This window comes from Colletotrichum chrysophilum, assembly GCF_026319265.1.
Source record: "Colletotrichum chrysophilum strain AFK26 chromosome Unknown scaffold_208, whole genome shotgun sequence".
NCBI classification, from domain to species: Eukaryota; Fungi; Ascomycota; class Sordariomycetes; order Glomerellales; family Glomerellaceae; genus Colletotrichum; species Colletotrichum chrysophilum.
The window spans coordinates 1-68,285 of NW_026517495.1; the positions used below are offsets into that span (position 1 = coordinate 1).

Below are 68,285 nucleotides of genomic sequence, written 5' to 3' on the forward strand. Positions count from 1 at the left end.
GGCTGACCAGTTGGGTAGCTAGGGTGTCCAGCTCTGCTGGGCTGGGCAGTTCCCCTAGAGTAGGTAAGGCTGTAGCCCCAGCCTTTACTAGGTCGATCAGCCGTGGTAGGGCTGACTCTGGGACTGAGCGCTGGTTAGCCACGATAGGACCTGAGCAAGCAACTAAGTTGCAAAGTGCTAAAAACACTTGAAAGGTCTGAGGGCTCGACTCGCCCCGAGCAGGGGAGTTGCTTTTTTATGTATTTCCTTTTTGGCAAAGTTTTTCGCCTTTGGGGCTGTCAAGGTGCAACCGGTGGCAAAATGTTCGCCGCATTTGCGTTTCCACCCCTATGGACTTCTGAGCGAGACTTACCTAGATGTCGGCGGAAAAAATGGAGACATCGCCATTCTCCATGAAGAAATCGAACGAAATCCTTCAAAATGAACGGGTTTCATCTGGGGGAACCATTCGACCATTGAGCCTTGCGCAACGGCAATCGTTGGCCTGCGGTGGCAGGCAGGAAGCGACGGCCGGGAGAAGGAGAGGCAGCTGGTCCTGCTGCTCTGGTGCAGACATCGTGGCTGCCAAGGTTGGTGGCGATGCAGAAGAAGGCTAGCCACGGCAGTCACCTCTGTATGAGGTAATCGGATGGGCAAGTACATAGTTAGGCAAGAAGACCACAGCTGAACGCTAAAGTTAAGCCTCGGCTTGTTCTCGGATTGAGTGCCAGATCGATCACCGCCAAAGCGTCAAGTGACCAATACCTGGGGGAGTATCAGACAGGGGATTTGGAGTTTGAATTCATCTTGCTGTGCAGCGATCAGGCTGAGCTGCATACTTACATTTTGGGGTGTGACCGCAAGATATCCAAAACCGTCGAAAGATGCAGGACGGCGACAAATCGCAGTGTCTCGCCGAATCACAGCCCAAAGCTCTGCCCCATCAATCATGCATTGTACGAGAGTGGTTGGTTGGAGTGCGGCACGAGAACAGCCTGAGCCGTCATGGAGCCAATCAATCCCTTGACTACTCATGCGGCCCCTAAGCAGCCAGGCACCTCCTATCAGGCCAGCAGACGAATCAGTTTGAAGTTTGGCTATATCGAAGCAGGGGGGTGACGGCCTGTGGAAGTAGAAATACTCACGGGCGCTTGCCCACAATCTTCCACTCAATCTTCCGTTCCTAGAAGTCCTAGATCATTTGCAACAGTTTTTTTTTACCTCCGTCTACACCTGACGCTCCACGCATGATGCACAGCCGTGAGTGTAGACGCCATGGCGGACTCAACCACACTTCCCACGTACAAAATGTACACGATCGGTTGGATCGTTGCTCTAGACAATGAACTGACAGCCGCGCTCGCCATGCTTGATGAGACACATGAGCAGCCAGAAGACTTCGAGCAGAAAAACAAAGACAGCAACACCTACTCGTGGGGCCAGATTGGGGATCACAAAATCGTCATTGCATCACTCGGCGCGGGGAGTTACGGCCTGGTCTCGGCGGCAACGACTGCAACGTGCATGGCCACTTCGCTCCCACATCTACGAATCGGTCTTATGGTCGGGATTGGCGCAGGAGTTCCCAGCTTGGAGAATGACGTTCGCCTTGGTGATGTCGTCGTTAGCCAGCCTAGGGACGGGCATTCTGGAGTCGTTCAGTACGACCTAGGCAAGATGAGAGAGAACGGTCATTTCCAGCGTGTCGGCGCCCTGGCCCCTCCTCCTGATGTTCTTCTCAAAGTCTTGAACAAGCTGAAAGCGGAGCAGCGGTTGAAGGGATCCAAATTGCCACAAATCCTGTCTCAAGCTATTCAAAAATATCCCACACTAGCAAAACCGAAGGGGAAAGACCCTGCATTCATCTACCAAGGTTCGGAAAACGATCGACTGTTTGAATCAACGACACTGCACATTTCTGGCGAAAGGTCTTCTCGAAATCTTTCTGGGGGAACAAAACGCCGCAAAATCGGTGACAGCAAATCTTGCGCCCACTGCGAGCGACGCCGAAGGCGAGATCGAGCGAGAAAATCGCCCGAGTGAAGACCCCGAGATCCATTATGGGACCATTGCTTCTGGAAATTTGGTCATCAAGGATGGGGCTTTTCGAGATCAAATGACACAACAACTTGGATCAGACGTTCTTTGCTATGAGATGGAGGCGGCTGCATTGATGAATAACTTCCCCTGTCTCGTCATCAGAGGGATCTGCGACTATGCCGATACCCACAAGAATGACCGATGGCAAAATTATGCAGCGATTGTTGCTGCTGCATATACGAGAGAACTTCTGGAAGTTATAGAGGTCAATGGCGTAGAGAAAGCTGAAAGGATTCGGGAAGTCATGGCCTAAGGTCCGTTCCCAGATACCATCACATTTTGAACTAATACTCATGCTGTACAAGTGTCCCGCGGCGTTTCCCGCATTGGATCAAGAACAAAAGATACACAGAAAGCAGTTCAAAGCATAACTGATCAAAAGCTGCTTGAGGAGATCGTCACCTGGCTTGGTGCGCCAAATCCTTCCGGAAATCAGCGAGATGCATTCGAACAGCGCCACATTGGCACTGGCAAGTGGCTTTTAGAGTCTGAAGAGTATGCACGATGGAAGGCGGCACCTGCTTCGTCGTTTTGGTTATATGGAATGCCAGGTTCCGGCAAAACAGTACTCAGCTCGATCATAATCAACGACCTCGAAAGCAGCGAAACACACGGTCGGCATCTTCTTTCTTTCTACTTCACCTTTGCGGATTCTGCGAAGCAGTCGCTTGATGGAGCAATACGGTCGCTCATCTGGCAGCTTTTCACGAAGAGTGCGGCCGCCAAAATGCGCCTTGCAATAGCATATGATTCTAAATGTTCGAAAGGCTCAAAGCAGCCCAGCACTGGCATGCTTCGGGAGATCCTGAAAGAGATGATCGGAGATTCTGACGAAGTATGAATTGTGCTGGATGCACTTGATGAGTGCCAACTCAGAAGTACTCTCGCCAATAAAGGTCTGCTTGAATGGCTTCAACATCTCCTGGACCACAAACACGCCAACCTCCACGTGGCAGTCACTAGCCGTCCCGAGCTCAGGATTAAATTGGTCCTGAACGCATGCATTTCGACACAAATATGTCTACAATCCAGGGAGGTTGACAAGGATATACGAAGATTCATTGACACTACTGTCAGCGGCTGGAATGCCTTGAGAGATTGGACAGATTATGAAGATGTCCAAGATGAAATCAGGGATCATTTGACGATGAACGCCCATGGAATGTAAAGAAAAACATTGTTGTCCTCCGTTGCTTCGTGCTAACATGCTCTAAAGGTTCCGCTGGGTCACATGCCAACTTTATGCTCTCGAACCTCTCTTGGGTACCAAAGACCACGATGCCCTCAGAAAGACATTGAAATCACTGCCGGCAACATTAGACGAGACTTATGCCAGGATTATCAGAAACACCCCCGAGGCGCTTCGGGAAAAGGCGCAGAGAGTTCTCTATTTCTTACTCTACTCAGAAGCACCACTTCTTGCTGAAGAGGCATCCGAGATCACCCAAGTGTGTCCAGAAAATCAGCGATTCATGCGGAGGACGAATACTTCTATAAAGCCGAACCTGGAAGCAATTTCGGTCTATTGTCCTAACTTGGTCAAATTTGTCACAGAAACCTCCCCGTTTGGCGAGAAAGTTGAAGTTCTTCAACTCTCACATTTTTCTGTCAAGGAATATCTTTTGTCTGAGCGATTAAAGCAACAGACATTTTGGTCTTTTGAAGAGGCCTTTGGCAAGGCGTCGATGGCAGAGATCTGTTTGGCGTACCTATTGGAGATGAAAAAAGTCCAACCATTGAACGAAGTTCAGTCTTCTTACCCGCTAGCACCACACGCTGCATGCTTTTGGGCTGTTTACGCCGGCCAGGCTGACAACAAGATGCGCGTCAGGTTTATCAAGGAGTTTCTCGATGACCCAAGCTGTCAGGAAGTATATTACCAACTTCGTCATCCTAGGCGCAGGCACATGAGTCTCCTGTCATCAGACTTCCATGTCCAACGGCAGCTGGAAAACCGGGACTCTCAACGTGAGCCCCTACTGTATCACTTTGCATTCCATGGTGTTTTGTCTGCAGTCAAGCTGATTCTTCAAATGGATGTAAATGCTGTCATTGTCAATGCTGAGGGCGGTCATTACGGCAACGCTCTTCAAGCTGCCGCTTTCCAAGGTTACGCTGACATTGTGTCACACCTTCTCAAAGGAGGAGCAAATGTCGATGCCCAGGGTGGCCAATACAAGACCGCTCTAGCTGCTGCTGTAGAGGCATCTCATGAAGATGTTACCAAGATTCTTCTCAATTGGGACGCCAATGTCAACAATGGCCAGGATATTCTCTTAACAGCTGTTCTAAATCGCAAGACCAGCATTGTCGGGTTGCTTATTGGCAAGAGCGCTAATGTCAGTCGGGAGGCTTTCAAGTGGGCATGCCAAATCAGAAACCTGACTACGATACATCTACTGCTCAAGAACATTCAGAGCACTGACACCATCAATTACTGCAGCAAACGTCTGCATGACGCCTGTAAACGAGGTTATTACGACGTGGTTCAAACGCTGATCAGAAGCAAAGCCAACGTTAATGCAAGAGACTGGCATGGTCTTACCGCGCTTTACTATGCGGCTTCATACAATCACGTTAAGATTGTGAAATTGCTGCTTGAAAATGGGGCAAGTTTCAACCAGGAGGATGAAGAATTTGAGAAGGATCCCTTCTATGCCTCGTGTACAAACCGAGCCATGGAAACCATGAGCATTCTTTTGATGAAAGACCCGGACCCGGACCCGGACCCATTGTTTTTCGATGAGGCTCTTGAATCGGCGTCATACAGCGCTGACATCGAAGTGCTTGAACTTCTTTTGAAGACTGCCAAGAGGGAACAGCAAAATCAAACAAATCCCGTTGTTTTGGCTCAAGCTATGTATAACGCGATACTCTCATTGCATGAAGGATGCGATACAGTCTTGAGACTATTGCTTCAACATGGCGCAGACGTCGACGCCATTGCCGGCGACGCCGGCAAGAACACCACCATGCTCTGTTGTGCAGCGTTGTGGCTTCAAGATGACGAAAGGAAGGCCAAAGCGATGGTCGTTATTGAAGTGCTTCTCGAACACCATGCGAATGTCAACAAGGGCCACACTTTCCTTGGGACTCCCCTGGATATGGCGATGAGGGCAAAGAATTACAAACTAGTTAACATTCTGTTGGCAAAGGGCGCAAAGTGGACGCCATATTTCGGGATGTGCATGCAGCATACAGCATATAGGCGCAAGCTTGAGGAGGTGAAGTGAAAATATGTTGGTTTCACCGGAAAGAACGAAAATGAATGGGCCATGGGTTGCTGTCATGTTGAGGACTTTTCGAGCCCGTTCAGTAGGGTTTTCAAAATAGGGGAAGAAGCAGTGTCAATCAGTGCCCAGTCCAGTAGCTTCGCAGTATACATGCCTAGGAGTCCGGAATAGCTGTCCGCGTCGAGCCCGACTGTAGCCGCCATACCATTGTGGCTGTTAGCCTCGTTGGCTCGGGCTGAAGGGGCAAGTCGGACGTCGTTGCAGTACAAGTTGCAGGGTAAAGTCACAGTAGCTGGCCAGAGGCCGATGATGGCTGTAGATAGAGGATCAAAATCACAGCCACAGCAGATTCACTGAATCTACTAGCAGCTGGATCACTCGATATCACTAGGAACTTTACACGGATCATAGCCGCCTTGGAACAGCATATTTCAGGCGTTGTTTCCATGTTGTGGGTGTGTCTGTCACTCCAGAACAGAAAGCGTTTCGTCAACATTGAGCAAGAGATTGAGTGAACCACAGTGAGACTAGCTATCAGTGCCACATGAATTACCGTCTTCTGTAATAATCAAATGAAATTCACAATTGAGCTGCGTTCTTTACTGCGCAAACTGGATCCTAGTGAAAATGTTCTCCTTGAAACCCTAGAAGGCACGCTGTGCCATGGACAAATATGATAGCACTATTCTCTTTATTTGACTAAGTTTCCAACCTGAAGCACAAGCTAAACAAGCTGTAAGATTCTCTACTAGTCCTACTAAAGTCCTTGAAGCTGTCTCTTGTACATTCAAACAACCTCATTCCGACGAATCACTCCCAACCAGAGTCCACCCCGCAACACCAACTCCCAACTCGCCCTCCACAATACCGACCACCTTCCTCAACATACTCAGCATCTCCTGCGTACAAAACACCCGCACAAGCCCCTCCTCCCCCATCCTCCTCAGCCTCTCCCGTACCGCGACCACAGCATCCAGTTCACTCCCCTCAGGCTCTCCGACAGCAGCAACAACCGCCGCGTCAACACGCCCCGCGACCTCGTCCGCAAGACTATCCAGCACCGCAATCCGGACATCCTTGACGAAGCGCGAGCGCTCGAACTCGAAGTTGTCGTGAACGGCGGCCTGGATCTGGGACTGCAGGGTGTTGGCGGCTTGCAGAGTCTGAAGGTACCGGCGGTCTGGTGAGGTGTAGGCCCCGTTGCGCATCTTGAGGTCGCCTTCTGTGTCGAAGGAGCGCTTGGAAGCTGTGGAGGAGGGAGTTCGCTTCGAGGGCGTCGAGGCGAGGGTGCGGCGAGCGGAAGGTGAAGGGGTCTTGGGGGAGGAAGCCTCTGGAGTTTTGAAATCCGGAGTTGAGCGAGGGGGAGTTTGAGGGGTCCGTTGTGAGGGTGGTGTTTTCGGAGGGGAGGGTTGGGACTCAGGTTCGGCGATGATTTCGAAGGAGGTGTGGCGGGGGAGGAGGGGGAGGTTGAGGAAGTTGAAGGGGGGGAGGGTTTGTGTGATGTTGGTGAAGGGGTCTTCTGGAAGGCGGGAGGTGGGTTTGGTGGTAGACTTCGCGGGAGGCATCGTGCTGGTTTGCTGGTTAGCAGAATCTGGATTTGAACGGAGGACGGAGTCTGAAGGTCGTTAGTTCTTGATATTGATGATAGCAATATTGTTGGTCCGGCATCTTGATGCTATATAAACCCCGTTCACACATATCTTGGATATCACGGCGTCGAGTTGAAAACAGTCACGCATCGCGAGAAACGCATCGTGAGATTCACTTCAGAATGCCAGTCACTCAGAATGGGACAGCAAACCTGAGCTCTCAGCAATTTGTTCAGTAATCTCAAATTGGGGACAGGACGGCTTGACCCAAGCACCTGCGTGGATCACTCAATCCTTCCGAACTTCTTCCGGAACTCCCATGAGAAACAAGCCTGGCCAGCCGTTGGGCAGCGTGGCCACGTCATTCTCAATCCATAGGGTAGATCAGTGACATGCAAATTGCTGACTCGTCAGAAAATCGGCGTCGTTGTTTGGGCGCGTCCAGCCAGCGGCTGACTTGGAACCACAATGCCAACCTCCAGTCCCCCACTCGCTTCGCAGAAGTTCCACCCAGGGGTTGACGAGGGACAAGAAAAAAAAAGCTGCATTTGATGACAGCTTCGGCTAAGCAAACAGCCGTTTGCCACGCGGAAATCCGTCAAGTTGTGTGAGTCGCTTGACTCCCCTCGCCGACTTCCAAGGTATAAAAAAGGGATGAACTTGTCCGCCCACCCGACCGGCCGAACTGAACCGGCCGACAGCGTTTGCAGGTGTGTGTTCGTAGGGCAGGTAAAGACCGGACGGCGGGAATAGGCTAGACTGGCGCGGACTGCTGCAGGGTCCTGTCAGTGCACAGATGCGGGCGGATGAGATCCTGCAGGCAGACGGGCGGAAGGCCCTCCGCGTGTTGATGGTGTGCTGGCTTGCGCTCGTGGTTGTTGGCGCTGGGCTGCACAGCTCATCTGCGAATGTACGCCTGCGACATGTGGTGCAGTCGGTTGCTGCAGTTTTGGGCATTCCGCTCGCATTCTGCCCCTCCTCTTCCGAGCACGAGCAGCAGCGAGCAGCGGCGTTCATGCCCAGCCGCTGTGTCGGCGATCATTGAGGCAGGCTGGGGCCGGGAGCGCCGGCTTCTGGACTTCGGATTCGCCGTTTAGATGTGAACAGCGCAGTACCTCTGAGCTCGGCGGCTGAAAAGCGAGGAGGGGCATGTCGGGGTTTGAAAATTTGCGGTCTGGGAGTGCGACTGCATTGCGAACTCCAGTGCGTATTGCCCTCTTAGAATCTCGGAATTGATGCCATGTTTCCAGATCAACACAATCTCCTCCTTGAAGCGACAGGAAAGTCGCAGGCATATGTGGCAGCCAGACCGGGCCGGTCCAATCTCGAGGCGACAGTCCAGACACAGCGTCTCAGTCTGCGACAGGTTGAATGGTCGGTGATGAAAGTTGTCGCTGAGGTGAATTGTGATTTTTGACCGTATTTCCCGAGGTCGTTTGTCGTCAGTGCCTAGACCATGCTGGGTCTTGTTAGTAAAGAGGGTTGCAGTTGGATTTGCAGATTTGCAGACGGCGCCCGCGTTGGAGTCTCGGCTGGAGGAAGATGAGGAGAAGCAGCAGCGGTCTTCGGACAGGGAACAGGGGACGGGGCACAGCAATCCGCCATGTCGATCAGCACTCTGCACGGCAGGTCTGAGGTCAAACAGAGCCAATCCGCAGCGCGGTTCATCTGGTCAATCGCGATGACTGTGGTGGTGTTGTCTGAGTGAAGATGACCGCCGGACTGCTGGCGATGTGACTGCGCGGGTTGTCGACTCGGGTTCGCAGATGATGCATGTGACGCCAGTCACCAAAAACAGCATCTCTTTCCGCTCCGGGAAAAACGTAAAAGAGACAACGAAAATGAGCACGGGGAGTCCCAAGAGAAAAAAAGAATGGGGATGTTGGAAAATGGATCGAAAATGGATCGAGAACACGGCCACTGCGAAAATTGTGAGGGCGCACGGGAACACTCGGGGATGGCAGCTGCTACCATTCGCAAAGTCACTTCCTGGCCAAAACAGGCGGGAGGTACCTGATATGATGTCCTGCCTGCCCATTGGCCACGGGTGGGGCCGGGTGGACCGTGCTGCTCGTTCGATTGGGGGAAGGAATGGGCTGTTGGTCGCGACGTTCGACGCTGCAGCGAAATCAGACCACTTTGGCCGCTTCTCGACCCAAACCCTCCTTCCCACAACCACTACCTTGCTCCCCAACGACCTGACCCTCATCTCGCTCATTGTCGCCGGCATCATTCAGTCGCCCTCCGGCCTGCATGTCCAATCTCTGAGGCTGAATTGGAAAACTTTGCTGTGGCCATGTCCCTTCATTATCCGATGGATGTCCTCGCTAGGCACCGGACGCCCTGCCGCGGCCGGACAACGGAGTCACAAAGCAACTACGATCCGTCACCGGCATCGTCGATGCATCTCCGTTACGGATACCGCTTGTCTATCTGACGTCGCCGATGGATGCTACCATTGCTACTGCTGCTATTGTTGATGCTACCACTACGGATATTGCTGTGGCTGTTACGGATACTGCACCTCAGCTCAGCTGTGGCTCGTCGCTCCTCGCCGCCGAGGCCGAGGCCTCTTCCACAGCCCAGCTCCTTCGGCTCCGTCTCCCGGCATCTTCGGGTCTCCACGACCAGACGCCAGCTTGCACATCCTCCAGCCCATCCTCTCCACCAGGGCAGCTTGACGTTTAGCTTGAGAGCTGCAATCCGTACCAACCAGCCGCTCGGGTCTGCCAGCGCAGCACATCACCACGCACATCACCGCCCAGAACATGTCACTCATGCCGTGTTTGGTATGGCGTACCCCAGAGACCGACGTCCTGACTCTCATCCTCGAAGCACCCATCTTCCAGAACTTGGTTGGGACCTGGCACACTCGTCGTCCGTGCCAGGGAAGTGGAATCCCAAGTGGGAAGTGCGTGGGAGACGTGGGCGGGCGTGGGAGGGAGGGGACCCTGGAGATCTCGATCCCGCGGCGCACGCTGCCTGCCGTGGGCCACCTGTCAAACCGTTTTGGACCGTTTGCACTCCCAAAAGTAGTACATGCACCAGCACGCATGTCAACGACACTCGACAGTCAACTGGAAACACACTGCCGCCAAAACATCTTCATCAAGCAAGGCACGACGACATCGACACATGCACCTTGCACGCGATACCCACAGCCAGCCCACGCCATCACAGCGACCGCATGCACGTCAGGAACATGCCCAGCCCTCGGATTCCCATCACTGCCCGTCCATCAACACCAATTTCCCCTTCACCGGCCCCGTTCGCCAATTATGTAATGTTTGACACCTCACTTTTTTGACGCCGTCAGGAATTACATGCGCTCCATCTCGGCCGATGAGGACGGGATCTTGGTTCTGAGGGGTCTCGGGACATTGCCAACTGACGTCCTGGGGTGGTCCCTTTTCGGGGTCCCTGCGATCCAGATTCATCCCATTGCATGGCATCGCACGAGATTGAAGCATCCGAACCAAGGTCTTGACGCCGTGTCCAAGGTTTTGCAACAACTGAAGCGGCTCGCAATCTGAAGGCATCGAGAGAATGACTAGCGACAGAATTGCTGATGGCCAGATCTTATGCAAGATGATGACGGCCGGGGCAGAATATCGCAAAGAAACCGCTCGCTTCCGACGCCCCATGGCCTCATGTGCCCGTACTCGCAATTTAGCTTGAGGCTTATTGCCCGGTAGCTAGCCAACGCTCAAAGTTGGCAACGGCTTTCCTCTCCCGCCAAGCTACCCATCCGCCCCTCTATCGTTCTATTCTCTTTCCATCTCGTCGTGGCCCGGTCCGGGATTTGCCCATCCACCCCGGACCCTGTCACCGTTCCGAGCTCGCCCTCTGATGTCTCTGTTCTTAGTCAGGGCGTGGGACTCGAGTCTGCTCGGTGGGCAAAGACATTGTCTCATTGGAGACTGCACTGCGCAGCATGCACCGTTTCTCTCCGTTCCAGATCGCCCGCAAACGCCTTGTATCGGAATCACATCTCCCAAGCACCAGATGTGCTTTCCCATAGCACCAGAAATCCACAAGTAAACGCAGAGCACAGCAGTTTCCACGGTTGGGTGCCATGGATCAGGGATGACATAGGGCCACCGGGCGGTCACCTCTCTCCGGCGGCCCCCTAGCCTCTCCCAACATCCCTACCAGGTACGCCGTCCTAATGGACCGCTTGCCGACTCGGGATCCTCCCTCGTGCATGTGTCAAAGTAAACTCCACAGCACATCTTATGTCAATCATCAGTCTTTCCACCGTCGGATCCGTCCGCCCGCACCATCCCAAGCATCCACCCCCCGGCGTTCTCTTCGTTTACTGCTGTGCTGCTGGGCAAGTGACCGTCAGCCAGGCCCTCTCTGCTCCCCCGGGGTGTACAAGGTGTGCTCGCCGCACGAGCTGCCGTAGCGCACACCCGCAGTCGTACCTTTTTCTGTCACTTGTCCCTTGTCCATGGGCTGGTCGTATGACGAGCCCGTCCATCGCCAGTTTTGCTCGCCGTTCCAACCCGCGCCCGCCTTACCATGGCCCTCATCACCCCCAATTCTCGCCAGGTGGCCCACCCTATGCTACGCCGCGGAGCTCTACCCCGGCCGCCCTCTGCCAAGCAATTGGGAAACGCACCTCTTTTTTTGGTTTCTGCATTTTCATCGACTTGTAGGTATATAGCTTTGTCCCTCCGTCGAGTAGTCTCCCCACCTGTCCTATGCTCGAACCATCAGCCTCAATCGCCAAAGTAACATCATCATACAACTACACATCTCGCCATCCGGCACTTGCACACACACACCTACACACATATCTGGTCTTCACTCCCCCGAGTAACGCCACCATACTCACACATCTTCAATCAACTCACCACAACAACAACCCCTGGACACATCTACCCCTCCATGAATCGAACCATGGCCCAACAACAGTCCTTCGATTACTATCAAGTACCCCAGATGCCTCAATCGGGTGTCTCAATGGTAAGCCCATTTAACCGCCCCAATCTCCGAATAACCTCACTTTTTCTTCTCTGCATTCCAACAAGCCGAAGACTAACACCTCCTCCAACAGTCACCCCCAGAGCTCTCTCCTCTCTCTTTCTACGACACCCAAGCCGACTTCAGCGCCGACTCCGCACCATCCCGCGGCTCCCCCGTGTCTCCCGTCTTCCCCGCCTCTTCCTTCACCCTCCCCTCCGGCACCGACTGGCCCGCCTACTTTGAGAAGCCCACCCTCTCCCCAGACCTCGACGTCTTCTACGGCGAATTCGGCAGCCCAATGTCCTTCCTCTCCTCCCAGAACATCGCCCTCACCCCCACCGCCAACCCCGCAGATCTGACCTGCGACACGGTAGCCTTCGGCCGCGAGGGCATCAACGACACACAACCCCTCTTCCAATCCCTCGACGCCCCGGCCCAAACCGCCCGCCCGCAACCACAAGTTAAGACCGAGAGGTCAACCATCACCGCTCGTCCCGCCACCCAACAACAACAAGCACCCAGACAACCCGCCCCACAACAACAGCAGCGCACATCCCCCCGCAACGACCTCAAGCGCAAATCCTCCGCCTCCACCGCCTGCTCTTCCCGCTCCGCCTCCCCGGAGCCCCCCGCCCGCCGCACAAAGCACGAGCCCAGCAAGAACCCGCACAACATGATCGAGAAGCGCTACCGCGTCAACATCAACGAGAAGATCATCGCGCTCCGCGACGCGGTTCCCTCTTTGAGGTGCGTCGTCCAGCAGACCGAGAACCCGCAGGCCGCGGCCGCGCACGGCGACTCGGACGAGGCGTTCGACGTCGTCGAGGAGCTCGGCGGCCTGATGCCCGCGCGCAAGCTCAACAAGGCCACGATCCTGAGCAAGGCGACGGAGTACATCACGCACCTCGAGAAGAAGAACGGCATGCTCTGGAAGGAGAACCAGGAGCTCGAGAAGAGGTTGGCGGAGTGTCAGCGCTGGAGGGGGCAGAGCGAGGCTGCTGCCGCTGGGGCGTATTGGTCCTAGTTTCCTACTCTCCTGTTCGGTTTTCGTTTTGGGATGATAACAAAAACAAAAAAGACGACATAGCAACAAAGACGTTGAGTGTGTATATACAACCGGGCTGTATCTACGATTAGAGAAAAGGCGCTGAGCGGAAGAGGGTCGATGACGATCGGGCGTTTTACGGCTTTGATATTGGGAAGGCATTGTGTTTGGGGCAAAAGGGCTGTATACCACGATGAGCATGTCATCATCTGACACGGCGTTTTTCATGATGAGGAAGGAAATTCGGGAATGAGCTGGAATAGGCTTTGTTGGTTTTTGGTTTGTGACGAGTGCAGCCAAACTCTCCCCTTTTCTTTGCGCAGAGCGATGCGATAATGAAGAAGACACTTTTACTGTTCATGATGATTTTTCTTTGAAATGTGTGGTGACCTATGAAGAGCTGATGTGTCATAGGGACGGGAACTCTCAATTCGGATCAGTCACCCGTCCTCCGAAACGGAGGCTCCGGCTCAAACGTCTTCCGAGACCGAAAGCGGGGCCAGCCTTTTTCACGGAGCCGAACACCGGGCCGCTAAGTCCTCCATCCCGTCCTGGATCGCGCTCAAGCAGCAATGAACTTATATTCACATCAGCATTTTCCCCGTTCTGTGATCACCTACTGCAGGACTTACCAAGAAGAATATCGTCCAAGTAAGCAACTGCGAACATACGATTCTCCCTCAAGACCATGGATAGGGGTCTTAAACCTGCCACAACGGCAGCAGGAAGGCGCTCGTGAAGCAGGCGAGGGTGAGGTGGATGGCTTCTGGAAGCAAAGAATTGGGGCGTGTCGTTGGTGAAGAAGCGCAAGCTGGGCAGGAGGTGGAGGATGTGTTCGAGGTAGGCGCCGTAGGCGGTCACCTGGTCGAGGAAAGAGGACGTGGGCCAGGACATTGTGTGATAGGAATGGCATTCACTAGGTGTTTTGACGCTGGAGAGATTCCAGAATTGGAAACTGATTCGGGAAGACCTAGAAGGTAAGGAACTGATCACTGTGCGCTCGCGCACCTTGATGGGACGTTTCCCGAGGCGTAGATTTCTGTAGGTTAAGCCGAGTTACCTTGGCTGACGAATTTCTTGAGAGCCTTAGCGTCATGAAAGCGCAGTGAATCTCATCCCGTAATCAGAAATGAAGTAGACTAGCTAATAACTTGCTGACGAGCGATTACTGATTGAGTCTTGCTATGCGGGCGGATAACTGCCTACGTTAGGTCTGGCAGTTTGATTTATCTTGATTCACTTAATATTATTACTACTGCTCTTGTCCTTCTCTCTATCCCTATCGTTGTTATCATCGTCGTCGTTATCGTCGATGTCGCATATCTGCTACCCGCCCGGATAGCAAGACTCTACTGAGTTTCTGCTTAAGAGGTTGATGATCAACGATCAACCTGGCGCCGCAAGATTATCAAGGGAATCTAAGTTATCATTCCTCTGCCCTTGTTTCTAGTAGCTCGATTCTGCCGCTAACATTTTATCACACGTTGACGTAGAGTAGTGGTCTTGTATTTGCATTTGAACAGAATCCATATTTCTGAAGAAGTTGGGGCTGTGAGAAAGTTGGTGTGTCATGTCACAGGAACGGCTTACTGATTTTCACGGCCGTCATGACCCGGGTTTCGTTGGGGTATGTAATAGCCTGGCCCGACATGATAAGGCTGTCAAAACGGCATTATATTCTGAGACCGGCATCTTCATTCAATTCATTTCCCACTCAAGTTCAAGCGTGAAAGGGGCGTAGGTTACTAATCGGGAGCATACTCCCAGCTAATGGGGACCTCTTACACAGTTACTTGTTTCATTAGGTTTGCAATTTTGTTCCTTTCGTTTTCGGTATCCTTACCGTCTTCATTCCTGTACAGTCCGGAATAGCCCCGCCCGGTGTGTTTGAATCCACCGATAGTGGATGGAGCGATGAGCGACGATCACGCCTCGGACTTAGGATGACGCTGAGCGCGACTCGACACAATTTGGTCCGGAATTTACAACGCTTAACTCCAGTTCGGTTTTCCGACACGAAACTTCACGATCATATGAAAGAAACAATCACAATTGCAGTTGATCAAATCCGAGAAACCCCGGACTAGTCTAGTAGACATCACCAACTTTCATCACAAACATGACGACAGAACAGACCCTCTACGAAGTCGGCACCGCCTTCATCCGCGCCTTCGACACCCTCGAAGACACCGAGCACATCGCCGTCCGCGCCCCCTCCTGTACGCACACCTTCGCACCGGCCTCCATGGGCCCGCCGCCGCCAATGACGAACGCGGAGCTGGCCGCGCACCTGGCCAAGCTCCGGCTCATCATGACCGGCTTCCCCGTCACGGCCATAGAAATACATGTCAATGTGCCCAAGCGCCAGGTTCTGGTCTGGGCGACTGCCGTGGCGGAGTTCAAGGACGAGGTGAAGGGGCTGAAGGAGGGTGAGGATGGGATGGAATGGGACTACGTGGGGGAGTACGTGTTCTTCTTGACGGTGGACGAGGAGGGAAGGATCAGTCGCGTGGTGGAGTTTGTGGATAGTTTGGGGACGAAGAGGGTTTGGGGGTTGATGAGCAGGGCGTGGGAGAATGCTGGCGTGGTGCAGAAGCTGTTTGAGAGTCGGGAGGCTTGAGAGGCATGCAGTTTGTCGCACTATCTAGGCTTGGTTAGCTGAAGCCTTGGTCGCTTGTGCGATGAATATGATAACATTACTTTTCTAAGAGAATTTTGACGGAGGACCTGCGGCAACATGCATTTACGTGGCTTCATCCCATAAGCAGCTGATTCTTTCAGCCTCGGCTAACATCATTCCTCCCAGAATATGGGACCTATATCACTGCCCAAAAAGGCATCATCACAAAATTTCCTACTAACACTCGTCATCTCCACCTCAACAATCCCATTTTCGTAGCAAGCGGGCAGGTGCGCTTCAAGATACCGCATTGCATCGTTTGCGCCCTCTCTTGCCCGTTCTTCGCTATATTCCAATGCGGTGAAGAACATGGACCCTTCTCCACGACGGACGCTGGACCCCAGAGTGACAACGAAGGCGACTCGACTCAGGCGCGGCATCGCCACCATAGCGGTATCCAGCGCTTCCCAATCCGCCGAGTCTAATTCCTCTTCTTCTGACTCGAATACGTCCTGGTTGACGTGGAAGAAGATGTGTTTGAGCGTCGTGGGGGCTGAGAAGATTGTGACAAGAGGCAGGACCAGAATGTTTGGGTCGTCCTTGCTCACTCAAGGCCGAGACTTAGGGTTGTAAGAGATGGCATGTCGGGAAGGATCAATCCGGCTCGTAGGAGATGTCAGCATTCTATTGAATTGAGTGACGAGGAACACTACTTACCACTATGCTGGAACATGACGGCCAGAGAGCACAGCGACGAAGCCGTGCTCTTGATCAACTTCAAAAGGGGCCCCCCGTCGTGATCAACATTATCGGCGACTAGGGTCTCCAGCTTCGGGAGTCGAGCTTGTGCCAGCGCGGAGACAATATCCGACCATACTCCATCACGTCTTGGTGTACAAACAGAAAGACATAGATGCCGAAGGTTTCCCAGTCGCACAACTGGTTCCGGAGAAGGGGGCGAGATCGCGATAGCGACCCTTTTGTGATCGGCCGTGCCGTTTGCATCCTGTCCCATTGTTGTGATACATTCATGACCACGGTATTTGGTCATCAACTGCACGTAGCCAAGCGCCAGAGTACTGATACTGGGCTGGTCTAACATAATGTCCAAAGCGTCGCGAATATGAGCAATCCTGAGGTACATGACGCTAAGTGACTTCTGCGGCCGCGCTGCCTTGAGCAACTCCTTCCGAAGGCTCCCGAAATGGCAGCAAAGGTCCAGGTGTTGGATAAACAAGTTAGAGGTGCTCAGAAAGTGACGCATGACCATAACCAGATTAGCGTGCCAGGTTAGTTGTCTCTCGGGGTCTGGATGCTTAGGCTTTGGTTCGTCGTCGACACAAAGGGTCTTCACTTTACGCGGGATTGCCGTACCGGGGTTCAGGACGGAGACTAGCATCTCTGCGAATGGAATACATAAGTAGACTCTTTGCCGTTCCCAATAAATTTCTCGAGACGGAAGGAGCCAGGAGCGGCTGACGAGGCTCGCGGCGGGCAGCGAGGAGGTGGGGAGATGGGAAAGACATTGGTAGAGCAGCTCTGGGGGAAAGGCTTGAATAGGCATCGTTGAGATTATCGGAAAAGATTCGTTCACCAGTATTGAAAACGAAATGAAGGAATGGAGAATTTGTGAAGTGTGGTTGCCCCTGAGGATGAGCTGAACTATTTAAGTTGAACTAGTGAAGCCGGGCTAGGCTGATTTGGGATGGACTACGGCTGGCGTTGGAGATGGATAGTTAGCACACTTGCGAGATGATCATGGCCTTTTTTGTTTTATGCAGCTACCAAGAAGCTATCTAAGGCCAGGGTTGTCGTGCTCAATTGCATTTTGACAGTCTCTCGCTCATGCATGGGATTTATGTACTGGCGAAACAGTACAGCTCTATGGGGTGTTCGGTGGTAGCGCGTCATAGACATAACGAATAGGACCAATTTCCTCGAGAGAACATGCCGTGCGGTTTGGTGTTAGAGTCAAACGACAGTCAACAAGGTGCGCCTCCAGGCGGCAAACTGCGAAGAAAAAGTTAGAAGGGAAGAAAGATTGATAGGTTTCGTTTCAAACACAACAACCAAGTTCCGTACGTAAAGCTCAAAAAGAATATCCAAGCTTTATTCAATTCACTAGAGCATGTTTCCGATAACAGCATTAAAGATGAAGACATCGTGGGTGGAAAGTCATTACTTAATTTATGACATGGTCGTTCATCAAGTTCTAGTTGAAGGATACAAACTGCGCAAATGGATGTCTTCGAAGCCATCGTAAATCTGTAATGGACACTAATGTTGGCCCCCAAAATTCATCCATGGCGAAACATGGTACTGTCGCTTGATTTACATGCCAATTGTGGTGGACCTTGGCGAGTTTGGCCACTCACATTGTTCGCTTGAAAATCTCTTTCAACCAGAGCTACCTCCGTGACATTCAATTTTGTAAAGAAGCTCATGATTCGTGTACGGCGGTATTTCAGGGGGCGTCAATAGCATCATGTCTCGGTAAACTTTCGACAGCCAGTTCTGCCAACATTAGCCAACGCGAACGTTTCCTCATCTAGTTAACAACAACATACACCTACACGACTTCACCGTCGTGTCTGAATGTCCGCCTTCTGTGTTCCAAATCTCCTACGTCATAATCCGCAAAAGCATTTCTACTCCAAGACCGACCCTCCACCCTCTTCACCTCAATAAGACCTTTGCTGCGGCAAACATCCAGTTCACCACGCAGCACGGCTAATCCCCGTTCAGCCTCTGCGGGTTCGCGAGAGACCTGGTTGCCTATCAGCCCGCCAGCGAAGAACCCAGGTGTGTAATCAATGATGGTGATCCGGCGCAGACATGGCATCCCTGCCATGATCGCATCCAGTTCCTGCCATTGATTTCTATCCCTGTACTGCGGGCTAGTCATGAGATGTAGGAAGATGTGCTCCAGAGTAGCCGGGGCTGAAGAGATCGTGGCCAGGGCTGAGGTGACGCCTGTGTTGCCTAGATTTCCTCGGCCCGGGGGGCGGGGGTAGATGCTTAGGTTTTTAAGACAGGGCATCCCCGGGAGGATGAAGTTGCCTAATGGATGTCAGCGTCCTGGGAAACGTGTGTAGTGGGAGCGATTGTTACCAGGATCGTCGAAAGATGCAGCCAGAGATTGGAGTGTTGCAGCCGTGGCGCGAATCAATCGCTCCAGCTTTTCTCTTGTTCCTTGTGGAGATTCGGCAACGAGAGTCTCAAGCATTGGGAGTTTGGCTCTCGATAGCGCCGGAACAATGTGTGACCAGACTTTTCGTACAACCCAATGTGTGCCGTCGAGGGGCGGCCCCTCAGCCGAGTAAAGACACAGGGCTCGAAGATTTCCCAGCCGTACAGCAATGGAAGCGATTTCGTTCTCAGTGTTTTCGATCTTGTGCTCCTTCCATCGGCGCAGGATTTCCGTCCCATCGTTAATAACTGGCCCCTCCACTGATACCAGACCGACGCCCAGAAAACTAATATCAGGCTGGTCCAGAACAATCTCCATCGCCCGACTCAAATCATTGGTTATCAGCCACTTCACAATGAGCGATCTACGGGGTCGCGCCTGTCTGAGGAACTCTTGCTGCTGGCGCTCGGAAAGGTTACAGAGGCCAAAATTGTCGAGAACCAAATCAGAACATGTGTGAAAGTGGTTCATGATGGTAATGACATTCTCTCTGAAGGCTTGTATTGCCTCAGCGTCAATTGGTTCATCAACACAAATAGCCTCGACCATTTGCGGGATCGTCGTGCCAGGGCCTAGAAGGACGGCGAGCTTCTCGGCAGTCTGGGCCGTTAAATGGATCCTCCGCCGGCGCCACTGAACTTCTCGGGCTGGAGACCACCAAGAGCGGCATACATGGCCGGCGGCAGGGAGGGAGGGAGTGGGAAGAAAAGAGAAGCAGTGCTCGAGCAGCTCTGGAGGGAATGCTTCGATGGACACTGTAAAGAGGCTGGGAGGATATTTGATGGAGAGTCGTACGAAGTTCCGTCAAAATTCTTCTTTGTTGGAATTGGTTTGTTTTGGTTGAGCTCCTGACCGCGTCTAGTGCCGAATGTTATGTACCCTAGTCACCAGCCCGAAAAAGAAAGATACCCATGAAATTGAGCCAGGGGGATATGCAATTCGTCAAAACACCCCAGCATCTCATATGCACTTATGGGGCCTAAGTACCACGTTTACAAACATTCAGGGACTGTATACTAAATCTGACCTTCGCCGTTCCTCGATCTTGAATGCATGTGTGCAATAACGCAACACATTAGTTTCGCATAGGGCGCCGTCTCTTGTAAGAGGCGACAATACTAGAGCGGGGTAGGTATAGTCTCACTTATGGAAATGTATGGCACTGTTGTGCTGAGATGTAATTTTACCTAGACATCTTGAACATAGTTCAAAGGTTGTCATATTTCAATCTGGTAGTCGCCTGGGTATGGTGCGGCCAAAAGAGATGCACGACCGAAATTCATGATTTCCGATTTGCTTTAGCGCGAGCGATTGCAGAACCGCCGACACTCCAGTCTACAGCTCAATGAATCGCAGCTCAGCCATCGACATTATCTCTCCTCGATCTTCTCCTCATGACGCAGTGCAAATTAGAGTTTACTCTCGTCTCATTGAGGACTTATATTTTTAACGCGATGTGGTCTGCTTCATTCTCAATCGCGCTGTAAGAGTCGTCCTCTAATACGTCAGCAGCTTTTATGTGTACACCCATGCAGGTCATTCACACCGACCGATATGCATGGGATTTCAGCCCAGGATATTTTAAGCAGCGTGCATCTTGCCAAGGCCTGTATGCTTACTTTCAAGGCTGATGTGCCTTATCTTTCCTCAGCCGTAACTGTCCTGATTGGCAGAAGTGTGCCTCACTAACGGAGAGATCGCCGTGTGCTTCCCAATTCTCGTTGGAAGTACAGGAAAGGGGGCCATAAGGTCCACTGAAGGCGCTAGAAAATTGCATGTGCTAATGGATACGAGAGGCAACAGAAGTGATTGCGGATCTTGACTTGACATGTACCTAAACCACCAATGAATCGTGATGAGGCGCTATCTCTGTGAACGGTCTTCATCAAGCTCTCGCATGCCGTTGTAAGCCCGACTGTAGCTCAAATTATTGGAATTTAGATGTACTAGCATTTGCCTATAGCTTCTGTGGTGAAGAGACGTTGCGTAGAATGCCAAGTAGGCAAGGCTTTACATGAAGACAAATACTTGGGTAATTTCAAGGCATGCGAAGGGTGCGGCATGCAGGCTGTGGATTTCGTGTTACCTTAGAAATGCAAAAAGGCTGCAAGAGAGGCTCGGCAGTCCGCCATCAGCTTTGAAGTCACATCATTCTCTGCAAGTACATGAAGGCTCCGACGATTGCGTAAGTTGCCTGTCATACAAATGTGTCAGTAGTAAAAATACCTACTTAAGTACAGGCCACGGCTCCCGTATGTTCATATGAAAGAGGCGACAATCTTCCATCCATCCATGTTCTACAATGAATCATTCTCAGTTTTTCTCTCTCAGAAGCATACCTCTTCTTAAAGTAATCATGGAGAACTACCACGTGCTAACCCGGCCTAATTCTCCCCAAAAGCGTTCTTTGGGACGATTCTCCACGCTCACCTCGGACGCTTCCCTTCAACCTCTTCCAGATCAACCCAGGCAGTACCAGCCTCCGTCATCTACCAGAACCCATCGGGAGAGACGGAACCCCGTGAGCAAGTAGTATCGAACAACCCAGCTCACCTCAGTGATGATGAGCAAATGAGTCTCATTTCACATTCTTGCGACGAAAATGAAGACCCATCGGTTCAGTACACGGCAATCCCACAATCACTGAATGCCACTTCTGAACAGTCGCAGAGAGTTCCGGATTGCCTTAAAGGCGTTCCCTCGACGTCACCGAATGCTGCCAAGGGAAAATCCATCAAACTAGATACCCCAGACATTTCGAAACCATTATGGAGAATCTGGGCAATCGAACTGGCCTGCCTCCTGCTGAGCGTTTTGCTGTTCATCTGTACGTCTATGTTGCAGTCAACATGCCAACCTCAGCCATACTGATTACTCACTTTCAAGTCATTATCATCGTCTTTGTCTCATTGAACCAGAAACCATTACCAAACTGGCCTTTGGGCATCACATTAAACTCGTTCCTTGCATTCCTCACTACCTGGTCTAAGGCTGCGTTCATGATACCGGTGTCCGTTGCCATCAGCCAAGCTCAGTGGGCCTGGTTCGATCAGAAGAGCACAGAGCCGCGGCCCCTCTACGACCTCGACGTTATTGATCAGGCAAGTAGAGGGGCATGGGGATCTCTCATACTGCTCTGGCGGTTTCGCTTCCGCCATTTTGTGGTTCTTGGGGCTCTCCTGGTTTCTATCAGTGCTCTGACATCACCCATCACACAGCTGGCCATCAACTACCCTATGCGGGATGTTCCACTAGCAAGAGAAGTGGCTAGCACACATGCCATCCAGGATCTCAGTTCGCCCAGAGATGCTCTAGGCATTGTCGCCCATATTTCTACCTTCTTAGCTAGCTTCCTGGATACTACTAAGTTTACGGAACCAATACCCTATTCAGTCATTGCTAACAGGGGAGTATTCTGTTCAACAGGCAACTGCACATTCAAGCCTTATCATTCAATTGGAGTTTGCATGAAAATGGCAAATATTACATCTTCTCTGAATGTCGATGAGTTTGAAAACCCAGAGAGCCCGGACCTGGCAGACACACCATTCATAGGTGGAGTGGAAGAGGTGATTCCCAACAGGAAAGTTTGGAAGGCCTCCCTACCTGGCGGCTATCATATGGCTCACCAGAGCAAAGCAACAATGTTCACCGACCTTTTGACCGGAAACCGCACTTTTGGATTCAGGGATGATCCCATCTTACAAAAGGCAAGGATTGCATCTTTTGTTCTGGTTTACACGGCGCCAACAGCCTACGACAAGTCCTCGTGGGAAATCTCCTACAACACCACAGCTAAGGGAATTGTGGACCAAATTGATGACTTTCGCCATGAAGCTAGAGAGATTCTTTTCCATCTCTGTGTTCACACATACGAAACGAAGGTCTATTTAGGCAAGGAAATCACTCAAATAGTTGGTTCTCATACCGAGCCGCTTGAAGAAGGCGCCAGTCCTTTTCTCGACTTGGACTGCGGGGATCTGTTAAACAAATCTTCGTACCAATGCAGGGAAAACAAACAACGCGGGAACGATACTATTCATCTCAGAGCTCCAAAAAGAAGCCTTCCACCTCATCTGGAATTGAACTCGACAAAGGAGAGCACTTTTACTGCCAATTACCGCGGCATGGAAGACATCGCCCAAGGACTGAGGTCCTATATCGCAGGCTATTCAACAATCGTCATGGCTTTGAACGAGCAGCAGGACTTCCCGTACGTGACCACAGGAAGCGACTTTATAACAAGCCTGTTCGAATGGGTTTTCTTTCATCATCCCAGCATGCGAGACGTCAATATTCGTGAAGTCCGTATGCAGAACATCTACCAGAACCTTGCAACCAGTTTGTCTGCAACGTAAGTGCCAGTCCTCGTTAAGTTTCTTTCATCTCCCATTATTGCATGTCAATAGTTCGAAGAATATGCGTTCCGGAAACTCAGCTGACATTCAGCGTAACCATCAGATTTCGCGGCAGTCAAATCGGAGCTCTGAACCTGACGCACGCTGTGTTCAACGTCACTGGCGAGGCTACGGGAATGGTCCCTCACGTCGAGATAACATGGGCCCCGCTCTCACTACTAGCCGCCGAAATTGTACTTGCGGCACTATTTCTCTCTCTTACGATGTTCAACCAAATCGACCACCGGGGAATGAGATTCTGCGACGTTAAAGGCTCTTCTTTAGCGACCCTTGTGGCTCTGGGCGAGGAATGTCGGGCTGCTGCAGGTGGCGGGCTTGGGCCTGTAAAGGAGCTTGAGAGGACTGCGCGCAAGCTAGCGGTCCGTCTTGAGGGAAGTCAGATCGTGCTGGCTAAGAATGTAAATAACGAGAAAACTTCGCACGAGACGAACTGAGCGAGAATAATAGAGCGCAATGCTCCTCAGGAAAACATAGGCGAAATGAAGTTCTTGGCTCAAAGAGAGGCGCCAAATGCCTTAGTGAAACAGCGAAAGATTATTAAATGCTATCGGCTGTGGATTGAAGTATTGCAGGTCGTCTGCCGCCATGGTCTGCCCAGTGAAGTCCAGGGCCACTAAGTTAAACGAACTTCAGCGTCATCCTGTTCACCATAGTTGCTGTGAGACAAAACTGGATTTACTTAGTTCCCTTCAAATGAAAGCCTAGACGTAGTCCGATAAACAGCTCCCAGTTCGCCCATCATCCCAGACAAATCGCGCTGATGACAAGCAGTGCCCATACCGCCAGTCCTCCAGCATTAAGTCTAGTCTTCGAACTAGCAGCACCACTCTCATGCAACCCAACGATCCCTCTTTCTAAACCATTGCGAGTCAAACACGACCCAAAGCTGTCGAGAGCCTCCTCGGTCGGTATCTCGCACCAATAATAACAGTCGCTTGCGATGTTAACAGCACTGGGTGAACAGCACGCCGTCATGGCCACGTATGACCCATTCCGACCGATGGGTACGAAGCCGGTGCTGATGTTGCTTGGAATGCCGTATATGTTGACAAAGTCCGGTATGCCGGAAGCATCCGGGCAGGTAGTGGTTGAGTTCATTTTGAGGCTGCTTGTCGAATCTAATAGAATTGCAAGAGACTGATGTTTTCTGAAGCAATTTGGAGATACCGATTCTTGGATTACGAAAGGATGGGAAGAGAAGTAGGCAGTGAGAGCGAGTAGTTGGGAGGGAAGACTGTGGTCGCAAATTCATGGGTGCGATTTATGGTCTCCATATGTCCAGCGGCACAGTAAGCGTCAGCCTTGAAGGAGAGCAGTGGATACTCCTCCTCGGGGGCTTCTGCATCTGCTACGTGCCGCTTGTAGCGGTTACCTTACGTTTTTGAAGTTCTTCTCTTGGCGTTGGTGTTGTTAGTGAAAATTTGCTCTGCTTGGCACCCTATCTAGGCTGCTCGCCTATGATACATGTGGGCCGTGGGTTTCTGGGACCGGAGAGCCTCACCGCTGAGACGAACGCTTGCCTATTGTAGATGACATTTCGACGGGGGTTCTGGTACAGGCGGTGCGGCTCGATATCGAGTAAGGTCGTTAACATTATTTGTTGAATTCCTGGAGCTGAGCTTTCGATTAGCTAAGCATCTAACTGACAAAAGTCGACCTGAAAGCTCGGATACCGATGGATATCTGTCAGCAAGCGTAGCTGTTGAAGCTTTGTGTCAGTGTTGTTGTTGGTCGGTCTTGGCGTTGGCACTGGTTTTGGCGAGATAGCGCTATCTAGCCTGCAGACTTACGGGGCATTGTGGATCGGCTTTTTAGATCTCGTTATTTGACACATAGAACGAGCTAGAGTCTTCATCGTTGGCTCAACATCAACAGGGTTTCGATTATGTATATATGTAACCTAGGTATGTGAAGGCATGCCAATCAGAAAGAAACCCTGATAACGCGCTTGACTCCGGAGTTGGTCCTCAAATGTCCCTTTTGCCTCATTTGTTCTCCCTGCTCTTAGCCTGCGCCAGGGCAAGTTCAGGGTAGCTAAGAGTCATGGCGAGTGTGATTGAATGAGTTGTACACAGCTACATATTCAGCCTCATACGTTCCACCTGACACTGTAACGTTGGTTGGGGTCTCGGAGCCGTAAACACCGTTGGGAAATCCTCCACCAATAGCCATGTTCATGAGAATGAAGTGGGGGTTGTGAACCGTCTTTTCCCACACGGCATCCGGGATGGCTGTTTCGTTCACTTGGTGAAACTGAACCCCATCGACAAACCATGTCAGAGTCTCAGGAGTGTTCTGTCTGTCGACCTCGATAGAATACGTGTGGAAGTTTCCGGGGCACGCGCTATTAGGACAAGTGCTGCTGTTTCCAATGCCGTTGGACTCGTCGCATGGTCCGCCAGGGTTTGTACCGCAGTGGTAGACACCCCAGTGACGATCCATGAGGTTCACATTCTCCATAATGTCGAACTCTCCAATTGAGGGCCAGTTCCTAGAGATCGAGTCAACACAATTCTCTCCGATGGAGGAGAAACACGTACCAGTAGTTGCCACGATATTCAGCCCCTAGAGTCCAGAAAGCTGGCCAGTAACCAACTCCATGGCCGTTGAGGTCTGGGATCTTGAGGCTTCCCTGGATGATCATTTTCCCTCCAGGCTGAGCCATAAAATCGGTACGCCGGGTCTCAATTCGCGACGAAGTCCAGGTCCCGGTGGCGTTCCGGATAGCGGTGATCTGGAGATTACCCTTCCCATTCATGCGCACGTTCTTGACATCGTTGGTGTACGTCTGAATTTCTCCGGTACCCCACTGAGCAGGTCCTCCGTTATAAGAAGTTCCGGTGTCGATAATCCAATTGTCCGGGTCTGGCAGGGTGTTGCGCCGACCATTGAAGTCGTCGGCCCAAGTCAAGGCATAGCCGCGAATCTTAGGAACGTGGGCCTGGGCGGCGGGCGAGACATACAGCAAAACTGCGAGAGCGTTCAGGGTGTACATGACTGGTGATATTCTGCGAAAATAAAACAATAAACAAGTGTCTAACGAGTGACTGAATGAGTTTGTCTTCAAATGAATGACTGAATGGCGTTGAGCCAAAGGAGTGTGGAAATCAGAAAACTTGACTGATCGAAAAGTCGGCGACGTTGGACATGGTGGTGATATTCGCTCACATTTGTAGTGTAGTTCACGGTCTGGAATTAGGGACCAAGGTTCATCGTTTACAGCCACGGCTCTCGGAATTGACCCAGAGGCCGCTGTAATTTCGCGAGTTGCCTATTTTGCAAGGATGTAGTAATTCGTTAAAATCTGAGCAGGCTTAGAAAGTTTGTTATGTTACAGTGGCCCAGACGACTCATTTCCGGTGTGCCCGCTGTCAGGCCTGATTACTATTCGTAACTGCCACTTCTTGCGGTAATAGTTCTCTATCCCACCGGCTATAATATGATGCCAGAGCCCTCATGTGCGAAATAAAGTTACGAGCAATTCCCGTCGCCATGGATCAAGCGATTTTAGATTGATTTTATTCAGGGGGAAAGAGATCTCGTTGCTGGTTAGCCTGCAGATTTATCCATCACACACCTTCTTGTCGTCTCGCCAATCGGGTTAACGCCGGTGGTGCACAAATCGACCGCCGGTGCCATCCTCAACTGCAAGTACCCAGCCTGGGACGTTACCAAAGGTTCGGTCAGCCCTTGCCAATGCATAGATAGGTCAAAACCATAACACTGGAACGATCTTCAATACCAATTATACGGATGTTACCGATACCAACGACAAGGATCGGCATGCATGGGTAAGTTACTTTAGGAGCTTCTCCGTTAGGAGGGATGCGTATAAGTAAGCGGGCCGAGACTCAGCGTGCTATTGAGCATTTTGTTCTGTTTAGTCATCCGGTTTACTGTATTCTCCATTTTCGTCTTCTCGATTACGACTGTTATCGTTCGCATCCTTGTCTCATCTTTTTGTCCATCCCGCCATTCACTGCTTTCTATGATGAAACTCGCAACGAATATCTACCACATAGCCTGGAAGTCTATGCGTAGATGTAACAGTAGGGCCCATCTAGTGTATCCAACAGACTTCCAAGAGTCGCAGCCTCCACGCCCAAAAAGGGGAGCTCAATAATATCCTCCAGCGTAGCGTTCCGACTGGGCGGGCTGTTCCCGAACGTAACAGTGCCGGAGATCGTCTTGGCCTGAGAGTAGTGCAGCGCTTGCCAGAGCCAGTACATACGGTCAACCATTGTATGATGCAGGTAGAAGGCAGGATCGACAACCCCCGAGTAGAGGTCCGAGTTGGAACCGGAGATGGTCTGGTGGCCGCCGGCATGGACGCCCGGGAGTTCCGCGCTCTGGCTGTCAATCTCGGATTGGAAGCTGGCGATGTCCCTCGCTGTGTCGCGGACAGTAGCGTTGAGGAAGGCGTCTTTGGTGTAGATGCGCGTCGCGAGCCAGCTGCTCAAATCTCGCTTGACGCAGTGCGGATTGTACCGGAGCTTGTCGGCGGTGCCGACGCCGATAATGCCATCTTGTTGAGGCTGGACCGGGCCAAGGTTGGCAGACAAACTGAGAGGTGTTAATCTTTTACCAAAGATACATGAAGTGTGTTACCAGCAACGTACTTGGCGAAAGGTCCAGTGGCGATGCAGCCGCCTCCCAGACCGGAAGGGATATGGAGACCGGCGGAACCGATGGACCCGTTATGCGGCACGAAGAGTCCGTCAGAGCCCATGCTGGTTTCTGAGCCATCAAAAACTGGAGACTTTCTCAAATCGTCTTGGCGTGAGAACCAATTCCAGTACTGCGCGTTGTTAGACCAGGCCGAAAGCGCAATGCTTATTACGGGAGATAACTTGCTGGAAGGTAGCCAGAGTAACCGCACTCGTTACGGAGAGCTTGCTCGTAAGACCAGACATAATGTCTATGCCAAGTGAGAAAGTTCCCAGTTACGTGAACGCTCATGGTCTGATTTATATGCTGCGCAGCGAAGTCGTCGTAGCGCACGCGGGCCCCGGTGTTCAGAGCTGGGTCTGTTTGAGACGGAGAGGAGAGCAGGCATTTGACGGCGCTGATGTACTCTTTCCTTTGCTCTGCATCCAAATCATCCCTGTTATAGAATTTGACGTCAGGAAAGCCGTCACGGTTCAATATTTCGGGTAGCACGACTTACCAGTTTTTCCGCACTCCTGCGGTCTCCATTTTACAAGTACTATTCCTATTCAGTACTGCATTAGGTTCTGCTTTCTTAAGGGCACCAAGAGCTTCGTCCTGGATTGGTTGGACGAAGTCTGTCTGGTTGCCTGCAGCCTGTGTCAAAGTCGACGCTCCCAAGAGCACGAAGGCCGCTGCATTGATTTTCATTACATGCATGTTGATGAAGAGCTTGACGAAGGCCTCAAGAAGCCAGGCGGATTATTCATATACAAACAAAAGACTGCTAACATGGTTCTAGGTAATCGTTACTTCAGCTGTCGTTTCTTTTGGTTTTATGGCGCGACTTACAACATCCATCTGGCTGGCACGGAGCAACCCGCTGGACTACTCCGACGTTCGGCGGTCGAAGCTTGCCGTTCCGGGACAAATAACCGATCTTGAGCCCTTCAAGCGGGACCTATGTCGGGCCAAGACGCAACCTCCATCGGCGATGGTTGTAAGTGGAAGCTGAGAAACAGGTCCGGAAGCGAATTGCACCCAGCCGGTATGGTATGGGATACTGGAGCCAACCGATGACGCAAACGTCGTACTTACTCATCAGTTCGTACTAAATACGAGGATTCTTGCCACCACTTTTGCAAATCATTGAGAAGTGGAAGGAGGCACATTCCATCTGGTTCTTGTGATCTCATATCACTTCAAATAGGTTACACGGTGTGGATCGAGGCGGGAAGAGCATTCTCATCTGCCTTCCGTCTAAACCACGACCGGGTTTCTTGGCTGCACGGCGAAATCCGAGACTTGAACGTACATGTACACACCAACGTCTGCAGCATGCCTTGTTCATGATCGATTTCTTATGAGCCAACCAATATATGAAGAAGCATGCATTCATATCCTGCTTGTGGCTCCGGCGATGCTTGGCTTTGTGGGCCGTAGGAGTTCCGTCATGCTTGGCATCGGGGAAGTTCCGAGCCTGTCAAAGCAACGCGCTGCCGCTGGCTCCATGTTTTGAGAAACAAGAGTATCATTTCTATCATAAATGGGTAAGAATAACAAGAGCGGTTCTCGACCGTCATCCCGTTATCGGAGAGCCCTTCGTCTCAATCGGAATCAGTGTACCACTCGTCACTGTCAGAATCAAACTCATCAAACTCATTGTCCGAATCCCCCTCAAACAAATCGTCCGGAATCTTGGCAATCCGTCTCCCGTCTGGCAGAAGGTTGTAGACCATCTCAGCCACGCACCGCAATTGCATAGCCAAAGCCATGTCGTCGTAGTGGATGTGAATGTCCCATTTCTTGACCTTCTTCGCCAAGCTGGTCCACTGCGTCGTGTCGGCGCCAAGAGCCTCGCACTCCTTGCGCTTCTCCGCGTTCCACCACGTCGGCAATATGGGTTTGCCTTCCTCGGACTTGGTATTTTCTGCTTTGTCCAGGAAGGTGCGGAATCCTTACTTGCCGTCGGTGGCCCCGGGGACGTAGAGGGAGCCGGGCTCCTTGGCCTTGGCGATGTCCCACCTGTCGTCCATACGAAGCCGGTAAGCGTCGATCAGCAGTTTGTAGACATCCGTCTCTGGTCGCCCGTTAAACCAGGTTCCTTTCCCCAGACGATTCCACCCTTTTTCGGGGTGAACGGGGCTCTTTAGGCCACGCGGTAGCTTGGGGACCTCGTGCGAGGACGGAGCTGTCTGAGCCATGTTTGTGGATAGTCGTAGGAAGAGTGGCAGTGTACCAGCAGAGGGATGATCTCAAGAGAGTGGAAGTAGTCGTCGAAGCGAAGTGCAAACTAATCAGTGTATGAGATAGCGAGGTGCTCTCGGTGGCGTCGAGCACTGGAGCGAGACGAAGCAACTTCAGCAATAGGTCAACTTCGAGACTGAGGTGTTTACCTTTCAGGATTCATTCCCCCGCAGCTGCAATGAACAAATGCGGATGTGATGATGTATGATTGCAACGTCGTGCCATTACCTAAGATGAGCTGGGGTTAGCCACGCCCACTTGCCTGCATGCTGCTTATCTGCCCCCCAACTTATGAGATCGCCTTTATCGCCATTCACCGGTCAAGAATTGTCGCTTCATCTGATCATACCGTTTCACTGTCCCGGAACGATGCCATAACTGATAAGTACAACGAAGTAATAACCAGGTCAAGTTGAGGCCCGTTGTTGGAGTCATCGCTACCGTATTAGTATCTAGCTACCGTGTTCATCGTCTTGTCTGTGTTTCTTTGACCGAGACCAGCTCAGATCGTTCAGACTTGACGAGGTGCCAGAACAATGCCCTTCCAGAACCCTAGTACAAAAGAAACCGAAAACTCCAAACCAATACCATGTCATGTCATACCAATTCACGCTCCATGCGTCTGATTACCATGCTTTTCTCACCAACGCCTTGCTGTCACGCCGCGCGCTCATTACCATGTCGAAACCAAAAGCACACCCGAATCCTCTCGCATCTTAGCTCTTCAGAGGCTGTGCTGCCTGCCATCGCTGTCGTAGCGACCCTCGCCAACGTAAACGAAGCCACCATCGGCGCTGTACTCCCTCTGGGTAGCGCAGATCCAATCACCACCCTGGAACTCGCCGCTGCCAGCGTAAATGAACCGGGAGTCGAGGACCTCGATAGAATCGCTGCGCTGACGGTGGCGGGAAGGGGGGCGCTCTTCGCTGTCGTTGCGATCGTTGCGGTTGTCTTCGTACTCGGAGTAAGGGGAAGGAGATGTTGCGCGGCTGTATTCGCGACGCCTGGAGCGGGAGCGATCGTCGTGCTCGTCGCGGTCGTCCTCGCAGTCGTAGTAGACCGTTGACACTCTTCCGCGGCTGTCCTCGCGGCGTCTGGAGAGATAGCGCTCTTCCCGCCTTCCACGGTCGTCGCGGTCGTCTTTGTAGTCATAGCAAGGCGAAGGCGATCTGTCGCGCGCGTACTCTTCCTCTTGAAGCTTTCGCCACTGGCGTTCCTCCCAGGCGGCTTGCTCGGCGGCGGAGAAATCGGAGCGCTCGCGAATGCGCTCGCGGGGAGGAGAGTAGTCTCTTGTGCGCTGTTCGACATCTGGGTTGAGGCGATGATCATGGCTCTCGTAGGAGGTGTTGTACTGGCGATTCTCATGGTAGGAGGAAGTGGCGTTACCCGAGTAATTGAGGTGGGTGCGGTTGTTGTGAAAGTTGATAGTGTTTCCATTGCCGTTCAAGATAAATCCATTGTTGGACAAGCGGTTTGCGTGGCGCTCTGTGTGCCGGTTGTTTCCTGCGTTCGAAATGCGTGTCGAGTTATCGGTGACGGGGTTTCCTGGTCGCAAGACGGGTGCTGTGGACCGGGATTGGTGAGATCGTCTCGATTCGTGATTGCGATCCCGATAACTGCTTGAGCTATCGGACGACTGCGAGGAACGCGCAGGCTCCTGAGCGGGGCGCGAGTAGAGTTGTCCATCCACGGTGTAGTACTCGCGCTTGGAGGTAGCAAAGACAGGAGTCGGGTCCAGGCCGTAGATCTCTTGACAATCCTCGACTGGAAGGCATTCAATGCACTCGTCCCTGATTTGGTCAGTGGTGATGGACATCGAGGTAAGTCTTGGGGACATGTGCATACCGGCTGGCGTTTGCCTTGGTAGGCCCCTCGCAGTACAGCTCGACGCTGCCGTCTGAGCGGACGCGCTTCATCACGCAGACCTTGGTGCTGAACGGGAGAATGTCGCGCAAGGACACCATTGTGACGAATGAAGTGGGAGTCAGGCGAAAAGGAGACACTGAGAATGAAGTTTGTTTTGGGGATGGTCCCGATGAGAAGAGGTGGGATGCGAATGAGACGGGTCCAGCCCGAAGGAAAGTCGATTGTTGGTGATGGAACAAGACTGAAGACTTGAGTCTGTGAGGTTGTTTTCGTTGTAGGGAGAAAAGGGAAAATTCTGAGATGGGATTGGGGTGTGTTAAATAGGAGGAAAGAAGGAGGATGGCGGTCTGAAGCCGTTGCGTGGTGAATTGAAGGTCGTCCAAGGTGAGGTTTATGCCTGGGATGTCGGGCAGGAGGCGGCTTTGGTGATGGTGAATTTGGTGGTGGGTAGGCGCCTGGTGGCTATATAACGCGAACCTGACGCGTCCTGGATCTTGAGCCACCTGAAGCCGACTTTCAATTCACTTGAGGTGAGAAGCCCGCCCTTGAAGCCGGGGCCGGGAGCGGTGGTACTTGTCTTGAGGTGCGGCAGGCACAGTCACCCTGAAATCAAAGCGCGACTTTAAAGGAAGTTGGCATACAATTGATCAAGTCTATAAAGAAATGATGTCCGTTACTGATTGGAAAATCCATGCCTCAAAAACACGTTATCTTCAGGGAACTCGTCCAAAGCGTAGGGCTCCCTCAGTCTAGTCGTGTTGACATCGTGCCTCCATCCAAACTCGTCGACCTCTGGCGCAGGTTCAGGTCTGAAACATCGGTAGACTGTCCATAAAACGACGAATGGTAACACAAGACCTATGGCAGAGACTAAAGCGACTAAGAGAAATGGGAAAAGAAAGAGGGCCCACATTAGTATCGCAAAGTTGAAGAAGTACGCCCGCGCAAGGATGAGGTACTCAGTGGGATCCTCCGGACGAGCGTCCGGGGCGAAGATGTGCCAGAGGAGATGACCAATCAGAACGGATAGTGGGGGGAGGATGTAATTTGGGCTTGAGACGCCGAGGAAGGACGTTAAGGGGATAATGTTGGTGTAATGTCCGAAAGTGAGGATGGCTGCGGAGATGATGAGTTCTCTGAGGAACTCGAGGTGGGCATTCCAATCCATTATTGTAGTGTGATTCGTCAGGTTATCTGTCTACTGTTGTGAAAGACTTTATGCAGAATTCATATGAGCATTTGGGGAGAGTTTGAGTTGGTACCTATATATTGAAAGTTCCCGGAAGCTTGGAGTTGTCTTGCAACCTCCAAGCTCTTCAATGCCGCTGTACTCGGAGAGCATATTGTCCCAGGGAACAAGCCATTATCCAAACAACACAGGTAAAGGTCATCACCACCTGAATAAGATACAGCGAGTTCCATGCATCTCATCTTGGTGCTCTGGAAAGAAATATTGACAATTTAGAAACAAAGACCTGGCATCAAAAAAGACGAGGCATCAGCGAACAATGCGAAAGTTGACCCAAAGCCTTTGTTGATGAACAATGTCATTGACAGCAGCCATTGAAGTAAGCTGATGGGTTGCCACAATGCCATATCATAAAAGAGGAAACACCCAAGAAGTGCGCGGCTCATTATCGTTTTTCCACAGCAATTCATAAGTTTCTGCTTTACCATCACCGGACCCTTTTCAATTAAGCACCAGAACCGACGACTCACAATGACCTCCGAAAACGCCCGCAAGTCCCCCAAACTGCAGGAAGAGACCGACACTCAATCAGTGATTGCACAAGAGACTGCATGTTCCTCTGCTGGAGCGACAAATCTTCCTCTGGTCGCATACTCCACCTTACCATCATCGTCACCGCTATTGTTGTTAGTATTGTTATTACTTCTATTGCCATCTTTCTAACTACAAAAGAAATAGACTCACGCAGGCACAGTCAAATTGAGCGGTCTTTCAAACAAAACAGAGAAATCCGGGGCGACTGCAACAAACCTCGTCCCGGCCTGAAGCAGCTGAAAGATAAGGCTGAAGCGCTCAAGGCTGTCTATGACAAGATTGAGCCTCAAGATAAGCGGTTTGCTGATGAAATGCGAACTTGGAGCTAAGATTGAGCAGGAATTACCACACATTTTCGAGCCCGTTAAGGAATCTTATGAGGCCCAGCCCTTGGTGGAATCCCATTCAGAGACCAAGGAATGGGTGCTAGATGGGGGTGAAAAGCCATGAGGCGTTCAGGATGTGATGTGAGCGTATGTTCTAGGCAATTGCCCTGTTCAGAATGAAACGACCACCCATTTTCGCTGCTCAAGCTGCTCAGTTCATGACATCTGCCCTTCCAAAGTCATCTGCTCGGTGAGCTAGTCTCCTTTTTCAAGGTGAAGTCGGTGAGGTCGCCAAAGTGGCACCCCGCAGCTGGCAGATCGAGCCAACACCTCACCGATGCGCTAACACAGCTCTTGGTTAGCGCCTTTCAGAAGCTTGGACCCACCTTCTCCCACCGAATAGAGCAGGTTCAGCTGCTGCGCCTAGGTCGGCAGGTGCGTCATAACAGCTGGCAGGTGCGCCTTGTTCGCCAGGCATTTTTCGTTCCAGAACCACAAGCGAAGGCTACGAAGCTCCCTCCACCTGTCCCGTTCAGGCCGTGACCTGCGCCTGCCGTCACCACCACCGCCGCCAGCAGCACCACCACCATCTCTACCAACCCCCGGCTTCCCTTCAGCCTCCCGCTCCTTTTACAACATCGCTGCTGCTGCCACGGGCCTCCTCCCACGGCTCTGCTCGTCTGATCTCTACACCTGCGCATTGCATCGCATCAATCTCCTTGACATTTCCCTCCTTCTTATTTGTTTCTTTTCGTTTCAATTTCTGGTTGTTGCTGGCGTGACAGCTGGGGAAATGCCTCTTTGACATCGGCACGTGGTCGCATCTCTTCTTCTTCACCATGGTGTCCTTTTGGCCTTGGAGGGTAAGTCCACGCCTCCCCCGAACCATGCACACTGCCTTGCATCGCGACCTAGGGCTTTTGCGACAGATACTGACTGACCTCGACTCCAGGGCGAAGACTCCTCCCCCGCCTCCTTCGAAAAGACCCTTTCCGCCCTCTCGGCGAAGATCACCGACACCCAGGGCCGACTTGACGGCGCGCGCAACACCTCTCGCCGCATCAGAGTCCTCTGGTCTCTGTACCTTGCTTTCGCATATCTCGTCTACTCGATCGTCATCTTCCTCGTGGTGGGATGGAACGGCATGGGCATGTGGGAGTGGGTTGGTGTTTGTGGAGGTCCGGTCGTGTATGTCCCCCCCGCGGACTCCGTTTGCGCATCGCGGAAAGCTGACTACGAGTGAACAGAATCTACCTCACCCGAACCACCGTCACGGCCTTCTTCAACTACCGAATCGACACCCTGTCCAACCGCCTCAAGGAACAGCAAGCCGACCGAGCCAAGACGATCCAGAAGCTCAAGGACGCCACGAAGTACGACACCACCCTCGAACTCCTCGAGAAATATGGCGGCGGCGAGAACAAGAAGCAAAAGCAGAAGCAGGGCGCAGACACCGAGGAGAAGAAGCAGCGCCAGCAAGCTCCTAGGCAGCATGAAGGAGGTCGTACCAACATGCCTCCTCCGCCGACTGCCAACATCCAGCGTCCCAGCGCTGGCTCGCCTCCTCCGGGTATGCCTCAGGGTTTCCAGCAGCAGCGCCTCTCCCCATCTCCGCAACCCAATGGACTCGAGCCTAGCGAAGAATTCGCCCCCAATGCCTACAGCGGCGGCCACGTCCCGCCCCCGCCGCCTCAGTCGCAACAGTTCGTCCAGGTTGATGGCGTCAATTCGTCCCACTGGTACGATCGCATCATGGATCTTCTCCTCGGAGAGGACGAGACGGCGTCCAAGAACAGGATCGTACTCATCTGCGCGCATTGCCGCTTGGTCAACGGCCAGGCGCCCCCCGGCACGAAATCGCTCTCCGAGCTTGGAACCTGGAGATGCATGGGCTGCGGTGCGAAGAACGGCGAAATGGACGAGGGCAAGCGGATTATGAGGGAGGTCCTCGGCTCGCGGGCCCCGTCAAGTGACGTGTCGGTCGGCGAGGAGTTCAAATCATCTGATGACGAAGTGTCGAGCGTGGAGATTAAGGAGGAAGACGCTGATGACGATGTTCATGGAGCTGGCGCAAAGACCACGGGTAGACAGGGAGCATCGGGGTCCAAGAAGCGCAAGGGCAAGGGTGGAAAGTAAGTGGATGCGGGATATTTTATGGCGAATGCGCCGTCAGCTAGCTACAGCAACATTTCATACATAATTGCAGAATCACGAAGACACATACTTCAACATCCGTTTCGCCAGCTGAGGTGGTCACCTCCATTGTTGCTGCTGTGGTCGCATCTTGATTTCTATTTTGGTCGCTGTGCAGACGCATCTGCTGGCAGCTGGAGAATTGCTGCACGAAATGTGGCTAGTGCCGAGGCTGAACGCTAACGCGGCCTCTTGTGAGAGGTCCCCACCGTCCGTGCTGACCCTGCCTCAAACTTTGGGGGAGCACCTGGAACAGCGCAGCTGGCTGAGGACACCTGTGAAATGAAATGTATGTAGGGACCTCTGCTGTCCCTTGAATACCCTTCGCAAGCCACGGCACGCCGACAACTTGGCCCAGAACATTATCACCAAGCGATTCCTTCATGCTGGCCCTTGGCTTTTGCGCTTCGAGATCCCTCTATTTGCCACCACCACCGATAATGCAGTTCCCTTCCATCGTCGACAGACCATAGCTCTCTCTTTCGAACGACCCTCCCGTCAGAATAAACGAATCCATGGTCACAGGGTAATCCCATCCATCCCTTTGATCGGCAAACATGTTCCAGGTGCGTCTCCAGCGGAAACTTTTTTTTGATTTCGATCTACTTGTCCAAACCACGTCCCAGCTGTTGTTCCTTAATTGTGCCCTCGCGACTGCTGGCAGCTAACATGATGGGACTGCAGAGGATCAAGGGCGCCATCGATCGGACAATCGCGGAGGAACAGGCCCGCCAGGAACAGGCACGCAAGGCACTCGGCCCGGACTCTGGGACGCCGCGCAGGTCGGACTCGACGTCGCGAGGCAACCAGTCTCCCGCGCGACGGCCCCGACCCAAGAAGAACGTCAGCCAGGACAACACCAAGGACGGCGAAAGCCCGTCCAACCCCGACCCGGCCGTCTTTGAGGCGGCATTCGCGCTGGACGATAGCGAAGAGCCCAGTAGAGCAGGAACACCGAAACCTCCGACAATGGAGGACAAGACCGACGAGAAGAAGGAGAAGGTCGAGGAGGCAGGACAGAATGGAGACGAGAAGAAGGAGGGTGAGGCTGGCTCGGCCACTGCGGCGCCCGCTGCTGCGCCGGAGCTGTCTCCCGAGGTGCGGACTAAGCTGCGCAAGCTCGAGAAGCTCGAGAAGACATATCCTGGTGGGTACGATGTTCCATGCTGCAAGGTCAGCGCTGACGCTCCCCAGAACTCCTCCGGTCGTACCGAATCGCCCACGGCCGCGCAACTTCCATCGAGCCGTTCGAGCGGGTGCTTAAGGAGCATACCAGTGTCGGCTCGATCAGAGAACCTGATGCGCTCGTCGAGTATCTCGACTCCTTGAAGCAGAAGGAGCAGATGATCATGGACGAGTACAAGCGCGTTTCAGTCGAGAAGGACGAGTTCAAGAAGAAGTTCGAGGCAGCCGAGAAGGAGGTCGAGACGCTGAAAAAGGAGGTCGAGGAGCTCAAGGCTGCTAAGCCTGAGCCCGCGGCGGACAAGGCCGAAACCAAGGAACAGGTCGACGCTGCGACGGACACCAAGGACGATGGCTCTGTTAAATCCCCCGACCCGAACGCCGCCAAGTCGCCCCTGCAGCAGGCGTTGGGCATCTTCTCGCCGAAGCAGAAGCCGCAGGAACCAGAGGCGGACAAGGACAAGCCCGACGACGCTGGCGACTTTTTCTCATACGACGAGGAAGCTCCCAAGTACGAGGCCGACGTGGCTGCCAAGGAGGAGGAAATCGAGAAGCTCAAGACCGAAGTCACGTCTCTGAAGACTGAGCTCGCGTCTGCCAAGAAGTCCAGCGACGATCTTACCGAGAGCCTTGAGAAGATCACCAAGGAGGCCAGCGAGCTGCGCGATGAGGCTGCTGTCAAAAACTCCCTTCAGACTCAACTCGACGCCCGAAACACTGAGATCAAGACGCTAACCGAACGCCTGGAGACCTCGCAGAAGCAGCTTAAGGATGTCGAGAGCAAGCTCAAGGGTGAGCTCGAGACTGCCACCAAGGATGCCAAGGCCGCTCAATCGAAGTTGTCCGAGGCAAACACGCGGGCTGACAAGGGCGAGGCGCGAGTCAAGGAGGTCCTGGCTTCCAAGGCCGAAGTGGAGAAGAAGATTGCAACTCTGAATACCCAGATTGAAACCGTCAAGAAGGAGAAGGCCGAAAACGAGAAGAAGATCGACGAGCTTACCAAGAAGCTGGAGAAGCACAGTGAGCCTGTGCCTGCTACACCAACAACCCCTGCGCCAACTGAGACCCCTGCCGCGGGCGCGGGTGGTGCTTCGAAGAACAACAAGAAGAACAAAAAGAAGAAGAAGGGCGGCGCTGCTGCTGCTCCAGCACCTGCGGCAGGCACCGCCGAACAGCCTTCGCCTGCGGAAGAGTCAAAGGAGTCTGACACAGAGGCTTTGGAGGCTGAGATTACCCGCTTGAAGGAGGAGGTCTCCACAAAGGACTCCCAGATTGAGCGGTTGACGAAGCAGCGCAAGACGGAGGAGGATCTTCGCGAGGAGATTGACACCCTGCGAGACGAGCTGACAGATATTGGCCAGGAACACGTGGTGGCTAAGGAGAAGATCAAGAACCTCGAGATCGAGAAGAAGGAGCTGCAGACCAGGATCGAGGAGCTGGAGAAGGAGCTGGGATCGTCTGCAAACGATGCCAAGGCCACCGAGAAGTTGCAGAGCGAGTTCGACAACCTCCAGCGCGAGTACGACGACCTCAAGACCAAGTCCTCAACTCTGCAATCCGACCTGGGCGCCGCCCAGCAGCTGGCTCAAAGCCGCTTCAAGGACCTCACCGAGCTGCGTGAAGTCCTCCAGAAGGCTCAGCCTGAGATGAAGAGCCTGCGTCAAGACTCTGCGGCTCTCAAGACCGCTAAGGATGAGCTCTCGGCCAAGAACACTGAGCTCCGCAACCTCGAGAAGAAGGAGAAGGACCTCAAGGCCGACGTCGCCCGCACGCAGCGCCTTGCCGCAGACCGTGAGACGGAGATCAAGTCTCTCCGCGAGAAGCTTACCAACGAGACCAACAACCGCCTCCGCCTCGAGGACGCGCAGAGGGTATCGGGCCGCGACCTCCGCCGCTCCGAAGCCGAGAAGGTGGAGCTCAGCGCCAAGCAGGAGAAGGCGGCGCAGGAGCTGCAAAAGGTGCAGGAAGAAGCCAACAAGCTCCGCCCGCGGGTCAAGGAGCTCGAAGACGAGGTGGAGAAGTTGCAGAAGGAGAAGAAGAGCCTGCAAGACGAGGCGGACCTCAAGACGCAGCAGTACACCAACGCGCAGGGCCTGCTCGGCAGCATGCGCGACCAGACGGCAGAGCTTACAATCCAGCTCAAGGAGGCCCGATCGCAGTCCGAGTCGCTCGAGGAGGAACTCGCTGAGATTCAGAAGCATCTTACCGAGCGGACCCGCGAGGCGGAGCGCATGCGCGGCCTGCTCGCCGACGTGGACGAGCGCGCCGACAGCAAGGTGCGCGAGATGCGCGCGCGCATGGAGGCTGCGATCGAGGAGCGCGACCGTATCGAGGACGAGTCGAGCACGCTCGCCAGACGGAAGACGCGCGAGACGGAGGAACTCAAGCAGAAGATCCGCGACCTGGAGCGCGACATCAAGATGCTGTCCGGCGAGAAGGAGGAGCTGGAGCGCAAGGAGCGCGAGTGGCGCAAGCGGCGCGAGGAGCTCGAGGCCGTAGAGGAGAAGGCCGAGGCCGAGGTCAACGAGATGCGCGCGGCGGTGTCGGATATCCAGTCCACGCTCGACGCGTCGGAGCAGCAGGTCCGCGACGCCGAGAAGCAGAAGTCGGATCTCAGGCGGCTGCTGGAGGAGTCGAAGCAGCGGTTCGACAAGGTGAACAAGGAGCTCAAGACGGTGCAGGCGAAGCTGGGCGCGAGCGTCACGTCGGGGCGAAGCTCGGTCGAGTCGAGTCGGTCTGGAGGCCTCAACGGAACCGGATCGCCTGCGCCTGGGGGTGCGTCGGCGTCGACGGCGGATAGCTTGTATCTGAAGACGATTCTGCTGCAGTTCTTGGAGCAGAAGGATAATAAGCTGAGGGAGCAGTTGGTTCCTGTTCTCGGGCGGATTTTGAAGTTTGACAAGTAAGTTTTACGTCTCCGTTTTGAGTCTGTGGATGGGCAATGCTAACGATCTGTGCAGGACGGACGAGCAGAAGTGGAAGGCTGCGATTCAGCACATCACTGTGAGGTGATGAGTAGTGCGTGTGTGATAGTTGTATGAATAAATACCCCCCACGACGAGTTGGGTTTCTCTTGCGCCTTTTTTTGTTAGTCGTTGGTGATCTGCTTCCTCAGATGGAACTTTCACAGTGTGCTGCTTCATTTTGGGCAAGGAGGTGCGTTCGCTCAAGCATGAGCAGTGACGAGGTTGAGGACCGTCGAACCTAATTCTGCTCCATGCCTACGCCGAATATTGCGTCCACGCTCAAATCACTTTGATATCACCTCGCCATCGTCCTCTTGCGTTTCTATCTCCGACGGCACAGGGTCCCTCTCGTTGGGGAAGGGTTGTCTCTTAGCTTCACGTCCCCAACGCGGCATTGGAAGAGTAATTCTGTACAAACACAAGGCTTGGCTGAGAATGTCTGGCTCATGGTCATTTAACTGCCAGGCCTGTGTCTTTATTAATATGCTCTATTGGTTGGCTGAGTTAGGTGTGTTGGCTCTTAACTATCCTGGTCTCGCTGATCTTTCCTTGTCTTCGTTCTTGTCGTCCTTTTCGTCGTCCTTCGTCATCCGTTTATTACCTTCATCACTTCCATTATCCCTATGATCCTCTTTCCACCGGCCCGGAGCCGCAAAAGTTGAGTTCGAGCCGCAGAAACTTCAAAGAGTCCAGCTGTAGTCAGCAGCAAAAGTGGAACCACCATCACAGAGACGCAATCGCAAAGTACATTACAGCACACCCCCCAGAACGTACTATGGTACGGTTTACCTGTGCAGGCCGCTTACAGTCGTTTTTGCTGACATGGACCCAGAAGGGACTCTTGTTTTTGAGGAAAAACAGAGGACTCAGACGGGCGATGAACCCACGAATCATATGCACATAATGTGCGACACGATCGCGCCCACATATACCGTTACGGCACAGAGGTGACAGTGGAACCACGGCTGTAGTAGCTCAATCATGGGTTATGTCGGCTGGCTATCGGCGGGGGCATTTCCGTTGGTAAGAGTTTAATCTCTTTCAGATGAGATTTGCACTGTATCTTTGCGACATGCTGTTTGGCCGCATTTCCCGCTGTATTTGGGATATATCATGGGCCGCGGTGTCGCGAGAGAGTAAGATGCTTCTTTACCCTCGCGTGTCCGTCTAGTCCCAGCTTTGCGCAACCAGCGATATTCGGTTACGGAATCTTGGGCTACGGTCATGGTCGAAACAACCGCAGAGGATACACTTCTGGCAGCCCGCAAATTACTCTTGCAAGACCACGGGAAACCGGAGTCGATGATGAGCCCCAGGCTAACGACCGAGGTGGCGGCGTTCTGGGCCTTCATCGTCCTCGTTGTCCTTGGTAGCTCCTAGTCTCCGACTTCTTTGACTTGAAGGGGCCCGAGTCAGATTCTTGATGGTATAGCTGTGCCGGTGGTTCTGAGAGGCGCCATGTATAATGCTCTTGGCTCCCCGGGTGCTGGAATTCTTGACTGCGATGCTGTCAGTCGTAGTATGTGGTATATTTCGCATCAATCTATGCGATATGCGGAGCTTTCAAATGAACTCATAGGTGTAAAACCCAAACCAGGCAGTCGCCTCACCCGCTTGCCTATCGGCAACGGTGACTCACATACGCGTAAGAAGAGAATGAGTCAGGCACAATGCTGCTACTTGCAAGTGCCTAAAAGAATCCATGCTCCCTTCTTCACTTTCTGTCTGACTTGAGGTTGGCCCGGGGCTGTGGATGCTGCGGTGGACTCGGGGTAATTGGGCACGTAGGATGAAGTCTACGACTTGTTGAGTGGCTGAGTCTCGTCGATCTTGCCCTCGTCGTTCTTGCCATCATTGAGATCAACGCCTCTTGTTCCATAAGAACATGTGTCTCTCTCCACGCTTTGTACCAGCTTGCGTTCACAAGACGCTGGGGCCTGACATCGACGTGTCACATGTACTCGAATTGATTGAGATTCATTGATGATATCCTCGTCGCCGTACGGCATTACTTATGTCGTCTTTTCTGTTCTTGCTGGCTCCGAATCGGCGGATATGAAGAAAGGCACGTGGGCCCAACCATCCTTCTGTACCTTTGCCCGCGGGGTTGGAGGGGAGTTGATAATGTTTTTCGTGTTTGATCTATCTTTTGTGTCGCGCATACCATCTGCAAAGAAAATTAAACCCCGAATTCAGATCGGGGAAATCAGAATTTGGGATGATGAGGAAGCCCTCATAAAGTCCTCTGCCCCCTCAAGTACTCAGTCATCATCCTCTCCATTTTCTTCCGCTGTCGCATCGCTGCTTCTTGGTTAATGCAGATGCATGCCTGCAAAGACCCTGTTAAGGGTACCCGATAACCCTTCCTCCTCGTCAGGGTCGGGCAATTCTTTGAAGTAAGCTTCCGAAACCAACGCGTTGAACTCGCTCTTGATGTCTGCTTCCAACTCAGGCCTATTGAGTCGCCGCTCTGCATCGGTCGTCGTCAGCCCAGGCTGCGCCCTGATCAACTGCTCTTCCGCGGCAAGTTTCTTCTTCACGAGCTCTCTGGCAGCGAGCAAACCTGCCCACCTAGCGCTAACCAGGTAACGCGTCTCTCTTGCATGATCCGGGACTTGGACTGGGTTGGCTCCGCGGACGGGGTTGAATGCTTTCTCGACCAAGGCGGCTTCGCTCCGGGGAACAATGATTCTGAGCTCAGCGTCCGTGATTTGGATGTGAGGATCTCCTGCTAGGATAGATCCTCGATCGAATCCTCATTCGCGAACGGCATTGCTTCTGCCGCGCTCTTTCTCCTCCCTGTCTCTAGAGTAGCGTACAAAGAGAGATACCAGGGCGCGAAGCCTTCTTCCATCGGTCCAAATTCCTTCACAAGCCACGCGTAAAATTGTGACTCGTCGTTCCACCACTCATACGGCCACCAGCCACAAAAGTCGACGATTTCGCGAAGAGTGAAGTGGTCGGCTGGATGGACGGGGTACGGAAGCTGTTCATTGTCGCTCCAGCGCTGAATCTTTGCCATACGGGTCATACACCACACTTGGCAGAACTTGGAATTCAGCTTGACCACTCTTGGGGCTCGTAGCTTCTTTCCGTGGGACAGATAGGTAATCATGAAATCACCAAGCTCGTATTCTCCGTGGTTGACCCCGAAGCTGTAGCCCTCCACGAACCCGCCGAGGATGTCGGCAAGGACTTTCAGGCGACTATTCTCACCCATGTCGAGGTAGCCATGTGTCTCGTTCTCGTCAGCATCATACAAGGGCTGTGGTTCGGCCATCGGATAGACGCGCATAGAGTCCTCGTCTTCGCGTGTGCAGAGGTCATCCATGGAAACTCCGTCGATGTACTCCATAGCCACAGCACCAGCGTATCGCCATTCGTCCGCGGAGCTTAGAGCGATTGCCCAGGTATCATAATACTCAGGTGTGAGATTGTGCCCGCCAGTGAGTCGGAGCTTCCCCGGGAGCTCATTCCCATTCTCATCCCTCCCAGCTCTGTGCATATAGCGCAAAGCAGATGCCTCTCGGCTCAGATGTTGATCGGCTAGCTGGTAATGGGTGTAAGATCCGGGGAAAGTAACTGTGTGCGGGTAGTATTCGTGGTCGAAGATCTTAATGACAATCTTCATTCCCGCGGCGAGAGGGGCGTGGTACGGCGTAGGCTGGGAAGGGGCTTGTATAACCCTGCACAGAACAACTTGAGGACCTTTCTCAAACCCCCCTGAAAGTGTCTCGAGGACGGAAAGATGCATTCGTTCGTTGGCGGGGGCCGTTCTTGCAGGATCAAAGCCGCTAAGATATGTCCGGACCGAATAAGGGATGGGAGTTTCGATACGTGGTTGGCTTTTCCAGGGCCATGGGAAGTGGCTGAGCCCATACGGAGGTGTGATCTTTATGTGAAGGGATAGCGCCAGCTCCTTGCCCACCGCGTACGACGGTACCTCAAACTGGGTGTCGTGAAGAGAAGACATGATGGTTTGCAGCAAGGCGCGGAGAGGAAGGCTGGGGTTGACGGGACGAAGAGTGGCAGAAGATGTGCGCAGGGAAAGATTCTGATTTTTGCGCGAAGGGATTAATATCTTTGAGAAGAGAACAATGCCTGTGGCTAGTAGGACGAACCGCAGCGTGGAGTGAAATATGGTAACCAAGAGGGAGAAAGCAACGACAAGGTTGCTACGGGGGTAGGGAGAGAGGTAGCTTTAACCAGCCCTTGCTCTTGAGAGTTTTCTTCTTTTCTTCGGCGCGTGTTTATAAGAGAACTTGGTAGAAGGATGGAGATTGTATTGAGAAAAGCGCCGTGCACATGCTTCTGGGGAAAGCCCAAGGTGGACAAGACAAAGAGGTTTCGGGTTCAGGAAGTACTTCAGTCATCAAAAAGACGGGCGGCTTCAACGTAGACCTGCGCAACGATATGACCCGGCTTAACATTCAGCTACCTACCTAGCAAAGAATAGAATTGCAGCACTTTCCTTTTTGAAGTCCGTCATGAGCTATATTTTGTAGAAAATAAGGCGATATTTAATTCGATCAATTTTATCAGAGCTCCTATCTCCCTTCTTCAACTTCGGTGACAAAGCATCATTCGGACAGGTCTGAGAAGCGAATTGCAATCTTTTGGTTGTTAGCAGATGATATCACTGATATGCTGACAAGTAAACATCCGATTAGAAGGTTTGAAAACGAGTTTCTGAATCCGTCGTCTCCGTAAACAAAACCGCTCTCGGACAAGGCAGGAACCTCGTCGGACTGGTTGCCATTCCCTTATTCAGCCCTCTCGCGGACCCGGTCCATGCAGTCTCGGTGTTCGTTTTCGCCACTGGCCGCTTCTTGGCTCTCAGACGCCGCGTTCTCCTCCTGCAACCACCGCCTTGCTTTGAACACACTCTTCTGGTAGTCCACGATGTCATCTGCTGATTTGTTCGCTCTGTTTGCTCTGGGACCAGATAAGCCTGGAACAGGCGGCGCGGACGGAGGAGAACATCGCGATAGAGTACGTCAAGAAGCAGAGCTTCTAACTGCATTTGATGTTGTTAATCATAAAAATAGCATCTCAATGCTTCCTTTTTGGGTGCGGGCCCGACTTTCTCCTGCATACGCCGGGAATAGAGTCTAATCTCCAAGTCGGAGAGATATCGTTTTGGTCCTCATATTTGGTTTCAACCCGTACTCGCAATACATTCGACCTTGATTCTGGTCTGGACCGAGGTAGCCGTTATCTGCGGCGGCTATCGTTGCGGATCTTTGAGTCTATGTTGATATGCATGAGATTTTCTAGCTGGACTTCGAATATTGGAAAACTAGCTTATGCATCCCGAATGCGATTTGGAGCCCGATTTCGACTACCAGAGCCCGGGGTAGGTTATTGCCGTTTCCGTTCAGGTAGAGAAGTTACGTCAACAGCTTGTCAACGGCTCCGATGCTTCGTGCTTCCAACTCAGACCTTCGGAGCCAAGCCTCCGAAGTGGAGGCCGTCATCAAGAGCTGCCATCTGATGAACTTTATCTCGGCCTCGAGGACTGGCCACATATTCTCGTGGCAATCCATGCCAATCACGGATCCTCGAACGAGAATGAGGTAGCTCCTGGGAATGGGGTAAAGTGTTTCAATACCTCCCTCCTGAGGGTAACGTCGACCTGCGAAATCATTCGGAGAAGACAAAATGGCGTTCCCCGTCTCCTCGAAAAGTCCGCTTTGACGTCGGGACCGGGGTAGAGGATTTAATCCGACGACGATCCAGTCTCCTCCGCCGCAAGGCGAGCGCCACGCGCCCTATGTATTTGCTTCTGATTTATGTGAAGCATCTCGCAAACTTCAAATCGATGTGTTTAATTTTCGTGTGAAATCTTGAGAGCCGGCCTTCTTGGCCGTCTAGAATAAAATTTTAAGGTCGAAGTATCTGACCAGAGTGTCGACACCGTCGTGCGCCAGCTCTTCTGCCAGCTCGCTGTCCCAGCCTCGAGGTCCCACCTTCTAGAACAGCCCCTGGATTGAGTCTTCGTTCGCGAACGGCAACGACTTAGCCGCATCCTTTCTCTCCTTCACTTCCAAGTCGGCGTACAAAGAAAAACGCTGGAATCGGTGGCCGTCGTACTCAATCTTTGGCCCAAACGCTTCCAGGAGCCACGCCTCAAATTTAGCTTCGTCGTGCCACCATTCATAAGGGAACCAACCCGCAAAATCGCAGATATCTCGGAGAGTGAAGTGGTCGGCAGGGTGGACAGGACGAGAGAGTCACTGGTTGTCGCTCTTGCGCTGTCTCAGGGGACCTTTCCCTTTGTATGTGGTCTGCCACACTCGGCAATGGCTATGGTTGACTTTAACAACGTGGGGCCGCCACATTTTCTTTCCTTTCCGAAAGTTGGTGACAATAAAGTCTTTAAGGTGGGAATCCTCATACTTAATTCCGCATTGGAAGCCCCTCACGAAACACTCAAGAATATAAGCCAAAATCTTCAAACGGGATTCATCACTCATATCAAGGATGCCGTGCTCTGAAGACTCGTCGATATGGTAAAGAGGCTGGTGGTCGGGATTGGGTTAGAGGCGGCCGGATTCATCCTCGCGTTCGCAGAGCTTCTTCTATAGAAACGCCGTTAATAAATTCCATGGCAACAGCGCCGATATATCTGCTTGCGCCATCCAGCTCGATTGTCCAGGCGCTGTGATATTCAGGGGCGAGCAGCTTGCCGCCGGTGAGTTGTCGGTATAAGGGCTCTTCCTTGCTCGTCTCGTCTCTTCCGATGCGGTGCATGTATAACAAGACCAATGCCTCACGGCTGAGATCTTGGTCAGCGACGACTTCCGGCGGATAGGGGGTTGTTTGTTGAGGGTACATTAGTGATCAAACAACTTGATCAAAATTCGATCGCCGAGTTTCAGAGGGATGTAGCGCGACGATTCTACGGAAGGAGCTTCCAGAACCTCGCAAAGAAGAACTTGGGTGTCCTTATCAAAGCCGCCAGAGAGGTTTTTGAGTACCGAATGGCGAAGCTGTTTGTCAGGTTCGGCTTCTGGGTCAAACAAACCGCTAGGACGGGTGTCGAGGTTTCGGGGAAGGGGCTCTTTTCGCCGGCCTGATTTAGTAAAGAAAGGCCACGGAAAGTGGTTGATACCGTAGGGACGTGTGATCTGATTCATAGGGAAGAGTGTAAGCTCGGCGCCCGCAACGTATGAGCCGACTCCTCTCTCAACGCCGTGAAGGGGGCCCATGGTGGCTTGGATTCCGACGATCGACAAGTGGGCGTTATGTTGACGCGGTCGTATCGCGGTAGAGAGAAACGGCTTTGCGGTGCTGTTGACTTTTCTGGAGAGCGACGTCTTTGCTAGGGCCCGGGGTTGTTGATCGATCTAAGAAGGGTGTGGAGGAATTTGGTGGTGTCTTGAAGGTGCTTGCGTGCGACAAACTTCGAGCCTGCGTCATGTAATAGAGGGTAGGCGCTTGAATATTAATAAGTAGGTGAAGGAGTCGGAAACGGGAAAAGCATACTGCATCCTGATGTTTACGTTCTTCATTCTCCGGAGAAAGAGTGCACCGTGCCGAAGAGGTATGGGCGAAGTCAAGTCCGAAAGGTACTACCTTGGGTAAGGTAGGTAGGTGGGTAAGGTAAACTTCAGTCTGTCATCCAAGTGAGCAGGGCCCAGGGACCATACGGGCTATAGGGATAATGGAGGGCGCACGAATAGGACGATGATATCAAGGTCGATAAGAATAATCCGGCTCAGATAATCAAGACGACATCCCGTTTGTGTGTTTGTGTGTTCAGTGTTAACATCCATCCCTGATTTTCGCTATTCGGGCGGATACTTGCTCAGTTAGAAGTACTCATCGTCACAGCGGTACTCAACTTCGATATAAACAACCCAAGTGCAGGTAAAGGCCAAAATTGAACAAAGCAATGTTTCCATCAAGATCAGAGAAAAAGAAAATGGATTGGTCATAAATCATTCTAAGCTGATTGCTCATGTACATCTAGGTAGGTATAGAGAAACCAGAAGCCTTCCCCAAAATATCGTACACGTCGCGCCTCTCGCCGCTCCTCTAAGCAGAGCACAGCCAGGCCTCGTTGTCAACCAAATCCACCGACTTGGTCTTCTGCGTCGGGCAGATGTCACGGTCCAGACCGCAGTTGGTCGTGCCGCACCAGTTGTTCTCGTTGCAGAGCCAGACCTGGTACTTCCACACGTGGCGGTCGTAGTCCTTCTTGCAGCGGTTGACCTTGATCTTGTACTTCTGGTCGGGGCCGAACTTGTCCAGGGGGGCGTAGGCCCAGTTTTCGGTGTTCTTCGGTTGGCCTGGTTCTCTGTTAGTCCTCTGCCATATCACTGTTCAAAGCTTGGGGCCAAAACTTACTGCCGAAGATGCCGCCGTTGGAGTCGCACTTTTGCAGGACACCGATCTTGGTGAGACCCGCGGCCTTGGCGCGCTGCTGGACGTTGGCGTCGATGTGGAAGGTGTAGTACGAGAAGTCGTATTCGCCGCTGACCGGGGCGGCGTTGCAGCTATCCTGGCGGGCGACGAGGCCGGAGGCTTCACCCTCGGCCATGGCGATGGGGCTCGCGCTGCCAAAGGCGGCAAGGGAGGCCAGGGTGATGGCGGAGAACAACTGAGAGGCATGCATTGTTGCAGTGTTGTCGTTCAAAGTCAAAAGAATGTGTGGAGTAGTTGGTTGTAATGAGTGTAGTTGGTTGTTGAGTAAAGAATGTGTTGGTTTGGAGTGGTGAACTACGCGGTATCGATGGCGCGATGGCAAGCAGCCCTTTATACTACAAAATCCCAACCATCACGATGTGTCGATATTCTGCACGGGAGCGCCGAGACCACGCCTTCGCCGATAGAAGGCGCTGACTTGGCGCCAAGACCGATCAAATCGCGGCGGCATGGACGGCAGCGCTGATATGAAAGCGTCGATCATTAATGTCAAAACTTTTTTGTCCGCCCTTTCCCCCCGGGGAACGCCGTCTGGGCGCGAAAACGAGAACAAGCGTCACGCGTGGGAAGATTAAGGAGGTACGGGACCGTACAGTAACCACCGCATTGAAGATCGACCGCAGGGCTGGGGGTGCGCCGGCAATCTATTACACTTTTGCAGTTCATCCCAAACCCAGCAAGGCCTCTCGGGCCGTGCGAAGGGATCTCGACTTGATCGGCCAATGAGGCTCTCGGATCTCGCGAATTATCCCTGCGAGCGGGACCGCGTCAGCCACACTTGGAGAGCCACTGTTCTTTTTTTGTTCGCTGTAATTGAGTTGTCATGCCAAGAAACGTGACTCAAGCAGGGAGCTTCATCTGAAGTGTTTTTTTTCCTTTTCTCTTAATCGACCCGGCGACTTTTTTAGACTTGAATGATCGGAAACAAGGGCTTTGTTCAGACGGTGCCACCACGGTACAGGTTGGGGGCCTTTCTTATTGTGGAAGAGCCTGGTTGATCACGATCATTAACTCGCCCAATTAGTATGAGGCAGATCCGCCTCACTTTCAATGGGAGCGGGCACTGCTTCCTGTCCTGCCTCAACGCAATGGACCGCCCACGAGATTGCTCCTTTTGCTATTTTGTTTGAATGCGTCTTGACTCTGTTGTTTTCTTGGCCAGCTTGGCAGCTGAACGCGACGGATCAGGCGGTATAGCTCTCCTATGGTTGTTGTAAGCCGATTAATGCACTGAAGGCTATGTTCAACTAGGTAAAGCTTGTGCGGCATGCGGGATGCCGTCGTTTCTTGGGTACTGCGGTATTGAATTTAACGGCAACATTGGACTTGGCGTCCTGTCAACCGGCCCGAGTAGAGTTGTTGTCCATGCCCCCAAACGGGGGTGCTGGCATTTGGGAGGGGAGCCCCTGTTGAGCAGAAGTCTAATTCGTGGTTGAGTTGATGAAGTCCGTCTTGATGTTACTGCGTTTTGGAGGCCCTGAGTATGGATCGGGCTGTTGATGAAACCTAATTCGCTTGTCGCACAGCCTTAGGGCAGCGTGCTCACATTTCCTTTTCTTGGCTTCGAAAACTACCGTGAGCTTCCATGGAGTCGAATGCGTCGAGTCTTAGGAGACGATGACCAACAAGATAAGCTGCTTCGGGATACTGGAGACTGATTTGTGGCATTTTGCAGTTGAGCAACGTAAGGAATATGCAGGAGCGATGATTCGTCCGGTTCCTGTCAAATAACAGTCAAAAAGGTATGGCCACAGGCAAAGTTAGAAGCAAAGAAGGACGAGTGCGATGAAGCAAAACCACGCGGCCCTTTCCAAATTAAAATGTCAATGAAAATTGATAACGAGTTCGCCCAGCCTTTGCCCGTCCTGTGCCGTTCATAACTCAGGGTATTCGGGGTGGTTGTTGCATATGCGCTCCTAATCAGAGAGGTGATTTGAAGCCAGAGATGGAGACGGCCTTAGCTGTCAAAATTCAGAATGCTCCAATGAAGAAAAGGAAAGACGTGAAGAGTGGCCAGGCTGGGTATCCGCTCTTTCACGTTCATCCACATCAATGCCGTCGATGACCGCAATGCTGACCATTCCCAACAGCCAGGCTCGCAAAGCAGCGACCAGCCTAAACAAACGGCCTCCACTGCTCCTCACACCAGTCCCAAAACCTCGCAGCATACCCCAACCCGCCCTCAGCCTCAGATTTCATAGCGTTGAGAAGATCCTTCCTCGGACAATCCTCATCCGCCCGAATCCGGCCAAAGGGAATAACATAACACCCCGACTTCTCCAACGACACCTCCGGCGACAACCCGGCATACAGCTCCGTGCACCCGCCCAGCTTGGTCTCATACATCAGCGGCCCGATCAGCATCATGACCCACCCCGGCGTCCCCGCGTACGACCCCGCCCCGATGTTCCCCGGATTCTGCGCCACGCTGACGATGCCGTCGGCCCTGTACCTCACCGCCATCTCGCGGCCGAGCATCCAGTTCCCAAGCTTCGAGACGGCGTAGTTCTGCACGAGGTCTGGGGTGCCGCTTTCCAGGGTGTCGAAGTCGATGCCGTTGGTGGGCGTGCCGCCTTCGCCGAGGAAGCTGGATGTCCAGACGACGCGCACCGAGCCCTTGGGGGCCGTTGTGGCGGCTGCGCGGAGGTGGGGGATGAGGAGGTGCGTGAAGAGCTGGGCGGCGATGCAGTGCATTCCGACCATGGCCTGGAAGCCTTGTACTGTTGTCGCGCCGGGTTCCACGCCGTAGCCGCCGGTGCCGGCGTTGTTCCAGAGGACGTCGAGTTTCGTTTCCTGCTGCGCGAAGGATGCCGCGGCGGACTTTACGCTTTCGAGGTCGTTAAGGTCGAAGAGGAGCATCTTGATGCGTCCGGGGCTTTTGGGGGCTGGTGAGGCGGTGGTGATTGTCTCGATGGCCTTTTCGGCTCGTTCCTGTTGTTGGCGGTTAGTGTCAAGAACGATGGAGCGGGAGTTCATCATGCGACGAGCAGATGACGATGAGCCCTCTGATGTGGGTGTCGAAACCAACCTTGGATCTTGACGCCATGTAGATGGTAGCGCCCGTGGTGTAGAGCATCTTCACAAGTTCGAAGCCGACACCCGCGTTGCCCCCGGTGACGATGAAGACGCGGCCATCTTGCGGCGGAACATTGTCCTCGGTGAACGTGGGCGCTGGCGGAAACCACTGTGATCGCAAGTTGCGCAAAGAAGCGAGCACCATGTTGCCGGGGGCTCGTTTATGTTGACGGTATGGATTGGAAAGTGTAGACAGTGAGACACGACTCATTTGTTCAGAAAACTATGGGAAAGAGGGAGGGGACGGCGGAAGATAAAGACCCATTCCCGTGTGTGCATCGCGGCAGCACCTTTTCTTTGATGGCAATCTCCACCAGATGCGGACAACATCGATTCCCATCATTCAGATCAGATTGCTGGTTGAGAGAGCGACGCGCCGGCCAACCCCACCAATCTAGACAAAAGTGCCAGGTTGGATCCAACAAGCGTGCTTACCTTGCATGACTTCCTGCAGCTATCCCCTGTCAGCTTGCTATCTAGCCATCTGCTAGACAACCAAAGTCCCATCTGTTAGATGACTCAAGTCCGCGCGGAGTTCGGGCGGATTTCTCTGGAAAAACAGATGCAAGTTGTGAAAATCATGTTTCTTTCGATCGTAAAGGCCGCTTTTGATTCCGCCTTCTACATGCCAAGCTCATCAAGCTGGGCCGATCCCAAACCACGCCGCACTCCAAACAGATTGTTCTCATTACAAGCCAGCTGCCAGGGTATATCCTCCATCCACAGCAAGCGTTTGTCCGTTCAGGTACTGATTGCACGCAAAGTACAGCACCGTAGCCGCCATATCCTCATCCTTGCCCGGGCGTTGCGCCGGCACCTTCTCCGCGTACTTCTCCTTGGGGATCTCGCTCTTCTGCTGATCGTCGGATGGCTTCTTGGTGGTCATCTCCGAGGGAAAGACGCCCGGCGCGATGCTGTTGATGCGGATCTTGAGGCCGTTGGAGGCCACCTCCTCGGCGAGCATGCGGTTGACGTGGATGGTGGCGGCCTTTGAGGCGTTGTAAGAGAAGTGGTGCTGCGACTTCTTGATCATGCCGCTGATGCTGCTGATGTTGATGATGGTGGAGGACCAGCCCTGCTGTACCTCAGTGGCCTTCTGCAGCAGGGGCAGGAACGAGGCGGCCACGTAGTATACGGCCGCGACGTTCGTCTTGTAGACCTCAGTCCAGTCCTCAAAGTCGGCCTTGTCGCTCTCAAAAAGGGACTTCTTCATGTCATGGGCGTCATCGCTCTCGACCTCGACTGGGGAGCTGGAAACACCGGCGTTGTTGACGAGTATATCGAGAACCTTTTCGCGGGACGTGATTTCCTGGACAAGCATCTCAATGTCGTCCTTCTTGGTGACGTCGGCCTGGATGGGAACGATCTGGCCGGCGATGTTCTTGCCGTAGGTCTCGACGGTGTTGGTGAGCTTCTCGCGGTTGCGGGAGGTGATGTAAACTTTTGCGCCGTTGGCAGCGAGGGCCTGTGTTGCCATCAGACCGATGCCGGTGCCGCCGCCGGTGACGAGGGCGACTTTGCCGGTGAGGTCGAAGAGGTGGCTGCGAGTGAAGAGGTCGTTGCCCTCTGGGCCGGCGGTCTTTTGAGACGACATTCTGGTTTGGTTGTGCTGGAGTGGGTTTGGGCGAAGTGCTGCGTTGCGCGGTGCTTTTCTCGAATATTTCAAGGTATCACAAGTGGTGATGGATGTGGAAAAGGACAACGAAGAGGATGGGGTGAGGTTGTTGATGTTGCAATTATATCTGGCCGCGAGGCGGAGGCGGCACGGAAGAGATGATCTCATCGCTGTCTAAGGGCGCCAATTGAGGCAGGCGAGCGTGCGGCAGGTCGCATGTTGGACGCATTGGCGAAAGCAGGAGCTCATGGCACTTCTTGTAGCTTCCCCTCGCCATCGGCGTTCGCCCTGGGCCATCGAAGGCGTGCGCGGGCTACGTATCCGTAAGGTGAGAGCTGAGGTCGGATGAGGTCAGTCGATGTTCCATGACGACACGGCTTCGCAATGGATCCCTGTGCCATTGGCGTCCCGTCGTTAGTGCCTGTCGCGGAGAGAAACATCCGCTGAACGTTCGGACGCGGGGGCTAGACCAGCGCTGGTGGGGGCGCTGTAGCTTCTCCCATTGGCTGACCTGGATGGTGACTGGAGCTGCTGCACGTAACCGCAACGGCCTGCCACCACTGACAGGAGGTAGTAAGGTACCCCGCGGGTTTGCCCTGTAGCTGTCGCCAGAACTCTAAGTCAGCTGCCTGGTACGTATCTTTGATCACAACACCATTGTGCGCATCGCCATTTATTTTATGAAATTCATTAAATCTCAGTAAGATTAGCTGGCTAGTAGAGATATCGATCGAGAACGACAACGACGAGGGCGATGACATTAGGGAGATAAAAAACACCACGGCAGATACAGTTACCATACCGCCTTCAAGGCAGCCAGTAATTGAACCTATGCCTACGGTATTTGAGCTCCTCAAGACGTTCATCGCACCACTTATCTAGCTTCTTAACCTCTTCGTCGTCGCTCTCATAGCGCTCCCGGTCTATCATCCGCATGATATCAACACAAACATCCATGGCGTCCTCGCCACAACAAAGCGGGCAGAGAAAGTAGCTTCCACCATCGTCAGGCCAACAAGCCCCGAACCTGTGGGTATCCTGGATCTCCCAGCCTTGTCTGCTTGCTGTGTACAACCAGCGTAGTTCACCGCAAGTCGAGCAGTTTCCCCCTTTCATGAATGCAATGATGTGTCTGACCTCGACGTCGCACCAGATTCCAACAAGATGGTCCTCTTCTTCAGGAACGGAGCCAAGGTCGATTAAAATTTCGTTGTCTGGGGTGACTTCAGGTATTCTCCATGGTCGGGGCTCTTCATCACCTTCCTTCATCTTCACGTAACCGTCTTTCTGGTAAGGATTGTAGATATGATGTTCGTAGGCCCGTGTGTACTTGAGTTCTCCACAAGTATCCCAATCGGTTATCTCGACGCAAACGAGGAGACATGGGCCGTTGGTCTCGCGAACTGAGACTGGCTGGAGAAGAGCACAGTAATCAGGTGCATATTCAACAATCTCGATGATATCGAGCCACAGCTCCAGGGGCAACTGCGTGCCTTTGCTGGATGTGATGCAGGCGGGGGACTTTTTCACGAGCGACTTGACGTAGCTCGCGGGCCACTGGTTACGCTCGAGCAGCAAAACTGGGAGCCGATCTGAGATGTCCGCGACCCTAGACTGGGTAACTGGCTTCAGGGTGACTGGATTCATCGTTGAAGAGAATATGTGGTATATTTCGCGAGTGCGGGAGTTAATGATGAGTGATTGCTTTGTGGAGGTGACAGAAGAGTCAAAATTACATTTTCGAGGGTTATTAAAATTATTTGTAACTAGGACTATCCAGGTTTGAAAAGATTGTTCTAGGTCTGGGAACTCCAAGGGTGCGGGTTCAGCATGGAGAAATGGCCACCCTGCACCTTCCACCTCTACTCCATTGATGTCCCATCTTCTCCCAGTCTCTCATTTTCTCGCCTCAATCCAGCAACCAAGGCGTTGACCTCCGCTGTTCTCGATAAAGAGCTCGTCGCCAGCACTCGTGTGCCATGTGTCGCCCATTTCCCCGGAATTGCTCATCTGGTGGGAATGAAACAGGAGCATAACGTCCGAGTTTAAGGTGGCAATAGGCTGGCTTCCTGTGATTAATGCGTGTTTTTTGGCCTCGGCAGAGATTTCCTCGACTGCGAGGTGGTAGAATTACACGTCCGATTGTTCTCTGTTGGGGTGTCTCAGGTCGGGGCTCTGCATATAGGCCTTGATGCCTTCGACGGGAATCCGACCGCGGTCCCTGAGAACGTAGTGATAACTATGATATGATATAGGGAAGAACTAGCTAGACGCTAGGGTACTAGAGAGGGCTATATAGCAGCCTCTAGTACTTACTCATAAGTTATAGGAGTAGTAACTAAGTAGTAGGGCTTATTAATACTCCCCTTTAAGCTTTATAGTACTAGCTAATATATAAACTAACTACTTTAGCTAAAATTACTCTTTAAACTAAAAAACTGGAAAATAAAGAGTTTTTAACTATTTGATAACTTAATAAAATGTTGAACAATCTTTAGCTTCTAATTAGTTTAAAAGGTTTAAATTAATCCTTCTCTAAATTAGTTAATATCCTCTATTTTATTCTATTATATTTAATTAAAACGTTTTACTAATTTTAATACTTTAATAAATTTAATAAATTTATAAAAACTTAAGCTTTTTATAAAGCTATTAGTAAGTATTTTACTACTTTTAATCTAATAAATTATAATAGTTTTATTATAAATAGCTTTTTAAATAATTCATTTATAATAGAGGTTAATATAATAAGTTTCAGCTTTATTAAAAAGGTTTTTAATATTAATATATATATTAATATTATTAGTAAAGAGAATAATAAGTATAAAGATCTTCTGATTAAAGAGTGATTTAACTATGTAATATAGCTACTTTATAGTAACTACTATAAGTATTAAGTTGGTATATTTAGCTTTAGTTAAACTAAAACTAATAAAGGTTTATTTCTTTAACTTTTAAGTAATTAAACTATTAGTAAAATAAATAATATAACTACTAATTAAAATATAAGAAAGCTTATTATTTATAAAGGATAAATCTATTATAATATATGAACTATAGTTAATTTTTAAGTTAGGATTACTAAAGATAATATTACAATAAATAGTTCTCTTAAAATACTAAAAGAAATACTTTATAATATAAAAGTAAGCCTCAAAAAGCTTAATATCAGCTGGGTTTACTAATAGTATAAGATATATTAAGATATATTAAGATATATTAAGATATATTAAGATATATTAATATATAATATTCTTTTATAATAATAATAATAATAATAATATAAGAGTAATAATAACGCTTAACTTACTTTAATATTGTATATAAAACAAACTAATAAAGTTTAAAGTATAAAATAATATATAAAAATACTCTATTTATTATAACTTATAACTATAATATTGATTATATAACATATATAGTTATATAAGTACTTTATATAACTAGTAGTTTAGTAGGTTATATTTTAAGTTATTTTTCTCCTTACTTTTCCTTACTAAAAGATATAACTTACTAACTATAATAATAGGAATTATTATAATATATTTATTCCTTTATTATTATTTATATAATTAAACACTTATAAATACTTAAGATTATTATTTTTTATTATAATATAAGTGTCACTGGCTAGAGCCCGGATTGATATCTCCGGCTTCGCCGGAGCAGTTACCGAGATCCGGCTCCGTTGGACCCACTATTCTGCCGCAGTACGCCGCCTAACCCGGCCTGCTTCACCGCTTTTAGGTGCCTACCCTTGTAAAGTCCTTTCTTCCTTCTTCAGCTTAGAATAGTCAATCGACGGCACCTCTACGCTGAACAAGCCTAGGGGCCAGCCCCTTACAGGTTTATAACCTATAAAAAGTTTTTTAATACTTCTTTAAATAATTTTAAATCTATAGAAAACTATATAAATAAAATAAAAGAACTTATAAATAATTTATTTTATAATTAGCTTAAACTACTTGATTAAGTAGTTATAGCTTATATACTTAATAATCTAAATAAAATTTATAAAGCTTTTATAACTTCTATAACTTAGTCTCTTAAGACTAACTTTTCTATTTATAATTTAGACTCTTGATACATTAATTTTATAGATAAATATAAGAGAAAAAGTAATAAAGAAGTGATTAATAATATTATTATTAAGAATAAAAAAAAAACTAAGAAAATAAGCACCAAGAAAATAAAAATAATAAAAATAAAAATAAAATAAGTAAAAAACCTAAAAAAAGTAAAACAGTTTGTATTATAAACATTATAAAACAATAAACTATACTAAAGAAAACTATACTTTTCTATATTTTAAAAAAGTATTTAGTTAATAGAAAAACCTCCTATTAGTATTATTAATATTAAGGAAAAAAAAAGAAGTAGTTAATATAACTATTATTAATAATATTACTTCTAAAACACAAAAGTTGCTGTTTGTGCCGCCGTTTTTGGTGGAAAGTGCCGCCGTTTTTGGTGGCATTGGCAGTGAGGGAAACCGGTGGTCAGGTGCTCAAGCCAGGTACTAAATACATCGCTGCTGCCAACCCAGCCCCACTGTGCCCCTCGTGCGAAAGTGGCCTGTGGAGTATTTCACAGCAGGTGTTTGCTTCCTCTCATTTCGGGCCACTTCGTCGCCCTGGGTCGTGATTCTGTTCCTCCCAGCTATCTTGCTTGTATGGCACTCGGAGCCTAAACTCACTTTGACAATGGCTCTCCCCTTGTTTCTCAAACCGGCTCATGCCCGGTATAAAGTGAGGCAACACGTCTGCCGAACACGTTTGCTGTTCCGCGCAATTGCCGGCCCTGCTTTTTCAGTACCTCGACGAACAGTTTCTCGCCCAAAACACACGGCTCCCGATGACTTCTGCTCCTGCAACTGGAAACCTCGAGCTTGACGTGGATTTCATCAAGCAATTCACTCAACAAGAAGCACAGGATCGGCAAAAACAGCGCCCGGTGCCTTTGTCTGCCGACGAGCACGATGCTCTTCGGAAGGAGCTTGAAACAGTCCGCTTCATCCAGCCGAAGCTGGCAGATGAATCCAAGATCAACATCTCGGTCGTATGCAGAAAATGGAAAAGGTAAACCACTGAAAGTCCATCACGGCATGCCACTGCTAATCTTTGGCACGGGTAGGTACTGCGAAGAGCAACAGTGGGACGACTGGCGAGCGGCTCTCAAATCGGTGACCCGACAGACGACGATGACCTTTTTTTTTCGAGTATGCGAATGGTCTGCGGGCGCGATCAAGTCATGGGGCACTACCCAGGTATACATTCGCCAATTTCAACAACTGTACACGTGCGTTGCCGGTTCTTACCTGGATCGGAACGACATGAAGGAGCTTTACAAGGTACCTTGCCCACCTTATGCAGTTAGCTATTTTCCCACAAGACTGATATGGCTTTGGCTAGTTTCACCACCGAGTTCTCATACCCCGTTTTGAGCTACGAGCACCGAACACCAACGGCAAGCCCGTCCTTGCCGCTGATAGTCTGCGCGCCATTTTGATGTTCAACATCGCTTATGACGTCGGAATCTTCCGATCAGAGGGTCAGCGTATTCAGTTGGCTTGCTGCTATCAGCTCCTCTGCTATACCGGCGCACGACCTGCCGAAATCGTGCATGCTGAAAGACGGGAGTCTATGGACGAGAAAGACGCGGCGCACAACGACAGCAACAGCATGGCGCAGGACGAATGTTCTTCTCCGCTCACTAAGCTTTTGCTGCAGGAGACTGTTGGTCGAGGACGCCCCAAAGCCTTGTGTTACGAGGACATACACATGATGATTGTGCGTCATCCTGCGACTGGACGGGCTATACCGGCGATGGCAATTAAATTCATCCACCACAAAGGCGCTGACAATAAACCTAAACCGTGAGTATATACAACGGGGTCGTGGCGCTCCCTTCGTTTCTGGCGGTTTTCGCCATTCCCTCCGGGCCCCTTTTCTCTTGCGCAATCCGCATGCTAACCGTGCGAAGTACCGTGTTTTTCTTCACCCCTGCGAAGAAGCTCATTTTCTGTGCCGTCAGCACTGTGATCGCTCTAGCACTTCGAGATCAGGCCTTCGATGCGCCAAGCTTGACGAACGCGACGGCGGTGCTGCGAACGCGAGTACAAGGTCCGGTCCAATCCATAGCATTGCGGTGGAAGCAATCGATGTTGAAAACACCGCTATTCCGAAAATACCACGACGCCGAGCTTTCAATGGACGAAGCGATGACTTATTCCAAGTTGAGAGATGACATGCATCGACAGAGCCTTGACGCTGGCTTCGAAAAAGCATGGACGCCGAGATTTGCCCGGAGAGGAGCAGCGAACGCGGCCAATGGTGAGTCGGCGCCAGCAATCATTTTCGAAGACTGAGGTTAACAATCTCAACTCTAGGAAACGCCTCTGATTCTGTTCGCGACCAGATGATGCGCCACGATCCCAAATTCGCCACCTTTCACGGCGCTTATCTCAACGAGAACGTCAATTTCGACCTGCAGAATACTTTCCTCGAAGAAAAGACTGAACAGCAGTTGTACAAAGTGTTCGCCCATGTGAGCCTAACACGGGATCCTCGCGCAACGAAAGACATGGTGCCTCAGGAAGTTTGGGACCATCTACCAGACGATCCTCAAATTTTGGAATTGGAGCAGCAACGACAAGCGTTGAAGGGTGGCCAGCATCGCGTGCAAGGCATGCCACAAGAGCCGAAGATTCGACAGCTGACGGAAATGATCCGCACCAAGCAGGATCAGCGTCAAAAAAAGGTTGCCGAGGCGTATCGCCGTTACTATTTCTACAACCGTCCTACTTGGGACATCGAGAGGCAGGCACGTGGCGATGAAGACGAGGAGTACACTGAACCGGCCATCGACTTGTCAATCCCTGAGCGTGCTAGACTGGCCCAGATTCTTTGCCATCAACCAAGCAATTGTACGTACGACGACTTCACCGAGCTTTGGATAGAAGCTATCGACCTGATGGTTGGACTGTTCGGCAAAAGGGAGACGCGCAGACAAAATCGCCTTCGCAGAGGTCGCCAATCTCAACTTCATACTGGTCAGCAACCTGGCGCCAATATCATTCCCACCATTCTGGACCGGAATCAGTGTCCCGATTGTGTCGGCGATGAAAGACTTACGATACAGGAGCGAACCTTCAAGTACTGCCGGCCGACAGTGCGTAATGACCACTTCGACGACCAGCATCTCAAAGAACGTGAGCGCACTGTCCAGCTTGGAGGAGTCATACGGTGCAACCACCCTCAATGTCGAGATAAGCCAGAATACCAAAAGATGGATTCGTTGGATATGTTCAGAAACCATGTCAAGGCTAAACACAATATCTCGCTAAGAACAACGGAACAGACTACGCAGAGACGGGCGAAGAAGGTCCAGCAGAGGAGGATGGTCAAGCAAAGATCTGTATGAGGTTTGCACAAAGAATGACGCATTTCATATGTACCCAACAAAGCTCACGAGGACGGATCGATTTCTAAATTACCCAGTTATCTCTAGCATAGAAAATAGACGATATGCATAGATATTGCATCCAGCGGAGGGGATTGATTCATGCAACAGGCCAATATAGATATCAATATCCTTCGATGACTTGTTGCTGCTGCGGGCGGTTGTCAACATGGCAACTCTCGCCCCATTTCCTGCCTGTTCCTTCATTCAAACTGTACATTCCGCAGCAATCAGTGCATGGTCGCGGGCATTGTGAGGGTTCAAGCTTCCGTGGCTCTTCAACAGGAAGATGAGATGCTCGCAGGATCAGGTTTAGCTAGATACAAGACGTAGCGCGAAGAACAGGAGAGAGAGGGCGCACTGCTTGCAGCGGCGCGTCGCGGCTGGGAAAGGGGCTCGCCATGACTCGCGATACCCTCAGCACACCCTGGCATAAGGTCCCGTGCCTGGTCCCGTGACAGGTATTCACATCTTCGAAGAAACCAAATCGTACTCAGTACCTACTCCCCACATGCAGCGATTCTGCCATCTCCATAATTATTCTGCCGTCCCGCAACTATTCAAGACCCACCTGGTTTTCTGCCGTCTCCAGCAAACCATTCCAAATCCGTCGATTCTGCCACATCTACTCATATTCTGCCATACCCACTGGTATTGTCAGATTGAAGAGGCTTAAAGCGGCATCAGGCACGGGCTCGGCGGTATCTATTTTCGCCAGGGCCTGAGGCAGCAATGGAGGCCCCTACCCCTACTCCCAGGCGTCCAGGAACGCCCTAGACATACCTAGAGAGAACAGATGAAGATACGCATTTTTGAACCCCAATTCGACAGGTATTCTGCCGTCTACGGAATGGAACAGTGTGACGAATTGACGATTGAAACCTCTTGATGAATCAACATCACGGTGCGACGCCTTAAGTAGCGACCTGTCTGCTGTTCAAGTCCATTCTGCTACCTGGTTCAACAATGGAAAACAGCTTTATTGACAAAAGGATGAAGGGAAACACAGTGGCCTGCGTTGTTGGAAGGAGAACAGGTCCTCCACCCGTCGAGACGGATTTTCTGCTGTCTTCATGAACGTTCTCGTGTTTCAACGACTCCTACAAGCTCACAACAATTCCAGGTCTTTTCGCTACTTGAAGGGAAAGCCTTCGGTTATTCTGCCGCCCCACCCCTACTACGCTAGACCACTTATGTCTTTCTGCCGTACCCACCTCGACTTCCTTTCGCTTTCATGTTCTGCCAGCTGTGTTGAATTTTCTGCCGTTCCTAATCTTAGTTCTGCCGCTCCCCCTTTGCTTTCTGCTAGACCACACATGTACCATCTTCCTGCCGTCTCCACTCACGTTCCACTTAATCTTTCTGCCAATTTTGCAGAATTTTCTGCCGTTCCTGGTTTGCATTCTGCCGCCCCACCTGCCATATTGTCAAGCAATCACATTTTTCCTCTGTTCTCGGTGTCCGCCCACACGCGGGCTCATTGCTTCTCGACATTATGGTCTGACGCAATCACCCATTTCGCGCATGCGTCACTGCCCTTTCCCGTAACAATCACGGGTAACAAGCTAGGGGGCATGAGAAATATATGCGGTCAAAAGCACGAACGAATCATGGCCACCAGACATCAATGAAAATCTCGTAGAGATGGGCAGACAAATTGCGCTGTTTGGCAAGCCTCCTGTGCAAAAAGCCTCCCAAATTCGGACCATCGACAACATGAAAGAGTCCGGGTAGGTTTGTACTAAGCTGCAAGCCATGCCTGGACCAGAATGAAGTTGCAATGTGATCTTTGTACTACCTTGAGGAGTTGTGAGGGTCACAGCTCCTACGTAAGGGTGCGAAAACAATCCACAAAAGCTCGACCGCACCAGACCTACCAAGAGATAACCGAAGATGCGATCGAGCGAGACCGATACTGCTGGCGGTGGCTGGCTGGCGACCACTACTCAAGCCGCATGCCGGGCCAAGGAACGCGTGAAGCCCATTGAGGATAACGATAAAGTTCTGGTGATGACAATAGGCAAACAGATCAAAGAGCTACATACGGCGATTAAGATTATGGTCGATGAGTGGAGGAAGTCGGAATGATGGAACAGGAGCGTTGAGACAGAGCTTCGCGTACATAGTCGAGCCGAAGCTAGTCAAGTACAAGCTGCAAACGGTGAAGGAACCTGTGGAGGACGAAAGCGCCAAAACAAAGGAAACCTCGAATCACTGGCGACAGCGGCGGCGACATGGAATAGCCCGGGTGCGTCATATGTGGACGTCGCGCGAAGCGGCTTTGGCTTGCAAGCACGCCGATCGGATTCAGGCGGCAGTGGAAAAGGAGACCAGCGTGATGCATGCCACAGGGCAGCTGGCGGTGTCGCGCCATAGCAGGAGACCCAAGGAACCGATACTGGACTCAACCTGGTCAAGAATATCGCGGAGATGAGTTTCGGTTATGGAACGCAGATGCTGCGAGACGAGCTCTGTCCCGTGAAAACCTGCAACGTGAAGCGAACCGAGGTGTTGGATGAGAAGGTAATGTCAGGGCCGAAGCGGCGGAAGCAGAGACCGCGGTTGCCAAGGTATCTTGGCTCAGCAACAAGACATGCCCAAGGCGTAAGGCCCCATGGTTGTTGTATTCGTGGCCAGGGCCAGTGATGTGCGTAGACTGGTCCCCTAGGGATTCTTCCACGTCAGATGGGAGTCCGGCTCGATGATGGCATTTGAGCGGCGGCCACGCCCCAGCAGTGCTACAACTGCCTGCAGATCACGAAGCACAAAGCATACCAGTGCACAAGCACTGAGGTATGCGGACGCTGTGCCAGTACCGTGGGACGATCGTGAAGTGTGTGCCAGGGCTTCTTGCTAGGCCTTGAAAGGTGGCTGATGTCCATTTTGCTATGCATAGTCACCTGCTTCCAAGAATCTCCTTCACCGTCTCAATGTCCCCTGAGAATAACTACTCCATCGCCTTCATCTCGACCTGTTGACTTCACTGACAACTTGCTGCCCTTCTCCAACTTCGGTGTCCGTCTGCGCTTGTTCGGCACAAGCTGCGTCAGTGGTGCGCTCTTTCGAAACAGCATGTTTTCCTCCCGCATGTCTCTGTCCACAACGCCTGGTGATGGATCGCACGCAACGACCGCATCGCCATCTCTCCTAGGTGTCCGTGTTCACCGTCTACACTCCCTATCGCGTAGAGATCATGTCCTCCCCACGACAGAAATGTCATGTACGCCACGTAGACTCAGTGGTCGCAGTAATAGATCCTGTTCAGCGGCTGAAGGTCGATCGTCCCAAGAAACACAGGCACATGTATACCTTGGATAGGCCGTAGACGCTCGTAAACCGCTACCTCGTCCTCAAGGTCTATGATGAACGCCCGTACTGCGCCCTTGCTGACAAAGGTGCAGCTGTACGCAAGCAGGCTTATTTTGAACAAGACTCCTCGCGCACCGCCTTGTCCCAAAGGTGTTATGCCATCGTCTAGGGTCTGCTTCAGCTGCTTTCTGAAAAGCTTCACGAACCCATTGCGGTTGATTGGATGACAAGCATCAGCGCGGCTACTGCCGTGGTTGTAGCCGCAGTCATCGCTCGGCTTCCTGCAGTGAAGGAGAATGTTCGGGCACCCTGAGTCCAGGACGTCGCCTCCAACGAGGCCTAGCAAGCATTTCTGCGTGCAGTACGACCTGTGTCTATTCTTGCCTGCCCCTCCCCCCTTCCCCCCCCCCGCCCTTCACCACCACCTCGCGGCCGAAGCGCTAGAAGCCGCTCACTGCGTCGGGGTCCTTGGCTATCCTGACCGCCCTGGCTCTGGGGATTCCCTCCGCGAATCTGCCTTCCTGTAGGCGTACGCGTGCTTGGTACATCCCGTCTCGACTCGTCATCCGATGATTCAGATGATTCATTCGGGTCCTTTGTGACTTGCTCCTTTGTATGCCGGTCTCTTGCATGTCCTCGCCTCGTCTTTCGGCTAAGCACGGAGATCTGTCGACGTCCTTGTACGCCTTTGGTTCGTATCCCGGCGGGCTCTCCGATGGCTGCATTTCACCATCCGGAACGGACCGCAGCGTCGTCTCGAAGTCTTCCGCCCACGTGGGCAACTCGTCCATAGCTCTGCGCCGCTCGTCCTGCCCATGTGGCGATCGTTCGCCTGGCATACTCAGAGCAATCAGACTGAAGGCCAGATACTGAGCAACTGCCGTACAGAGGTGGGCATGCTCGGGGTGAGCTTCCGTCTCCGCAGATGGCTCTGCCAGATGATAGAAGAGTGTCTCAGGCTCGCGCCAGTCAAGCTTCAAGAAGACGATTGCCTCGCCCGTCGTCAGCAAGCCGTGCTCGAGTCCGCCTTCGATCATGTAGTGATAGGTCTGTGTGATGGTGGCGGCCGTGAGTCTCTCCGCATGATACTGAAATCGTGCATCTGGGTCGACTGACGTGGGGATTGTTTTCCGGTTGACCACCTCTTTATATATGTTCATCGGGCGCAAACCGAGGCGAAGATGCGGCGCGGTCAGTTTATGCGGGGGCTTGTATTCGGAAACGTAGAGCATCGTGCGACTTTCCGAGCCGACAGTTTCGGAGCGGTAGATGCAGATCTGATCGGCTCGTAGCTGTTTGAGGTCGACCTTGCTGTTGTACGGTGTAGAGGGTGGGTGTCGATGGGACGTTGCGGTTGACGACCTCCTCGGCCGTGTCACTGATCGCATGCGGGTGATTCTCGAAGACGATGCCGTTTCCCGAATCGAACGCGCTTTTTACTTCTTCCACCTTCTTGAGTTCGTCCATGATGGCTCGAACGGGGTCCTCGACGCTGTTGTGCAGGAAGTACTCGAGGGCCTTCTCGTCGGTGATTTTGCGCCGGGCGATTCTGTTTCCCAGACCGGACCGGACCGATCGGCTCTCGAAACAGCGTCGATCGGAGGGGAAAGTGTCGTAAAGGATGCCGAAGAAGATGCGTTGTTGCTGCAGAAAGTTGGTCCATGGCTAGAGATTGGCCGGGCACCACTTCTGGCGCGGATTTGTGATGGAACCCTTGGAAGTCAATCTACGGTCGATTTCGACGGTAAATTTGCTGTAAACGAGGGAATGGCAGATTCGTCGAGCGAGGTGGGTCGGGTTTGTTGCTCTGTCTCGTCGGCACGCTGTTGTTCTGCTTCGGCGCGCCGTCGTTCTTGCTGTCGCTGGCGTTCTGCCGCCTCGGCGCGCTGTTGTTTTGAGTCGGCGCGTTGTCATTCTTGCTGCCGTTCTCGCTCTGCCGCCTTGGCCCGATCGTCCGCTTGTTGCAGAAGCCTAGTCAATTCCTCTACGCTTCTCGGTTCGCCTATAATGCCTGCGGCTGACGTCTTGATAAGAGCTGTTTTCTAGCAGAGCTCTTCAACGACAGGACAGACAAAGCGTGGGATTTAGGCGTAGCCAAGTGACGGAACTACATAAGTACTCAGAACCGTCTCATACAAATGAGGGGTCCCTTTTTTTGTACACATGGCTCAGCGGTACAGTTCTAGGTTCTGACACCAAGCCATTGGGGTGGATCCATTTGCGTTACGGGCTACGGATACGCCATCTTGGCAGGCACGCCACGTTCCTGGCATCAGAACCTTGGCCCGTGCTTGGTAACCCCCAATCGCGCTCGTCATTCGCTCGTCCCACGTCGATCACCGTGGCAAGAGCCCGGCGAGGTAAGAGGCCATGATCAGGGCTTGCGGAGGCTTCGAGCACGGTTCACTTCGGCTTAATGCGTCACGACATTCCAATAATGACAACAAGCACCATTGTTGAGGACGGAGGGCGCGTGTCTCGTTGTTGGAGGAGTGCGTCAGGCAATGGCAGAAAGTGTCGACCTCAACAGAGCATGCGACACCTAAGAAAATGCCACCTCCAGGACCGAGAGCACGAGAGCGGTTCCGTAAGCATGAGGGAATGGGTTGACGCCTCCATCTCACGAAGTCGTGGATAATGGCAGGTCAGGAGCAGAAAGCTTATGGAGTTTCTCCAATTATTTATCAGGAGACTTGCCACTTGCGCATGAAGCTTCGATGTCTCTGCGTTGAGTAGACAACACGTCTACGTCATTTTAGCGACTCCTTCCGTCCAAGAGTGTCAACAGCGCCAACCGAACGAAGGCAACGGCAGGAAGTAGGCAAACACAGAGCGTCAAATGCTATCAGATCGGATGCTAGGAGGGGAGGGAAAGTGGCAAGCAATTGAGGCAGTGAATTTTGGCCTGCGATCGATCATGAGACGAACGACTCAGGAGCACTGCATGATCAGCCTCAAGAACAAAGAAAACACCTCATTCGCACCGCTTTGAACATTTTGTCTGCTAATTTTGCCAAACAGACGACGATAACATACGGACGCGAGGGAGAGAGACATCAGAGGTGGACATCATTATCAGCGACAGTTCTGCAAGTAGTGCTAAGGTGATCTGAAGTGCCAATCCTCCACCGCATAGGTGCATTGCCGCCAAACTTAAATCACCCAGATGTATCCTTCTCTTCGCTCGGGCATTCTTTCTCCTCAAAGTCCATTGGTGACTTTGCTACCAGGATAGGGTAGACCCCTTTCTTTACAACTTTAGCATGGAAAGACTACGGGGTGATCGAACTCACCAACTCAGCTCTAGATTTGGGGAAACTATTGTCGTTCGACGACGAGTACTCGTAATGCCTGTTCTTGTAGCGGACTTGGATGTACACATCGGCTCCGTACCGGCGTCGTATCTGCTCACAACGCCACATGATGTTTTTGGCCGCCTTGTCGCAACTTTCGTTGGTTCTATCTCTTTTCTTTGGTGGATGCTCACGGGAAGTCATGTCGATATGACATTTACGGATTGTACTGAGGGATAGCCGAGTTCAAAGTATGTAAGCAGACAAGGTGCTTAGATAGTGCGCCGTTGCAGGAGGATTGAACTTTGGTTCCCGAGTTCGAATACCTTGTCATCTTGTCATGTGCCTTGTGGCAGCACATCAATTTTCAAGCAGGTGTACCGCACATGTAAGGAGCACAAGGTGGCATTGAGCTGCATCCGTTTGATTACGAATTGTCGTTTCCCTAAGCCTCTGTTTGTGGACGTTTTCAGGGCGACAGTGACAGAGAGTGTGCTTACTCCATGCTTGCTCCGCATTTTACTGCTATGCTCTTTGCGACCAGCCATAGTCAGCTCTTGCTGCGTATGCTAAAGGGGGGAACGTGGGTCAGCCGCGGACGCAAGTATGTACATCGACCTGAACGTAGACAAGCTCGATGGAATGGAACTTGAAAGCCGAAATCATCTGCCCAGATTCAAATGCCCGTGTCAGTGACCCTGCCGATCGTGCACGAAAGTAGACCGTGGCTGGCAGCACGATGACAAG

The 68,285-nt window shown here is 51.9% G+C and overlaps 17 protein-coding genes across 17 annotated transcripts; 6 read left to right on the top strand and 11 right to left on the bottom strand.

The window, feature by feature from the left end:
• Positions 1-4,112: 4,112 nt before the first annotated feature.
• On the top strand, positions 4,113-5,312 carry COL26b_013148 (uncharacterized protein; the record flags this gene model as incomplete). The annotated part of the gene is made up of 1 exon (XM_053185771.1): positions 4,113-5,312. One exon carries the CDS (start codon positions 4,113-4,115, stop codon positions 5,310-5,312), a length of 1,200 nt encoding a protein of 399 aa, XP_053030268.1.
• Positions 5,313-5,911: 599 nt separating this feature from the next.
• On the bottom strand, positions 5,912-6,877 carry COL26b_013149 (uncharacterized protein; the record flags this gene model as incomplete). The annotated part of the gene is made up of 2 exons (XM_053185772.1): positions 5,912-5,956; positions 6,272-6,877. The coding sequence occupies 2 exons, from the start codon at positions 6,875-6,877 to the stop codon at positions 5,912-5,914; spliced, it is 651 nt and encodes a 216-aa protein (XP_053030269.1).
• Positions 6,878-11,806: 4,929 nt separating this feature from the next.
• Positions 11,807-12,896, top strand: COL26b_013150 (uncharacterized protein; the record flags this gene model as incomplete). The annotated part of the gene is made up of 2 exons (XM_053185773.1): positions 11,807-11,872; positions 11,964-12,896. 2 exons carry the CDS (start codon positions 11,807-11,809, stop codon positions 12,894-12,896), a joined length of 999 nt encoding a protein of 332 aa, XP_053030270.1.
• A 2,140-nt stretch (positions 12,897-15,036) lies between these two features.
• COL26b_013151 (uncharacterized protein) lies at positions 15,037-15,537 on the top strand (the record flags this gene model as incomplete). Its single annotated transcript, XM_053185774.1, has 1 exon — positions 15,037-15,537. The coding sequence occupies one exon, from the start codon at positions 15,037-15,039 to the stop codon at positions 15,535-15,537; it is 501 nt and encodes a 166-aa protein (XP_053030271.1).
• A 9,642-nt stretch (positions 15,538-25,179) lies between these two features.
• COL26b_013152 (uncharacterized protein) lies at positions 25,180-26,140 on the bottom strand (the record flags this gene model as incomplete). The annotated part of the gene is made up of 2 exons (XM_053185775.1): positions 25,180-25,636; positions 25,686-26,140. 2 exons carry the CDS (start codon positions 26,138-26,140, stop codon positions 25,180-25,182), a joined length of 912 nt encoding a protein of 303 aa, XP_053030272.1.
• A 1,036-nt stretch (positions 26,141-27,176) lies between these two features.
• COL26b_013153 (uncharacterized protein) lies at positions 27,177-27,874 on the bottom strand (the record flags this gene model as incomplete). Its single annotated transcript, XM_053185776.1, has 2 exons — positions 27,177-27,708; positions 27,765-27,874. The coding sequence occupies 2 exons, from the start codon at positions 27,872-27,874 to the stop codon at positions 27,177-27,179; spliced, it is 642 nt and encodes a 213-aa protein (XP_053030273.1).
• Positions 27,875-29,399: 1,525 nt separating this feature from the next.
• Positions 29,400-29,996, bottom strand: COL26b_013154 (uncharacterized protein; the record flags this gene model as incomplete). Its single annotated transcript, XM_053185777.1, has 2 exons — positions 29,400-29,711; positions 29,778-29,996. The coding sequence occupies 2 exons, from the start codon at positions 29,994-29,996 to the stop codon at positions 29,400-29,402; spliced, it is 531 nt and encodes a 176-aa protein (XP_053030274.1).
• Positions 29,997-30,763: 767 nt separating this feature from the next.
• On the bottom strand, positions 30,764-32,003 carry COL26b_013155 (uncharacterized protein; the record flags this gene model as incomplete). The annotated part of the gene is made up of 2 exons (XM_053185778.1): positions 30,764-31,829; positions 31,885-32,003. 2 exons carry the CDS (start codon positions 32,001-32,003, stop codon positions 30,764-30,766), a joined length of 1,185 nt encoding a protein of 394 aa, XP_053030275.1.
• Positions 32,004-32,578: 575 nt separating this feature from the next.
• On the bottom strand, positions 32,579-33,073 carry COL26b_013156 (uncharacterized protein; the record flags this gene model as incomplete). Its single annotated transcript, XM_053185779.1, has 2 exons — positions 32,579-32,714; positions 32,817-33,073. 2 exons carry the CDS (start codon positions 33,071-33,073, stop codon positions 32,579-32,581), a joined length of 393 nt encoding a protein of 130 aa, XP_053030276.1.
• Positions 33,074-34,853: 1,780 nt separating this feature from the next.
• Positions 34,854-36,150, top strand: COL26b_013157 (uncharacterized protein; the record flags this gene model as incomplete). The annotated part of the gene is made up of 3 exons (XM_053185780.1): positions 34,854-34,877; positions 34,967-35,202; positions 35,262-36,150. The coding sequence occupies 3 exons, from the start codon at positions 34,854-34,856 to the stop codon at positions 36,148-36,150; spliced, it is 1,149 nt and encodes a 382-aa protein (XP_053030277.1).
• A 726-nt stretch (positions 36,151-36,876) lies between these two features.
• Positions 36,877-40,401, top strand: COL26b_013158 (uncharacterized protein; the record flags this gene model as incomplete). The annotated part of the gene is made up of 3 exons (XM_053185781.1): positions 36,877-37,354; positions 37,402-40,291; positions 40,350-40,401. 3 exons carry the CDS (start codon positions 36,877-36,879, stop codon positions 40,399-40,401), a joined length of 3,420 nt encoding a protein of 1,139 aa, XP_053030278.1.
• A 2,685-nt stretch (positions 40,402-43,086) lies between these two features.
• On the bottom strand, positions 43,087-43,986 carry COL26b_013159 (uncharacterized protein; the record flags this gene model as incomplete). The annotated part of the gene is made up of 1 exon (XM_053185782.1): positions 43,087-43,986. One exon carries the CDS (start codon positions 43,984-43,986, stop codon positions 43,087-43,089), a length of 900 nt encoding a protein of 299 aa, XP_053030279.1.
• A 4,409-nt stretch (positions 43,987-48,395) lies between these two features.
• Positions 48,396-48,975, bottom strand: COL26b_013160 (uncharacterized protein; the record flags this gene model as incomplete). The annotated part of the gene is made up of 2 exons (XM_053185783.1): positions 48,396-48,649; positions 48,708-48,975. 2 exons carry the CDS (start codon positions 48,973-48,975, stop codon positions 48,396-48,398), a joined length of 522 nt encoding a protein of 173 aa, XP_053030280.1.
• Positions 48,976-50,900: 1,925 nt separating this feature from the next.
• Positions 50,901-52,005, bottom strand: COL26b_013161 (uncharacterized protein; the record flags this gene model as incomplete). The annotated part of the gene is made up of 2 exons (XM_053185784.1): positions 50,901-51,716; positions 51,814-52,005. The coding sequence occupies 2 exons, from the start codon at positions 52,003-52,005 to the stop codon at positions 50,901-50,903; spliced, it is 1,008 nt and encodes a 335-aa protein (XP_053030281.1).
• Positions 52,006-52,548: 543 nt separating this feature from the next.
• COL26b_013162 (uncharacterized protein) lies at positions 52,549-53,454 on the bottom strand (the record flags this gene model as incomplete). The annotated part of the gene is made up of 1 exon (XM_053185785.1): positions 52,549-53,454. The coding sequence occupies one exon, from the start codon at positions 53,452-53,454 to the stop codon at positions 52,549-52,551; it is 906 nt and encodes a 301-aa protein (XP_053030282.1).
• Positions 53,455-59,683: 6,229 nt separating this feature from the next.
• COL26b_013163 (uncharacterized protein) lies at positions 59,684-60,897 on the top strand (the record flags this gene model as incomplete). Its single annotated transcript, XM_053185786.1, has 2 exons — positions 59,684-59,807; positions 59,864-60,897. 2 exons carry the CDS (start codon positions 59,684-59,686, stop codon positions 60,895-60,897), a joined length of 1,158 nt encoding a protein of 385 aa, XP_053030283.1.
• Positions 60,898-64,685: 3,788 nt separating this feature from the next.
• On the bottom strand, positions 64,686-65,712 carry COL26b_013164 (uncharacterized protein; the record flags this gene model as incomplete). Its single annotated transcript, XM_053185787.1, is given in 2 exon segments — positions 64,686-65,552; positions 65,566-65,712. 2 exon segments carry the CDS (start codon positions 65,710-65,712, stop codon positions 64,686-64,688), a joined length of 1,014 nt encoding a protein of 337 aa, XP_053030284.1.
• Positions 65,713-68,285: the final 2,573 nt, after the last annotated feature.